The 72,089-nt window shown below is 44.5% G+C and overlaps 1 protein-coding gene across 1 annotated transcript; it reads left to right on the plus strand.

Annotated features, from left to right (window-relative positions):
• Positions 1-11,139: 11,139 nt before the first annotated feature.
• Positions 11,140-43,924, plus strand: IRS2 (insulin receptor substrate 2). Its single transcript, XM_075336675.1, has 3 exons — positions 11,140-11,358; positions 12,172-15,287; positions 41,280-43,924. The coding sequence occupies exons 2-3, from the start codon at positions 12,269-12,271 to the stop codon at positions 41,282-41,284; spliced, it is 3,024 nt and encodes a 1,007-aa protein (XP_075192790.1). The 5' UTR covers positions 11,140-11,358; positions 12,172-12,268; the 3' UTR covers positions 41,285-43,924.
• Positions 43,925-72,089: the final 28,165 nt, after the last annotated feature.

The raw sequence follows: 72,089 nt of genomic DNA on the forward strand, positions 1-72,089 counted from the left end.
AGCAGAATGTGACTGATGCAAAACAACGGAAATGTGAACCTAGCCCAATTCAAACATCCCATTCCCCACAACACGGGAGCGGGAGGATCACCTCTTGCCTGGCGTATTCCGCGGCTTTTCATTTGATTACTTGGCCTAGCGGGACGGCGTACTTGAATTGCGCCACAACGATAGCGTTGCGTCAGGTCGGCTAATTAAAAGCAGACCAGGGGACAATGGCAGGTAAGGCTACTTTCACACTTGCGTTGAACGGTATCCGTTGCATTGCGTTGTGTAACGGATGCAACGGATGTGTTGCATATAGTGACACAACGGATGCAACGGATGCTGCAAAACAACGCAATTCGTTTTGATTTTTTTTTTTTTTTTTTTCCCGGTTTTACCAGCGGCAGACTATAGTGAACGATCAGCTGATCGTTCCCTGCAGCCGGCCGCTGGGTGATCAGCTGATTGCTCCCAGTAGCCGGCCGCCGGGTGATCAGCTGATCGCTCCCGCCCGCCGGGTGATCAGCTGATCGCTCCCGGCCGCCGGGTGATCAGCTGATCGCTCCCTGCAGCCGGCCGCCGGGTGATCAGCTGATCGCTCCCTGCAGCCGGCCGCCGGGTGATCAGCTGATCGCTCCCTGCAGCCGGCCGCCGGGTGATCAGCTGATCGCTCCCGGCCGCCGGGTGATCAGCTGATCGCTCCCTGCAGCCGGCCGCCGGGTGATCAGCTGATCGCTCCCTGCAGCCGGCCGCCGGGTGATCAGCTGATCGCTCCCGGCCGCCGGGTGATCAGCTGATCGCTCCCTGCAGCCGGCCGCCGGGTGATCAGCTGATCGCTCCCTGCAGCCGGCCGCCGGGTGATCAGCTGATCGCTCCCTGCAGCCGGCCGCCGGGTGATCAGCTGATCGCTCCCTGCAGCCGGCCGCCGGGTGATCAGCTGATCGCTCCCTGCAGCCGGCCGCCGGGTGATCAGCTGATCGCTGTCACTTGCCGGCGCCCGGGCATGCCGGCGGGCGGGCGCTCAGCTGAGCGCTGTGACTTGCCGGCGGCCGGGCATGCTGGTGGCCGGTCATTCAGCTGAGCGCTGTCGCTTGCCGGCAGCCGGGCGCTCAGCTGAACGTTCGGCCACCGCGAGCCAAAATAAAGTTTGATTTAAAAAAAAAAAAAAAAAAAAAAAAAAAAAAAAAGAGCATGCGCAGTGAAATCCAGAGGATTCCGCTGCTCAAAATAACGTTACATGCTGCGTTGCTCCCGCTGGGCGGAAGCAACGGAGCGTCGCCCAGCGGAAGCAACGCAGCTCCTTTTGGTACAATCCGTCAACCATACAAGTCTATGGGAAACAGCGGAATCCGTTAACGGATTCCGCTGTTTCCCAAAAGGGCGGATTGTAACGGAAGGAAAATAACGCAAGTGTGAAAGTACCCTAAGAAAGAGGTGACAGACGATGGAATGGGATGTGCAAATAAATTGTCATCAACTCTACAATTTACCATTACTCACCATATTAACAGGCAAACATGTACACATTTGGATGTCTGGGGGAAGGTATTTTAAGGGTTAAAGCCTGGCTGTTCCCAGCACTGCTAGCTGTCTGCTGGGAGCAGTACTATGACTCATTTTGCTCCTGGTAAACAACACGGGAGCCTCCCATATATATTTGTTTACAGCCTGCGATGTACTCCTTCCCATGGTCCCGAGGCAGCGTACTGCAGAGCTGCATGCATCTGTCAGCGCTATACACTGTATACACAGCGCTGCAGAGGACACATGGCAGCAGCCCCTCCACTCTCTGCGTGCTGCTCAGCCACATGATGGTGCACAACAAGCCCTGATTAATGAGCGGCTCCCTGCACCTTCAGTATGGAGGAGGAGGAGGGAAGTCATGCTCATCACTACTACTGAGGAAGGATTAACCGCTTACACTCATTGAATGTTTTCAGTGAGAGGAACAAAATTATAATCTTGTGATACCTTTTCACTGCTTACACTCCGCACGGCTGCTGCTTTGCAGTATAAACATGAATCACTGCAGAGTACGGTTATGCATCTACCTGCATAGCCCTGCAGTGTCTGCCTGCGCCACGCTCCTCCCTGGCACAAAAGGGGTTAAAGGGAAGACCCCCCCCTCCTTCCCCGCTGTCCGTGTGTGTTTGGGGACGACTGCAGAGCGCAGTCACTCCGGATAATGGATGCTACGCAATGCTTCCAGTCACTATTTACATCATGGTCACGACGAACAGAATGACGCATCGATATAAACGGCCTACGTGTCCCCCTCTAATGAGCCACTCACACATGAGTAAGGGGCGCACGCGGGCAGAGCCCGAGTCATTCTCTTACGTTGGCACTGACAGCTACGTGAGGTGGGGTGGATTGAGGACGGATTCACAACCACTGTCTGCACACAGCCCCTCCCCCATAGTCATATATGGCGCGCTCTTCCATCCAGTATGAATCCCTATGTAAAGCTGCTGCCGGCAGTGCGCCTCCGCCTGAGCTCCCCTTCTAAGCTTCTGCACCCCGGCCAGTGCTAGGAGGCAAAGAACTAGAAGCTAATATAGGCGGCTCTGCCCATAGTCTAAGCTTATGTGCACACGGTGTCTTTTACAGGCGGATTCCCCAAAAAATGAGCATAATGCAGAGAAATGTATAACGACAAGGATTCCGAGCCTTAAAACATGTTCATTCTTCAGGTTGCGTCTTCTGTAAAATAATATTGCAAAAAAAATAAGTGCCTGGGTATCTTCTGATCATTTCAGCCTTCCCAATGACTTATACTTTATGTATTTATATATGCATCTTCCTGGAAGAAAGTGTCTGAAGATTGTACAGTACCTCTTTTAACCTCAACATCTTTTGAAAGCCTCAAAAGTTGAAAAGACACTCAAAATAGGGCAGCACGGTGGGTCAGTGGCTAGCACGGTTGTAGTGCAGCGCTGGGGTCCTGAATTCTTAGTCCCACCAAGGATGACATCCGCGAGGAGTTTTTATGTTCTTCTTGTTGATGTCCGCTTCGATCAGACAAACAGAATTTGCATCCTGTCTACAGTTGAGCGGGTCGGTTATAATCCGGGTCCGACGGATCCGGATCTGGTTGCCGCCGAAGTCCGGATCCGATCCGGAATCCGCGGCTATGTACATGAATATATATATATAGAGAGAGAGAGAAAAAAAATCCGGATCGTGCACCCTGAATCCCAGGTACTGGTCGGACTCGGATCGGACTCTCAAACCGCACGGATCCGGATTTTGCCGATCCGGGTCCGCTAAACACTAATCCTGTCTCAAGCATGTGTTTTAAAAAATAAACTGAAAACAGCAACCAGACAGACCCTATGTGATCAATGGGGTTCATCTGCATCTGTTTCCTACAGGAATGCTAATTCTATTTATCGGTGTAAAATGGAACAAACGGAGATGATAAACAGTTGTGAACAAAGTCTTAAAGGGAATCTGTCAACAGGTTTTTCCCTTATGAGCTGTGGCCACCACCAATGAGCTCTTATATACAGCATCCCAGAATACTGTATATAAGAGACCAGGCCTCTCTGTGTAATGTAAAAAATACCTTTATAATACTCACCTAGGGGGCAGTTGGGATCGATGGGTATTGCTGCTCACAGGTCCAGTGCCTCCTCTTTGCTGCACTCGCCCTCCTCCTTCTCAGCCCAGTATGGATGACACATCTACGTCATCCACACAGACTGGCATTGCGGCCCTGCGCAGGCGCACTTTGATCTGCCCTGATCAGGATAATGTGCAGACACAAGGAAAGGTCAAAGACCGCCCGTGCATGAGCATTACAATATATTAATCTGCCCTCATTGGCCAGATCATAGTGCGCTTGTGTACCGCCCCGCGGGCTCGACTGTGACCGCCGATCCGCTCGGATCCGTGCTCGTATGGTGTGTGGTGGCTCGAGCCTCTCACGGACCCGGGGGTCACGTCGCTCTGCAAGGGAGTTGGCGCTACACGCAGGGACTTGACGGGGAGTTACATGGCCGGGGACGCGGTGGTTTGGTTTGGGATGTAAGTTCGTGACGCCACCCACGGGTTGTGGTAAATGGATGGACACCACCGCTGCCGTTAACTAGGCCTCTCGGGGACGATGTTGCGTAGCTTGGTGTTGACCCCTCCGTGGGTAGGGGAGCGATGGTCCCGGGGGCCCGAGGGAGGTGCTGAGGCGGGGGAGCGGGTACGTGCTGGGTGCTGATGCTGTGCGGCGCGGTGCACGGCCCGGAGGCACTGGTGTACTCACTATGACACAACACACTGGAGTCTCTGGTAAACCAAACGGGGTGATGAACGGGGCCCGCAGCCGGCTGCAGCTTCTTCCAGAATAGGTTGGTGGTTTCAGCCTTTCTCCTGCACCTCCTTGTATGACTGTTTTGACTCCTATGCCTAAGCAACGGTAGTCCGCTCCCTGACTTGCATATGCTGTAGGAGCCCGTTTGCCCGCAGATGCTGGCCCTTTGGGTCTCTATGCCTTGGCGATGGCTTTACCCTGAATGGTTGGGCTGTTGTCTTCTAACGGGTCTTGTGTGGGATAGGTCCTTAAGTCCAGTCCACAATCAGTTGATTTGACTCGGCCCTGTCGGTTCAGGGCTTTGTACTGGGTCTGAGTACCTCTCCTGGTGCTCCGGTTTCCAATTGGTTCCCCGGTTCGGTACCGGCGGGCCACCCCCCGACCCCGGTCCCTACGGTTCCACCGGCTGTAATCCCAGCTCCTGCAGGTGGCCACCACCATCTGCATCCTTGCCAAAGGTGACTGGGCTCCGACCCAGCCACCGGAGTAGTCTGTTGGCAGGCCTGGACACAGGTCTGCCCTTCATCTTGACTTCTCTCTACTCTGCACTACAACATGTGTGTTTGTTTTCCCGGCTCCAGGCCTGTGAACTCCTCGGTGGGCGGAGCCAACCACCTGGCTCCGCCCCCCTGGTGTGGACATCAAACCTGGAGGGTGGTGACAAGGGTTTCTTGGTTGGCTGCTGTCACCTAATCGGGGAGGCGGGTGTGTGTGTGTGACTACCTGGGACGACCTGACTAGTCCAGGGCGTCACATTTGCGCAGGAGTTCAATGCCAGTCTATGTGGATGACGTAGGACGCGTCATCTGCACTGGGCTGAGAAGGAGGAGAAAGGTGACGGAAAAAAGATAGGAGGCACCGGACTCAGAGCAGCGACACTCATCAGTCCAGCCCACCCCCTAGGTGAGTATTATAAAGTGATTTTTACATTCTACAGAGCGGCCTGGGCTCTTATATACAGTATTCTGGAATGTTGTATATAAGGGCTGACTGGTGGTGGCCACAGCTTATGGAAAAACCTGGTGACAGGTTCACATTAAAAAATAGGGTTCATTCAGTCAGTTTAACCCCTTCAGCCCCGTGGCACTTTCCGTTTTTGCGTTTTTGTTTTTTGCTCCCCTTCCGAGAGCTGTAACCTTTTTATTTTTCCGTCAATCTTGCCATATGAGGGCTTGTTTTTTGCGGGACAAGTTGTACTTTTAAATGAAACCATAAGTTTTACCATATAGTGTACTGGAAAACAGCAAAAAAATCCAAATGCAGAAAAATTGCAAAAAAAGTGTGATGGTACAATAGTTTTTGGGATGTTTTATTCATGGTGTTCACTATATGGTAAAACTGATGTGTGGGTGTGATGCCTGAGGTCGGTGCAACTTTGTAGACACCAAACATGTATAGGTTTACTTGTATCTAAGGGGTTAAAAAAAAATCACAAGTTTGTCCAATAAAAGTGGCGCACGTTTTGCGCCATTTTCTGAAACACGTAGCGTTCTTATTTTTTGGGATCTATGGCTCAGTGATGGCTCATTTTTTGCGTCTCGAGTTGAAGTTTCTAATGGTACCATTTTTGCGCAGATGCTACGTTTTGATCTCCTGTTATTGCATTTTGCATAAAACTTGCGGCGACCAAAAAACGTAATTTTGGCATTTGGAATTTTTTTGCCACTACGCCGTTTACCAATCAGATTAATTGATTTTATATTTTGATAGATCATGCATTTCTGAACGCGGCGATACCAAATATGTGTATATTTATTTATTTTTTAACCCTTTAATTTTTCAATGGGGGGAAAGGGGGGGTGATTTGAACTTTTAGGTTGTTTTTTTTTTTTATTTTTTTAAACTTTTTTTTTTATTTTACTAGTCCACCTAGGGCGCTATAGCAATCAGCAATTCGATCGCTATTATCTATCTGCTGATCACAGCTATACAGCTGTAAACAGCAGATACAGTCACTTTCTTTTTCCCTCTGCTCTCGGCCGAGGGAAAACGAAAGTGAAACATCATAGCTGCAGGCGTCATCTCATCACATGACCCTGTGCTACGATGGCAACCACCGATAGTCACATGATCACGCACGTGACTTACAGTGGGGGCGGCGGTAAGTAAAAAACATGGCCGCGCGCATTTAGATCTTGCTGCCAGACTTTGGCAGCAAAATTTAAGGGGTTAATGGCCGCGGGTGGAAGCGATTCCACCCGCGGCTAGCAGGCACACATGTCAGCTGTTGAAAACAGCTGATATGTGTGCCGACCGCCGCCGCCTGCCCGCGGGAGGGGGCGGGGCTTAACGGGACACGCTCCATGACGGATATATCCGTCCATGGTCGTGAAGGGGTTAATCTGCTTCCCTGCAATAGCTAAGGTGCAGCAATCTGCAATAATTATCCCCTGATAAGAAAATGAGGCACTTCACTCACCTGCTGAACACAATGGCTTGTGTGGAGTGATCGGACATATGTGATTTTACAAACCCATAATATGCAACAACATTCTGGACAAATTTGCGATTCACCAATCAAATGTAATAAAGGGGCAGACATTTGCTCTTTGCACTGTGATACGTCTACATGGCGACTTTGATCAGAAAGTCTGTGCGATTTGTCACTTGCAATTGAAAACATAACCGTTGTTTTAATTTTTAATTCATAAATCAATAGTGCACATCAAAATAAGCTACTGTAAGATACTATGATGTATCTTATCAGACAAATTTGCTTCTTTATTTGCCAGAACTGATCAGTCATTGATGAGATTCTATGCAGATAAAAGAGGGAGGAGGAGGTAGAACTCTGCCTCTAGCTCCACCCTCTGCTTCTAGCTCCATCCTCTGCCTCTAGCTCCACCCTCTGCTTCTAGCTCCATCCTCTGCCTCTAGCTCCACCCTCTGCTTCTAGCTCCATCCTCTGCCTCTAGCTCCACCTTCTGCTTCTAACTCCGCTATCCTGCCTATAGCTCTGCCCTCTGCCTCTAGCTCCACCCCCTGCTGCTAGCTCCACTCTGTCTCTAGCTCTGCCCTCTGCCTCTAGCTCCACCCTCTATTTTAGGTATTGCCTCTGCTTCTAGCTGCACCCTCTGTCTTTAGCTCTGCCCTCTGCTTCTAGCTCCACCCTCTGCTTCTAGCTCCGCTTTGTCTCTAGCTCTGCCCTCTGCCTCTAGCTCCACCCTCTGTCTCTAGCTGTGCCCTCTGCCTCTAGCTATGCCCTCGGCCTCTAGCTCCACCCTCTGTCTCTAGCTGTGCCCTCTGCCTCTAGCTCTGCCCTCTGCCTCTAGCTGTGCCCTCGGCCTCTAGCTGTGCCCTCGGCCTCTAGCTCCACCCTCTGTCTTTAGCTGTGCTCTCTGTCTCTAGCTGTGCCCTCTGCCTCTAGCTCCACCCTCTGCTTCCAACTCCACTCTGTCTCTAGCTCTGCTTCTAGCTCCGCTTTCTGTCTCTACCTGTGCCCTCGGCCTCTAGCTCCACCCTCTGTCTCTAGCTGTGCCCTCTGTCTCTAGCTGTGCCCTCTGCCTCTAGCTCCACCCTCTGCTTCCAACTCCACTCTGTCTCTAGCTCTGCCCTCTGCTTCTAGCTCCGCTTTCTGTCTCTAGCTCTGCACGCTGCCTTTAGCTCCACCCTCTGTCTCTAGCTGTGCCCTCTGCTTCTAGCTCCGCTTTCTGTCTCTAACTCTGCCCTCTGCCTTTAGCTCCACCTCTGTCTCTAGCTGTGCTCTCTGCCTCTAGCTCCACCCTCTGCTTCTAGCTCCGCTATCCTGCCTATAGCTCCACCCTCTGCCTCTAGCTCCATCCTCTGCCTATAGCTCTGCCCTCTTCTATGTACACATACCGTGCAGAGCTGTGTATGTATATAGTGTATATACAGTGCAGAGCTGTGTGCATAGTGTATATACAGTGCAGAGCTGTGTGCATTTAGTGTATATATGTAGTGCCCCACGGGGCAGGTGGTTAACCTACTCGTTGCCGGGCCTTTTCGGGTCAGGCGATGTCACAGGTGGCCTTGTCCAGTTGTGTTGCTCCGAGGCGTACAGTAAATGGTTGGGGAAGCGGGGCATTGGGAAAAGTTTGTCGTGATACCACCTGTGGTATGCGGCCAGGGAGTAGCCACCGCTGCCAGGTTCCTCTCCGGGTAAGGTGTCATGGCAGCCGGGATGGTGTCGCTCCACACAGGCGGAGTGTGCCCTGGGTGGATGATGAGGATAATAATCGCCGTTGGTGCCTAAGCGCTGGCCAGCAACGCTGGTAAGGATGAGCCAACACAGTTTCTGCGGGTTCAAGGTGCAGTTTACTCACAACTTCGGCTACCAGCCCGGTCACACTGGTCATTGCCAGGTAAATCCCAGATCCGTTAAGGGGTCACCACTGGTGTTTTGAAAGAGAAGGAGAGAGTGTCCTATTTCTAGGGTGTCCCCCTCCACAGTTAGGTACCCTGGCTGAGCTCCCTCTCCAAGCCTCGGGCCCAGTAAAGTCTAAGTTTTCCAGAGATGTCTTGCCAGAACTATGGTCCTGACGGGTCTCCCTTAATATCAGTGTGTTGCACCTATTTCTACCCCAAGTGGAACCAGCCCCTCCCAGGTGGCTGGCTTCAGTGACCGGGAAGTCCCATGATCGTATGGCCACCGCCCTGCCTACCCTGAGCCAACCCACCCTGTGTGAAGGCTCCTGAGCTGTTTGTAGTGTATCACAGGCATCAAGGTGTCAAGGGCTGGAACAACCTGGTCCCCATATCAATTGCCAATAATCTCCTTCCACCTCTATGAGGTCATCCGAGGTGGTAGACTCTACCTCCGGCAAGGGATCCTCTCTTTGTGCGCTTTTTGGGGTGCCGGCCACGACGGCATGCCCCCTTTTCTTCCCGTGTGGAATTGTTAAGGGCGACTGTTCTTTTTGCAAAGCAATGGTTCAACACCAAAGTATCCAGTCTAACACAGTTCTGTAGGCGCACAGTACTCGTTTGGATGGGCACAATATCCTGTTCGTGACATCAAATGTAGTGCCCCACTAATCGTTGCCGGGCCTTTTGGGGTCAGGTCAAGCGATGTCACGGGTGGCCTTGCCCGGTTCCGTTGCCCCGAGATGTACTGTAAATCGTGGGGGAAGCAGGGTATTGGGAAAAGTTTGTCGTGACGCCACCTGTGGTATACGGCCAGGGAGTACCGCTGCTGCTGGGTTCCTCGCCGGGGCAGGTGTTATGGCAGCCGGGATGGTGTTGCTCCCCACAGGTGGAGCGGGCCCCGGGTGGATGATGAGGGTTTTAATGGCCGTTGGCGCCTAAGCGCTGGGCGGCGGCACCGGTAAGGACGAGCCAACACAGTCTCTGCGGGTTCAGGGTGTAGTTTACTCACAACTTCGGCTGCCAGCTCGGTCACATTGGTCACTGCCGTAATGGGCTCCGGTCAATCCCACATCCGGTAAGGGGCCACCACCAGTGTTTTGAGAGAGAAGGAGTGAGGGTCCTATTACTAGGGTGTCCCCCTCCGCAGTTAGGTACCCTGGCTGAGCTCCAGCTCCAAGCCCCGGGTCCAGTAAAGCCCAAGTGTTCCAGAGTTGTCTTGCAAGAACTATGGTCCTGACAGGGTGTGTTGCGCCTATTTCTATCCCAAGTGGAACCTGCCTCTCCCAGGTGGCTGGCTTCAGTGACCGGGAAGTCCCATGATCGTATGGCCACCCCCCTGCCTACCCTGAGCCAACCCATCCTGTGTGAAGGCTCCTTAGCTGTTTGTAGTGTGAGAATGTGGAACACCGGTGATTAACCCCCTCCTTACCTGAGATAGATACTGCACCTTAATTGAGGTGCAGTACCGTGGCGACCAGAACCTCAGGGGGCGCTACATATACAGTGCAGAGCTGTGTGGATATAGTGTATATACAGTGCAGAGCTATGTGTATATAGTGTATATACAGTGCAGAGCTGTGTGCTTATAGTGTATATACAGTAGTGTATATACAGTGCAGAGCTGTGTGCATATAGTGTATATACAGTGCAGAACTGTGTGTATATAGTGTATATAAAGTGCAGAGCTGTGTGTATACAGTGTATATACAGTGCAGAGCTGTGTGCTTATAGTAGTGCAGAGCTGTGTGCTTATAGTGTATATACAGTGCAGAGCTGTGTGGATATAGTGTATATACAGTGCAGAGCTGTGTGCTTATAGTGTATATACAGTAGTGTATATACAGTGCAGAGCAGTGTGCATAGTGTATATACAGTGCAGAGCTGTGTATATAGTGTAACATACAGTGCAGAGCTGTGTGTATATAGGGTATATACAGTGCAGAGCTGTGTGCATATAGTGTATATACAGTGCAGAGCTGTGTGTATATAGTGTATATACAGTGCAGAGCTGTGTGCATATAGGGTATATACAGTGCAGAGCTGTGTGTATATAGGGTATATACAGTGCAGAGCTGTGTGCATATAGTGTATATACAGTGCAGAGCTGTGTGTATATAGTGTATATACAGTGCAGAGCTGTGTGCATATAGGGTATATACAGTGCAGAGCTGTGTGCATATAGGGTATATACAGTGCAGAGCTGTGTATATAGTGTAACATACAGTGCAGAGCTGTATATATTTTGCAGGTGCAGTGAAGAGCTATAACCAGGGCAGAGTTGTTTGTGTTCTCTGTGCATAGACGGAGCAGAACTGCCTCCCACGCACACGGTGCAGTTGTTTGCATTGTGCACAGTACACGGGTGTTCCCTGCTCACAGCATATTACCTGCTCACATAATGAACCGAGCAGCCCATAAACCTCCAGCAGCGCAGGCTCCGCCCACACTCGGTCACGTGCTCCTGACATCACCAGAGCAGCGCCCCCTCCCCTCGGCCGTGTGTGTTTTCAGTGTCGGTAACTTGGTACGTCACATGTTGTTTTGCTTCTCTACTTCAGTCACTGGAGGAGATGCGCTATTTACACAGTGACCGATACCAGGAGAGTACGCCTATGGCTGGCAGCCGGAGCTGAGGAGCATGGCTGCACCTGACGGGACTGCTGCGTGTTTATTCCACGGCGTCTGAGGCGGCGACTTCCAGCATGTTCTTACGGAGCTGAGGAGTCTCCTTGAGGAGCGCGGTAAGGACTGTCACCTGTGTACTCCGTGCATGTATACAGCGGCTGTATGGCTTCAGTCAGAGACCGGCAGAGGCACACGGGGCCGCACGGCAGGTGTGTGTGTGTGTGTGTGTGTGTGTGTGTGTGTGTGTGTGTGTGTATGTGTGTGTATATATATATATATATATATATATATATATATATATAAAATCTCCTAATGTTCATACAGTCGTGTGTATGTATATATCTATGTGTGTATATGTGTGTGTGTATGTATATATTTATAATATATTATATATTACGTGTGTGTGTATATCTTAATCTTCATACAGTCGTGTGTGTGTGTGTGTGTGTATGTATATTTAACATATATAATGTGTGTAAGTATAGATTTACTAATGTTCATATATGTAATTTTGTGTGTGATTATAACAGATCATATTGTGTATTTCCACTCTTATGTGAATGTCTATGATATATATCCACATAACAGTGTGTGTACAGTCAGACACGCAGCGGAGGAGTCTCCTTGAGGAGCTGTAAGGGCTGTCACTGTCTTGTGTACACAGCTCCGTACTCTATATCATTACTATGGCTTCATTCAGAGATCTCCTTTGCTGCAGTGATATTACTGTAGTGCTGTACACATAAGCTATATATGTATAGGGTATGTATTATCAGTGTATACATGTCTAGTCTGTACATAGTAACCGTTTACATATTTATTCCTGTTCTGTCACTGGATTTCTAGTACATAACATTGTAAGATTTCATGGGGGGGTGACCCCCTCTATTTACTACGCTTTACTCAAGTCTTTTTATTTTCCATTGAAGGTCAAGATAGAGCAGGTGGAAAACTGCAAATCCGTTATCTGTCATCATCCCTGCGACGACTGTATCGAGGCGGCAGCGGTTGAGAAGTGAGCAGAGGATGGCCAGCCCTCCCACCCCAGGACAGCCAGTTCTCCCTGCTGCTGGCTCCAATCTCAACCACAACAACAACAACAACAGCAGCAGTGTAAAGAAGTGCGGCTATCTACGCAAGCAGAAGCATGGCCACAAGCGCTTTTTTGTGCTCAAAGAGCCAGGAGAGGGATGCCCTACTGCAAGGCTGGAATACTATGAGAGTGAGAAGAAGTGGAGGAGCAAGTCTGCAGCAGCCAAAAGGGTCATTTCTCTGGACAGCTGTCTTAATATTAATAAAAGGGCAGATGCAAAAAACAAGTACCTGATTGCCCTTTACACTCGGGATGAATATTTTGCAGTGGCTGCAGAGAATGAGCAGGAGCAAGAAAGCTGGTATCGAGCACTCACAGAGCTGCTTGGCAGAGGAGAGAGAGACAGAAGCGTCTGTGTAGGTACTGGGGTTTGCTGCTGTTCAGGATCTGCCAGCTGCAGCACAAACTGCAGTAGCCACCTGACAATGAGTGAAGATCCAAACTATGGACTGATAACACCAGCAAATGCAACCTACAGAGAGGTTTGGCAAGTAAACTTGAAACCCAGAGGTTTGGGCCAGATTAAAAGTCTGATTGGAGTCCATCGGCTGTGCTTGTCTGCAAGAAGTATCAGTTTTGTGCGTCTAAATAGTGAAACACCTTCGGTTACTCTTCAGTTGATGAACATTCGGCGATGTGGTCATTCAGACAACTATTTTTTTGTAGAGGTTGGTCGATCTGCTTCCACTGGACCAGGGGAGATCTGGATGCAGGTTGATGACAATGTGGTTGCCCAAAGCATCCATGAAACGATTTTGGAAGCTATGAAAGCCATGAAGGAGTTGGCTGAGTTTAGGCCTCGTAGTAAAAGCCAGTCTTCTAGCTCTAACCCTATTACAGTTCCAGGAAGACGACATCATACTCAGTTGCCTCCAAGCCAGACAGGATTGGCCAGAAGGACCCGTACAGATTTTCCTCCCTCTTCTTCTAGTGTTCCAATCAACCAATCTTCCCGACTCCGCACTGCGAGTGAAGGAGATAATTTAAGTAACAGGACAGTTGTAAGTAGTCCCTTAAGTCCTAGTATTCTCCGAGCACCTCTAAGCCGTTCTCATACATTAAGCTTGGGTGGTCGTAATGGAAAATTGTTTCCTGCACCAGGACCTCTTCAACACAGCAGGTCTATGTCCATGCCAGTTCCTCGGTCTCCACCAACAGCTGCAAGCCCAGTCAGCTTATCTTCTGGAAGCAGTGGTCATGGATCTGCCTCTGACCCCCTTATTCCCCCACGACCATCTAGTTGCAATGCATCAGCATCTGGGTCACCTAGTGACACTGGTTTTATCTCCTTGGATGAATATAGCTCTAGTCCAGTAGAACTGGCACGTACATATTTGAGCTGTAGAAGTGGAACTCCAGATTCTGTATCGGGTACTCCACCCCACATAGGGGATGTGAATGGATACATGTCAATGGACAAAACATTTCAAGGTGGTTGTGTTTGTCTGGCCCGGAGATTAGAGAGTTCAGCACTGGACAAGTGTCCCCGAAAGAGAACGTACTCCTTAACAACTCCAGGAAGACAGAAAGTTACAACCCCACAACTTTCATCTGCTTCTCTTGATGAGTCTACTCTAAATCGTGCCACACTTAAGGGAAGTCCTTCTCTTTTGTCTTCCTCTCCTAAAACATGTCACCCCTATCCAGAGGACTATGCGGATGTGGAGATTGGGCGCCATGAGGATGATGGTTATATGCCAATGAGTCATGGGGCAGCTACTGTTTCTTCTACAGATTATGTTCCCATGAGTCCAGCTAGTGTGTCTGCACCTCAGCAAATCCTTCACCCACGTGGCTGCACTGAGTCCTCTGCCGGTTCTCAGGAGGATTCACCAGATGGTTATATGCTTATGTTTGGTGGTCCAAAAGCTCGGCCAGTACCTGTGCACAATCGGCTTTCACCTGCAGAGTCTTTGTCATTTACTCCTCCTGATTATTTCTTCATGCAGCCTAAAAATAATTGTTGCTGTCAAAATCAGACCGTGCCACCTCAGACTATTGGCCTTGCAGATGCAGAACCATATGTAATGATGAGATCTCCCATTTCCTCTTCTACACATGGTCGAACAGCTCGACCATCCCGACTTGCATTGCGCACACTTCCCAGTATGAGCGAGCATCCTCCAGAACCACCTAGCCCACCTGGAGGAGAATATATCCATATATACTTTGGAGAGACAAGGTCCCAAGATACTTTGCCTTTACCTCCTCCACTTGCTCTTTCAGATTCTAGTCCTCTATCTGCTGCTGGAAGTTCATCATCCTCATCCTTGGGGTCGGAAGCTGAACAATCTCCGAGTTCAGACTACATGAATCTGGACTTTGGCCCTCCATCTCCAAAGTCAAAAGTCTCACCAAAATTATGTTCAAACTCTGACTACACTGAAATGAGTCCACGGAAGTCTCCACTGCAGTCATCTGTGTCCATAGCAGATAATCAAACATTACCTATAGACAGTACGGTTTCTGGTGTGCAGCACCTTTCTTTGCTCATGGACCAGATGAATGGGGGCTTTAATCTACACAGTCCTCACCCAGATCCTAACAGGGGTGCAAAGGTTATTCGAGCAGACCCTCAAGGTGGGCGCCGTCGCCACAGTTCAGAGACTTTCTCATCTACAACTCAAGTGACTCCTGTATCACCTTCATTTGCACACAGTCCGAAGAGGCACAGCTCGGCCTCTGTGGAGAATGTGTCCCTAAGACCTGGAGAGACATTGGAGGCTGGTGAATGTGGTAGTCCCATGTGCAGGGAAACCTCAGCTGGATTTCAGAATGGACTCAACTATATTGCCATTGAGTTGTCGCCTGAAGAGCGAAACCTATTGCTGCTAACACAAGCCTCTTCCAGGGGGCACTTACCTGCTCTGAGTCTTGCCAGTATGGACATTGGACCTTATCCAAGCATAGATTTCCTGGGACATCGGATGAAGGGTGCCACCACTGTCAGAGGTGAGACATTACATTTGCTTTCGTACTTTGTGTTAAATCCATGTATGTCGTATCTGCAGTACTTGTGCATGATGGAAAACTTTGTACATATAGTAACACAAGTGTAAGAAATGGCTCTTTTAATTTGCTAATCAAATGATCATGAAGCCTTCGTGGTGACAGATGTACGTAGCGTGTTATTGAGTGCATTGATTACTCCATAACCGAACAATGCAACCAAAACTGATACCATCTCCTGTGGGAGAAAATTTAACCAGACGTATTTAGAGTGTTTAAGAAATGTAAATTTTAGTTGTTTACCATGTTGGAGCCTGTTATTTGTCATTATCTGTATGGAATGTACCTAAATGATCCTGAGATTGTGCAGGAGGCTCCTTCGTGGATGGTTGTGTTCTTAGCCCAGTAAGGGTACCTTCATGCATGCTTGTACCACCACTTTCCGCTTTAGATTTGGAACAAAAGAAAACAGACTAACTCTAAAAATCCCTCATATTTCTATTTACAGAGACTTCAAAGCCTTGATGTTTTTTAACCTTTAACCAGATGGTGCATAGGCCATTCTCTCTATTCTGCCTGCCAATGACATGGGAATCAAGAGGTCAACCACCTCTGTCAGCACTATTCTTCCCATGCATGTCATTGTATTCCTTTATTCCCAATTACAGAAAGCTTAGGTGGTTTGGTGGATCTGTTTAGTTATGGCGTTTTATAGGTTTCTTCCCTACCCTAATTATCTGCATATCACACTTGTCCCTATTCTAAGATCCGGTTACGATAATTGTCGTTTGGAGGCAATCCTGTCTTTGCTGTACTTACCAAATACGATTTTCTGACGTTACACTTCATAAGTAGAAGGTTGTTTTGAAAAAGAATAAAAAATAAATTGCCTATATGGAGAGAGTGATTGTGACAGTAATTGGCATGTGTTTATTATGCTTATTTTATTATAGATTTTAAATTTAGCTTTTTTTTAATTTTATTAATCTGTGCCATGATGATACAACACAAAGTATCGGGTTGGTTTTTGTTTTTGTTTTAGACTGGTTCATGGAGAAATGGAATTCCCGTGACATAGGGCTTTAATGGGCCTTCTTAAATGTTTTACAAGCAAAGTTCCATTTCTCTTTCAATGAATGTATGTTACACAAGATGAAATTCATGTGTCTGAAACCGGTTTCATAAACCAAGAGTATAAGCTCCGGAAGTGCCTTGTAATCCTCTTTTGTAAGGGAAGGGTTAAATAAGCAAAATATTTCCACTCTGATTGCAGATGGAGTCCACAGTTCTGGAGGGGAAAGTGTGAATGGCTCCTTAGTCTGCCGTCTCCCCTTCTACAGTTACATTGTAATTTGGATATTGTTTATTGTTAGCATTTATGAATGTCTTCTTCTTTCTGCGGCTCAGAAATTGTTGGTTTTTCATTTGCTGGTCAGGCTTTCCCTGCTCAACCATTGAAGAGCAGCTTGGCGGAGATTAGCATTAAACGGGGAGGGGTTCATTATTGTTTTGCTTCGTGAATTGCGTATTAGTCCTTTTTTGTTTCCCAAAGGGACATGGAAGTGGTCTGGTTGTGTAGTAAATAAAGGATCACTGTGAAGCCTGCAACTTCTCACTTATGCATGCATAGAAAATAATGGAAAATAGTAAGAAATTCCACATACACAAACCTCGGAGGAAGGCTGAAACCTGCCAAACGTGCAGAAAATCTGATTATTGTAGGGCAGCAGTTTCAGCTGTAATTACAAGAATTACCATCCCAGTGACTTTGTAGGAATTCTGTAATTTGTAATTGAGGGTATTTCTGGACAGCCTCTGCTTTACCTCTTGGTACAGTAATTCTACCCTCCCCCTGCTTGTTTACCTTAAACCTCCCCCTCCTCTGGCTCCACGCACCAGACTGTGCTGTAGTCTTTTCATTCATACTTCACAACAGCTTAAAGACATGGTAGATTGAACCCACTGGTGCCAACCGCTTTGGCATTTCTTGCTTTGCTGCAGGATCTTTTCACTTGTCCAGTTGTCATCCATTTGTAACACATCCGGTATTTAACAAAAAAAAAAAAACCAACAAAACCCTTGGATCGATGACAGTCAGCAAGAACTGATCCAATCTTGCTAATGTCTCTGTACAGCTGTAGTGTTTTGGGTATGCAGAGTGCTTAAAATCGGATGGAATTACTATCCTTTTTTTGTTTTGTTTTTTTTTTGTTTTTTTTCCAGCCTGACAAAAAAAAGTTGTGTGTATACTCTGTATTCTGATCTAGCTTAAAAGCAAATCACAGTCAAACAGAAGGCCTTTTAGCACTTTCTTGACACAATTTAACTGAATGATCCTTTGCTAACTCGGATCCAAAAACTGAAGTGACTACTAGACATGTGAACAGAGCCTTCAGCTCCTTTCACATTGCGTTTCAGTGGCTCCGTCAGGGCATACGTCCGAAATCCCGCCCCTCCCCATACAAAATGTGTTTCAGATATATGCGCCGACAGGGCCATTGAGTATGAGCAGACAGAGCAAGCGTGTGCTCTGTCTTGCACCATTTTGGGGTCTATAAGCTTTCTGCAGGCGGATGCCCAGATGTAGAAGACTACGTCTGGGCATCCGCATGCAAAAAGGCGTATACACCCAAAAATGGTGCAAGACTGAGCATACGCTTGCTCTGTCTGCTCATACTCAATGGCCCTGTTGGCGTATACGTCCGAAACACATTTTGTGGGGGGAGGGGCGGGATTTCAGACGTATGCCCTGACGGAGCCACTGAAACGCAATGTGAAAGGAGCCTAAGGCTCTGTCCACATGTCTAGTAGTCACTTCAGTTTTTGGATCTGATTTAGCAGAGGATCCATTCAGTTAAATTGTGTCAAGAAAGTGCTAAACGCAATGTGAAACGAGTCTTAGAGAAAGGAGTTAGTAATAACAATACCACCAATGTTCGTTGTGGTCATTGCCTACTCCCCAAGCCTTTTTGTATTTATATCATTTTATTTTTAGTGTATACCTGCATGGTAGATGCTGGAATGTATGGGCTCCTTTCAGTTGTCACATAATTTGTCGTCTGATGAGGCGTGTTCAAAATGCAGCCCAACGTTTCCAGACGGAATAAACATTATTTTTCTAAGTCCACGTGGTCATGGAGTTGTGTGTAATGGAAGCGGCGGTCTGGGGGTATTATAGTGGATTGGAGGAAACATCGCCACATCCACAAACCAAGCTGCTCACTCCCACTAACCTGGAAGGAGCCCATACATTCTAGTTCAACCATATCTGCCCCTTAGTTTTCACCATACCTCACATCACTGTTCCTCAGAACATGATTAGGGTTTCCTAGAAGACTGCATTAAGACCTTATAACTATTAAAGGGGCTTCTGCATCTTGTAAAGTAATGGTATGTCTCTCTGTGGTATGCCATCACTTTTATATTCAATAAGGTTTAACCTTTTGTGACCTCCAATGACCCTGAAAATGAAGTGCCCTCAGTATTGGTTCAGAGAACCCTATCAGATATAAGGTGGAGACATTAAAAGGTAGGAAATTACTGCCATTTGTGATGTCCAAACCTAGAAATGGCTTCAAGTAATAAAACAGAAAATGTTCTCTCCTCAGTTTCTGTGATAACTATTGCTCCCAGCCTTTTTCAGAAAGCTCTTTCCTGGCATTAAAGAGGTAGTTCGCTACATTTACATTGATGGCCTAGTCTTAGGTCATCAGCGTCTGATCGGTCAGGGTAGAACACCCTCTGCCGATCAGCTGTTCTCGGTGCCAGTGGCAGCAGTCGGAAATGCTCCGCTCCGTAGCTGCTCTAACTTCTGATAAAGGCCGTTGCCGGGCACTGTGCACATCCATGTCCTATTGATTTGACTGGGTGGTAGATGTGCAGTAACTGGCCGTGGCCACTATCAGAAGACTGGGCAGCTCCATTACTGAGCGTTTTTCCGGACCCCTGCTAGCACCAAGAACAGCCGATTGGTGGGGTTGCTGGGTGTCAGACCCCAGCCGATCAGACGTTGATGACCTAGGCTGTCAATGTAAAAGTAGTGGCTATTGATGGGCGAATAGTAACTGAATTATTTGTAACAAATCCCAAGTACTCTTCTGGTATTTGTCACGAATAACAAACCTAATACAAGTCAATGGAGAACCGGAGCATTTTTCTTGCCGTGACGAATACTGGAGTAGTACTCAGTAGGGAAGAGCGAACCTTTGGAGGTTTGGATCGCTGGCAGCAATGGAACCAAACCTCCACTAGTTCGAACTTTCCAGAGCCTGGTTCGAAGTCACTGAAGGGCAGTTCGAATCACCGCCCACATTCAGCCAGTCCTAAGCAGATCACTTCAGGAAAGGGTGGACAGATTTTTTTCGAAATTTGTTTTTTTTATTTTTTTTTTTGTTGCACACCACGTCAGATCACACAGTTGTTAGCCCAGTGTGTGCCGTTCAAACACTGCACACGGCTCGCTCAGGGCTGAGCACCAAGCGTACCCGATCACAGCATTGCTCGCGTAAGTGAAGTTCATATGTAAAGCATTCGAACTCTGATTTCTTTTTTTTTTTTTTTTAACTTTGTACTCAAACCAAACCTCAGGTTCACTCATCTCTAGTACTCCGTATTCGGTAAGTATTATCCGAACACGGAGAGATACTATTCACTCATGTCTATGGATAATCCCTTTAATACTCCCTGGTATTAGCAGTGATATTTGGGCATAAACTGCTTTGGTTAGACGTGTAAATATATGAGAATAATGCAGAATGTTTTCTTTTTACCTCTTTTGGGTGTTTGTATTCTTTGATATTCTTCAAGTTCTGTGGGATGTATGGCCCGAGTTAGTTAAGTGGCCATACACACTGGAAAGTAGGGTGATGATTGTAAAATGACTGACCATAGGATTATCGAGATGCAGATACAGCCATCAACATTTAGGGTATGTGCGCACGTTGTGTTCTGGCTTGACAAATAATCTGCAGCATTTTGTCACTGCATGTGTATTTCAAAACGCATCCAAAACGCTGCATTTTGGATGCATTTCGAATGCATTCTGGATGCTTGCTCTCCCACAGACAGGGAAAAGCATCCAAAACACACAAAAGAAGTGACATGTTGCTTTTTAGAACGTATCGATTTTGTCAAAAATTTGGCATCCAAAACGCTGCATTTTTAAACGCAACGTGTGCATGGAATTTGCTTAATTGTCATAGACTTTGCTGGGGATGCACAATGCACACGTTTACGCTGCAGTTTAAAATGCTACGTAAACGCATGAAAAATCACAACGTGCGCACACCGCCTTAAGCCCATTAGTCTTTCATATGGCCAAGCTCGTGTAGTCGAATTCTTGGACAAAAAAATGTTTCAACAGAAAAAAAAAGACCTTTTGCATTAATCTGCATGCATTGCAAAATGGATTGTAAACCTGACAGACCCATTAAGGCAAAGGGATCCTTTTGGATCCAAAATCTATGGCTCGAATGTGAATACAAGAACCTTCAATATGTAGCTGTGTCTTCTATTCTCTTATTAGCTGGTGGAAAGCCCAATATAGTTCTTAATAAATAAGAAAAAGAAACTGCAAACCTAAAGAGCAGAAATGTCACAAAGAAAAAAATTGCTTTGTGTATTATTGAGATGCACAAACAAAACGCAAATTGACAGCCGAACACCCTAAAACCACATTAAAACCATCCAAGAAATGTCAGCTTAATTATCCTGGCTTATTGCATGTTAGGCTAGAATACGATTCCACTGAGAGCTTTCCCTTTAATATTTTGTGCTTGGCCAGATAATCCCTCCTCATTTTCCTCTCTAGGCACTCGGAGTGAGATTGGTATCTTGACAGGCAATGACAACAACATGTCCTTATATAGAACCCTTCTATTCAGCTGAAATCAAGCCGTGCATTCTTCAGCCCTGGCCACGGCACATCTATGTACTATGTTGAAGCTTAGGAATCACAATTACTACAGGCACTGTCCCGGCCTGCACCCAGATACTGCAGGGCTATTCAGTGATTATTGTATGCACGGAAGTTAAGTTGATGTATAATTTAGCCATGGATTGTGCTGGAGGCATATTGCTATACTACACAACAAGCCTCCATTCAAAAATAAACATTAATGTAACAGGAACTTTTGCACATCTGACAGCTTCGAAAATTGTCATAAATGAATTGTAACATTTTAGAAATTGATGGAGAATTCAATAGAAGCTTAACACATGTTACTGTAGTCTGGGCCACATGATCTAGAATTTCTATACAATATACTAATGTGGCAGATGTCGTCAGTGTATAAGGTGGACAAGGAACAGTCATAGTAAACAGGCCCTGTCTAAAGGGTGTGATGGCACTACAAACTACGGTGGCAAACTTGGCACTGTATTGGGCAAATGATTAGAGCAACATATGAAATGTGCCATAGGCATATCGCAAGGCAGAGGTCTGCAATGCACACACATGTTTTTCTTTCCAGGAAAGGAAGAAGTGTGAAAGAACGGTTTATTATTAATGGTTTTGTGTGTGTGTTCATTTATACAGTATATCACAAAAGTGAATACACCCCTCACAATTTTGTAAATATTTTTAACTTTTCTTGGGACAACACTGAAGAGATGACACTTTGATACAATGTAAAGTAGTCAGTGTACGTCTTGCATAAGGCCTAAGGCACACGGCGAGAAAATCGGTGCGAGTGGAGTGCGATAAAAAAAATCGCATTCCACTCGGACTAATTCTAGCCTGTGTGTCAGCGCACATGAGCGATTATTTTCTCAAACCTAATCTGACCGAGAAAACAATCGCAGCATGCTGCGACTGTAATTCAAGACTCTTTTCTCTCGCACCCATTCAAGTGTATGGGGCAAGAGAAAAATCGCATTGCACTCACTATAATCGCAATATCCGGCTACGGAGGAGAGAGGGAGAGAAATCCCTCCCTCCCCTCCACAGCGCTGGCCCACCCCCTGCAGCGGAGGTCCGCTCACACAGTCGGACCTTAGTCGCATGGATACTAGCATGACACTTGGCTCCTGCTGTGTTGCCAGCGTGAGCCAAATGTCATGCGAGCATCGCAGTAGTGCCCCCGGCCTAACAGTGTAAATTTGGTGCGCCCTCTAACTAAACACAGCCATTAATAGCTAAAGTGCTGGCAACAAAATCGAGTACACCCCTAAGTGGAAATGGCCAAAATGTGACCAAAGTGTCAATATACTTTTTGTGGCCACTAATATTTGCAAGCACTGCCGTAACTCTCTTGGGCATGGAGTTCCCTGACTCTTCACAGAAGCCTCTTCCATTCCTTCATGACAACATCACGAAGCTGGTGGATGTGAAAGACATTGCACTTTTCCATCTTTCTGTTTGAGGATGCCACACAGGTGCTCAATAGGGCTTAGGTCTGGAGACATGTTTGGCCAGTCCAGCACATTAAGGCTATGTGTCCACGAGAGAAGGTTGCTGCGGATTTTTCTGCCTCAAAATCCGCAGCTTTCCCCCAGAATCCGCACCTTAGCATAGCTGCGGATTTTGACGCGGATTTTGACGCGGATTTTGTCCTTTTGTACTCTGTTTCTGAATAAATCTTTGACTGTTTTGAAGGAAAAAAAAAGTCTCTATGTCATTTCCTGTCCCAACCCTCCTTTCTTCTCCATTATCCATTTTGTTAGCAGTCTCAGTGTGCTTATACAGAAAAGCTGCGGCCAACACCACTGGGCTCTTACATTCTAACAGGCTGTATATAATAACCCAGTGGTGGTGGCCGCAGCTTATAGCCAAAAAATGTGGTCCCATGTTCCCTTTCACTGTTATTTAAAAAAAAAAAAAAAAAAATGTGCTCCGCTGTATTTTCACTGTCCAGCCCGATGCAAGCGAGCAACTGAGGGCTGTGCTTCTCAGCGGGATAAGGCTGAAGCATTCTCTGCCCCTCCCGCTGAGAAAAACAGTCCTCAGCTGCCCCTGAAAATGGCGGCTCCGTTGTGAAGCGCCATTCTCAGGTGCTGTACCGAGGCTCATCCAGCTGCCCTGATGCATTTGGCTGGCTGGGTAATACGGGGTTAATGCCAGTTTTCTGCAAACTGGCACTAAGCCCGAGGTTCATAATGTCATGCCTGTGTAGACACGGCCATTATGAACCTCAATTTGGTAATAAAGAAAACACAACACTTTTTTTAAAAATTTTATTTGAAAGAAAAAACCCACACACACATCCCTGATTGCCATCTTTATTACTCCCAAGCCTCAGAGGTTAATCCAGGACAATATCACAGGAAAGCTCTCTGCCGGCTGCTGGGAGCGGCAGAACTCACTGGCCGGGTCAGCTCAGTTCATAGCTGAGCTCGGGTCAGCTGACTTCACAGCATCAGCTGACCCGGGCACAGAAGTCAGCCGGTCACAGCAGCCGTCAGTGTATTAAATGCTGCACAGCTCTCTTCCGGCAGCTGGGAACGTCTGACTTCAGAGCCCTGGTCAGCTGACTTAATTCGCGAGCGCGGGCGGGTCAGCTGAGTGCACATCGACAGCTGAATAGTCGGCCGATGTGCACTCATCTGACCCGGGCACGGACGTCAGCCGGTCCCAGCAGACGGAAGAGAGCTTTGCAGCATCTCGTACACTGACGGCTGCTGGGACCGGCTGACGTCCGTGCCCGGGTCACATGACTGCACATCGTCAGCTGTCGGTGTGCAGTCAGCTGACCCGCCTGCGCTCGCGAATTAAGTCAGCTGACCAGGGCTCTGATATCAGACGTTCCCAGCTGCCGGAAAAGAGCTGTGCAGCATTTAATAATACACTGACGGCTGCTGTCACCGGCTGACGTCAGTGCCCGGGTCAGCCGGGTGCACATCGGAGCTGTCATGGATTATCGTCGGGGGATTCAGGGAGTAATAAAGATGGCAATCAGGGATGTGTGTGTTTTTTTCTTTCAAATAAAATTTTTAAAAAAAGTGTTTTCTTTTCTTTATTACCAAACGGAGGTTCATAATGGCCGTGTCTACACAGGCATGACATTATGAACCTCGGGCTTAGTGCCAGTTTGCAGAAAACTGGCATTAACCCCGTATTACCCAGCCAGCCAAATGCATCAGGGCAGCTGGATGAGCCTCGGTACAGCACCTGTGAATGGCGCTTCACAACGGAGCGCCATTTCAGGGGCAGCTGAGGACTGTTTTTCTCAGCGGGAGGGGCAGAGAATGCTTCAGCCTTTTCCCGCTGAGAAGCACAGCCCTCAGTTGCTTGCTTGCATCGGGCTGGACAGTGAAAATACAGCGGAGCACTTTTTTCACAATTCTTTTTAAAAAAAAAAAAAAAAGACCTGGGATCCTGTTTTGCCAGCTAAAAGCAAGCAGCCTGTAACTAGCTGCTTTTAGCTGGCAATCAGAGTCCGGACACAACACGACTACACTGCCACTACTCTACACTACAAAATGGTGAAACTTCCTCTTCCTGAACTATCCTACATCACTTCCTGCGGATTTGTTTGCGAAATCCGCACCAAATCCACAGGAAAAAGAGCCTGTGGGAACAGACCTGCGGATTTCTTGGCGGATTTTACACCTTGCATTGACTTGCATGGGAAAAATCCGCAACAATAATTCACATGCTGCAGATTTTTCCGGATCAAAATCCGCGGCAAATCCGCCGCGGAAAAATCCGCAGCATGGGCACAGCATTTCCAAAATGCCATTGAAATGGCTTGGAAGTGCCGCTGCTGCAGATTTTCGGCAAATCCGCGGTAAATCCGCAGCGTGGACACATAGCCTTACCCTCCATTTCTTTAGCAATTTGTGTGGCCAGTGCTTTAACAATGCTGGTAAATATTGAGGTCTGAAGCTGAACTGAAAGGGGAACCTGTCACCACTTCGGACTATAAGCTGTGGGCACCACCACCGGGGTCTTATATACAGCATTCTACCATGCTGTATATAAGAGCCAGGCCGGGGGTATAACATAAACACTTTATAATACTTAACGGTCGCGCTGTGGGCCTTATGAGCGTCTCCGTTGTCCGGTGCCGGCACCACCTCTTTTGGCGATCTTCTCCTTCTTTAGAGAAAATATATATATATATATATATATATGATGGCTTAAACTGTGTGATACGTTCAACATTCATTCGGGATGATTCGAAAACAATCATTGTTAAAATTCTATAATAAAAATACATGAACATATTCCCGATTTGGTCTTTATTATAGCTGATGGAGATGGTTAACCGTATGCACATCGTTGTCATCCAGAACACCTTTTTTTGTCAGGTTGTAGTATTAAGTTGAAATGTTTGTGTTATTGCAATAATGTTTTTTGTGGATTCTTCGAGTTTACTTGTGCAGTTTCCTGAGCAGGTTTGTTGATTCTTCAATAAGTGTCAGAGCAGAATGGTCAGCATGACCTGTCACTGGAATGAATTTACAAGCTTCAGCCTCAAATTCTAATGTGTTGTGTGCAAAGCGGCGAGCGTGTGACTGAGATCCTTCCCTCCTGCACCAGTGATGCCACCCATTCTGGTCTGACTTGTGCACTCCTGTCACAGCAGGATGAGTCCGGTGTGTGCGCGCCTCAGCTAGTGTCAGACAGAAATATTCTCTTTGAACTCTACAGCAGCTCCTCCTGGTACACAGCATAATGCCCGGATTCCACAATGGATGTCCCCAGTGATACAATGTACATAATATATATATTTTTTTCAATCTGGTAAATGTGTTCTCCACGATAAATAATTGGCTAAATATGGTAATTCCTAGGGCTATTCTGGGACATTGCCAACACTGTCTATTTCAGCAATAGGCTTAGAAAATTGGTTGCACATTCTTCAGAACATCTGTGTATATCTGACATACATCAGTGACCACAAAAGTGACTGCATTTTCCTTTTTTTTTTTTTTTTAATGTGCAAGCATAGACTCTATAGAACAGCACTTTTTTACTATTTCATGTTCTTGGTCATTTTTCTACCTGCTGTAGTACAACTATGTAAAGAAGCCAGAGACCATTTGGCAGGAGTAAGGGGCTTTTGGTTACCAAATTTCTAATTAATTCTTATGTCTGTGGTTTGCTAAATTTAAATCTTCGGCAATCTAATCTTCTGCTAGTGTGAGGCAGTCTATGTACATTTTACCTTTTTTTTTCTTTTTTTTTTTTTTTTTTTTTTATGAATTCCAGTCTCCGCAATTTGCATAATGGGATCCATTCTTGCTGATTCTGCAATCCAGTCTGAATGGGAAGAGCTGCAAATGATGACTGCTTTGTTAGCTTATTCAGTGTGTTGTTTTGACGACAACTGTTTGCCTTATGCAAAGGCCCCAAACTATCCTATTACGAAGCGGCTGGTGTAAATTTTGGGGGTCTCTGACAGTGAAACAAGAATCTTATTAAAGAAAGGATTTTCTTCTATTCGTTTTGGGGTGAAAAAGATTTGTGTTTCTAGATAAACACAGTGACATAGAGTTTAGAATAAATAGTGTCAGTATATTGTGAAAGACGCATTTGTTCTAAAATCAGCCTAGAACAATTGTTGCTTAAGGCATAGGAAGTGCTCAGGATGAGGATTGCTTTGAAGATAGCAGGACATGCTTATATTCACAGGCTTTATATATAATCTGCGTAGCAAACATTATGACATCTTATGAGAAGCCACCCCCAGTGTATGTTCTGTGGAAGTAAAGGAGAAACGCCTGAAATACTTTCATATTTCTGTAAATTTTTTGCCTAGAATAAAGCTGGTTTGAGTGTATTGATCTGGCTGACACAGTGGTATAGTTCTTATTCCCCCCCCCCCCCCCCGCCCCATCCCACACACACTCACGCGCCAATTTAAGGATCTGTTCATACAACAGATTTTTCATGTGGGTCCACTTCAAAACCCTACTGAGAGGGTTTCCCAGAAAAATGCTTAAGTTCCCCATTGACTTCCATTATACTCGAGTCATGCCCATCTGGGCATCAACTGCTTGTTACAAGTACTGAGCATGTTAGTGCATGCTCGTCGTTAATTTCTACGTTGTTAAACATAACATTTATAAAAAAATACCCCCCCCCCCCCCCCCCCCCCCCAACCAGGGAAAAAAATACACTTTTTAAAACTTTAAAAAGAAAAAAAAACCTCAAAACTACTGCTGCTAAAAGGCACTAAGGAAATGACCAAAAAGATGCTACAAGGAAAAAAAAACCACTGGCTTTACCTGAAGCGCCTTCCTTTTAGAAAGACTCAGCAGGCTTGCTCACCTGTAACAGGCATTGTGTGCACATACCCTAAAGGCCCAGTCACACTAAACAACTTACCAGCGATCCCAACAACGATAGAACCTGATAGGGATCGCTGGTAAGTTGCTAGGAGGTCGCTGGTGAGATGTCACACTAAGCGATGCTCCAGCGATCCCACCAGCAACCTGACCTGGCAGGGATCGCTAGAGCGTCACTACACGTGGAAGCATGCTGCGCTTGGTAACTAAGGTAAATATCGGGTAACCAACCAGATATTTACCTTGGTTACCAGCGCACACCGCTTAGCGCTGGTTCCCTGCGCTCCTAGCCACAGTACACATCGGGTTAATTACCTGATGTGTACTCTGCTACGTGTGCAGGCAGCAGGGAGCCGGCTTCTGCGGACGCTGGTAACCACGGTAAACATCGGGTAACCAAGAAGCCCTTCCCTTGGTTACCCGATATTTACCTTTGTTACCAGCGTCCGCCGCTCTCACACTGCCAGTGCCGGCTCCCTGTTCCCTGCACACATAGCCACAGTACACATCAGGTTAATTACCCGGTGTGTACTCCGGCTACGTGTGCAGAGAGCAGTGAGCCGGCACTGACAGCGTGAGAGCGGCGGACGCTGGTAACGAATGTAAATATCGGGTAACCAAGGGAAGGGCTTCTAGGTTACCCGATGTTTACCGTGGTTACCAGTGTCTGCAGAAGCCGGCTCCTGCTGCCTGCACATTTAGTTGTTGCTCTGTCGCTGTCACACACAGCGATCTGTGCTTCACAGCGGGAGAGCAAAACTAAAATGGTCCAGGACATTCGGCAACAACCAGCGACCTCACAGCAGGGGCCAGGTTGTTGCTGGATGTCACACACAGAAACATCGCTAGCAAGTTGTGCATCAGCAGCGATGTTGCTAGCGATGTTGCTTAGTGTGACGGTACCTTAGGAGTATGTGTTTTTGTTTGTTTGGGGAGGGTTTCCCCATAAACAGGACTAGGACTGCATATAGACATGGATACAGCAGAGTTCTTTTCCCAGCCATGAGAACCTGAAATTGGAATTCATGATTCATACGTTTCTTCTAGCATTTGACAAACAGATGCTCTACACTAGTTTTTAAGGAATGCAGGCGGGTACTAACTTGAAGACTTTTTCAAACGAGTTGATATATAATAAAAAAACGACTTCAAGATTGGTAATAAGTCAGCAGTATAACCCAGCAATGCCACTGCTATTAGTCTGGTGGAGTAAATTGGCTAAGTGCAATAATAGGGCCTGCAATAATGTCTGTAAAGTGCTATAGAATTAATGGTGCTATACAAGTGAGGAAAGTAAATAAATAGTGAGTTTTGTGTGTGTGAATGTATAGTTGAAAGTGCCTTGTTTTGGCATCTCAGACAGGTATAAACAACAACTGAGGATGCCATGGCATAACCACGCCTAACAACATCTCAGACATAACCAGGGTCCGCCTTAACCCCTTCACCCCCGGCCACTAAAACACCCTAATGACCGTGCCATTTTTTGCAATTCTGACCAGTGTCACTTTGACAGGTTATAACTCTGGAACGCTTCAACGGATCCTGGCGATTCTGAGATTGTTTTTTCGTGACATATTGTACTTCATGTCAGTGGTAAATTTAGGCCGATATGTTTTGCGTTTATTTGTGAAAATTTAGGAAATTTGGCGAAAATTTTGAAAATTTCGCAAATTTCAAACTTTGAAAATTTATGCCCATAAATCTGAGAGATATGTCACACAAAATAGTTACTAAATAACATTTCCCACTTGTCTACTTTACATCAGCGCAATTTTCGAAACAAATTTTTTTTCCGTTAGGAAGTTAGAAGGGGTCAAAGGTCATCAGCAAATTCTCATTTTTCCAACAAAATTTACAAAATAATTTTTTTAGGGACCACATCACATTTGAGGTGACTTTGAGAGGCCTAGGTTACAGAAAATACCCAAAAGTGACCCCATTCTAAAAACTACACCCCTCACACTGCTCAAAACCACATCCAATAAGTTTATTAACCCTTTAGGTGCTTCACAGGAACCAAAGCAATGTGGAAGGAAAAAATGAAAATTTTACTTTTTAACACAAAAATGTTACTTTAGCCATAAAATTTTCATTTTTACAAGGAAGAAAAGAGAAAGTACACAATACAATTTATTGTGCATGTTCTCCTGAGTACGCTGATACCCCATATGTGGTAAAAATCAATTGTTTGGGCGCACGGCAGAGCTCGGAAGGGAAGGAGCGCCATTTGAATTTTTGAACGCAAAATTAGCTGCACTCATTAGCGGACGCCATGTCGGGTTTGAAGACCCCCTGAGGTGCCTAAACAATGGAGCTCCCCCACAAGTGACCCCATTTTGGAAACTAGAGCCCTCAAATAATTTTTCTAGATGTTTGGTGAGCACTTTGAACCCCTGGGGGCTTCACAGAAGTTTATAGCGTTGAGCCGTGAAAAGAAAAAAAAAATTTTTTTACCACAAAACGGTTGCTTCAACTAGGTAGCTTTTTTTTTTCACAAGGGTAACAGGAAAAAATGCACCATAAAATGTATTGTGCATTTTCTCCTGAGTACGCAGATACCTCATATGTGGTGGAAATCAAATGTTTGGACACACAGCAGTGCTCGGAAGGCAAGGAGCGCCATTTGAATTTTTGAGTGCAAAATTAGCCGCACCTGTTAGCGGACGCCATGTCGGGTTTGAAGACCCCCTGAGGTGCCTAAACAATGGAGCTCCCCCACAAGTGACCCCATTTTGGAAACTAGAGCCCTCAAATAATTTTTCTAGATGTTTGGTGAGCACTTTGAACACCTGGGGGCTTCACAGAAGTTTATAGCGTTGAGCCGTGAAAAGAAAATTTTTTTTTTACCACAAAACGGTTGCTTCAACTAGGTAGCTTTTTTTTTCACAAGGGTAACAGGAAAAAATGCACCATAAAACGTATTGTGCAATTTCTCCTGAGTACGACGATACCTCATATGTGGAGGAAAGTAATTGTTTGGGCGCATGGCGGGGCTCAGAAGAGAAGGAGCGCCATTTGACTTTTCAAACGCACAGACGCAGTGCACTGATCGGCCGCTGCAGGACGCACGGTCGGATGCGATAAAAAAAAGCGTCGGGGATACGTAAAAAAAAAAGTCACTCCAAAAATTGACCATGGATGCAGATACGTTATGTGCATCCCTGATCAGCGCTTGGCGGGACGCACGGACGGATGCGATACAAAAAGCGTCGCAAATACGGAAAAAAAAGTCACGCCAAAAATTGAGCAGGGATGCCGATCCGTTATCTGCATTCCTGATCAGCGCTTGGCGGGACGCACGGACGGATGAGGTGTAAAAATGGACAGGGGATACGGAAAAAAAAAAAAGTTATACTCACAGTACCCAGAGGACTAGCAGGAGGATCACTGACCAGAAGAGCTGCAGAGGAACAGATGGCAGAGAGATGGACAGCTTTACAGGAGCAGCAGGCAGATCAGCAGAATGCCCAGGAAGGACCCAGCGATGGACGCAGATGTGATCAGGCCGGTGAAGACAGGTAAGAGGACGTCGGGGGAGAGCAGAGGGGGAGAGGGGGGGGTGAGAGCAGAGGGGGGGTTGAGAGCAGAGGGGGAGGGGGGAGAGCAGAGGGGGAGACCGGAGAGGGAGCTGCAGAAGCAGAATAGAAATAATGGGGGAGGCAGTCAGATCGCGAGGGGAGCGGATCGGGATGTCGGGGGGGGGGGGGGTGGTTGGAGGGAGCAGATCGCGGGGGGGGCACGGCAGGGGCTATCACGGCAGCGCGCAGGGGCACCACGGGAGCGCGCACGGGCTGCAAAGTGAGCACAGTACTCACTTTGCAGCAGCAGCGGTGACCTCAGCAGCAGCGGTGGTAGCAGATCGGGGCGTAGGGGGGCAGATCGGGGCGTAGGGGGGTAGATCGGGGGGGCACGGGCAGGGGCCTTCACGGGAGCGCGCAGGGAGCGGAATACTTACCATTAGAGCTGCAGCGGCGGTGACATTAGAGGCGGCGGCAGCAGCAGCGGTGGCGTGGTACCAAAAGTACCAGCCACTCCACGCTGCAGACATGCTGGGGGAGGGCTCACAGGCCAGCACAGGCCTGGGGAGGGCGGCCACCGGCAGATCAGACCGCCCCACTGCACACTGATTGGAGCGATTGCGCGTCATAGCACGATCGCTCCAATCAGTGCTGCAGGGGCTGGGGGCGACATGTTTGAGGTCCACCTATGATATGCTGCTGCAGCTGCGGCATCTCATAGCTGGATCTCACAGGATCGCACTAATTCGGGCATTATTTTTGCCGAAATTAGTGCGATCGATGTGGTTGGCGGTTCAGATTTGAACAGCCAATCACATCGATCGTCGATAGGGGGTGGCGATGCCGCCCCCCCTGGGGTCAAGCAAAGGTCCCCTGCTGTAAGAAACAGCAGGGGACATCATTTGAAAGCCGTTGCTATGGCCACGGCAATCAAATGAAGTTTAGGCAGTAAAATTACGTCCCTGGTCGTTAAGTCACGTTAAAATAGGACGTAATTTTACTGCCCGCGGTCGTGAAGGGGTTAAAGGATCCACATCTGTTTTGACCACCGTTGTAAACTTCTGACGTTGCAGAAGAAAGCAATTACAAAATAGCCCCATATGCCATCATTAAGGGCACGCTCACACGAGCATTGAAATCGGACGAGTGCAATGCGAGAAAATCTCGCATTGCACTCTGACCAATGTTAGTTAATGAGGGTGAGCAGTTGGTCAGCTTTTCTCGCGTCCAGATTCTGGATGCAATAAAGGTAGCAGCATGCTGCCATTTTCTGTGAGAGACGTATCCCTCACACCCAATCAAGTGAATGAGTACGAGAGAAACATCAGACTGCACTCGGATGTTATCCCAGTTCAGTGCGATATACGCACAGGCTGAAAATGGAGGAGATGGGGGGGGGGATTAACCCCTCCCTCTCCTCCGCGGCGCCCACCCTCAACTTCGCAGCTGTGACCTGAATGCAGGATCGGGTCACAGTCGCATGGCACTCAGCTCATGCTCTGAGAAGAGCCTGAGCCGGGTGTCATAAGCATATCGCATCCAATGCTCTCCCATCAGATGCCAGACACTCGTGGGAGTCCTAATACTCAAAGGGAATATATAACCACTCCCACAATACGAGCTAATGAATTGCCATATTTCAGCTGGACATTTCTTTTTGTGGGAAGTGTCCTCAGCTATCAGTGGCAACCACTCCAATGTTGACATCACCTCAATACCTCTATCAATATCAGAAAGGTTTGGCATTGGTTGCCGCAAACTCCAGACCCTTCCTTGAAGATTGAATGATGATTGGACACTTCATGATTCATTAACATATGGCGTGTAAAGGTACCGTCACCCATAACGAGATCGCTAGCGAGATCGCTGCTCAGTCACCGTTTGGTGACGCAGTAGCAATCCCGTTAGCAATCTCGTTATGTGTGACACCTACCAGCGATCAGGCCACTGCTGTGAGATTGCTAGTCGTTGCAGAATGGTCCAGGCCATTTTCTTCAAAGGTGATGTCCTGCTGGGCAGGACACATCGCTGTGTTTGACACTGTGTGACAGGGTCACAGTGACTGCTGAGATCGTTATACAGGTCACTACTGCGACCTGTATAGTTCCTGCATCGCTGGTAAGATCTGACTGTGTGACATCTCACCTGCGACCTCCCAGCGACTTACCAGCGATCCCTATCAGGTCGCATCGTTTTCGGGATCGCTGGTAAGTCGTTGTGTGTGACTGGGCCTTAAGTGAGTAAACGATTATTTACTTGGGATTATCATAGCAAACATGGGGATGCTTGACCTTCCAACCATAGCCCCTATTTAGCAATGTATCTTGGGTGCACAGACTGACTGGATCACTTTAGAACAACTGAATAGGACATGGGATGAGTAAAGGTGAATGTCATACGAAAGGTGATTGTCACCAAAGAATGTGCAAAAAAGCAAATCTTGGCATGTGGCAAGCAATGCTCCTCTTCCTGCGCTTGGTGTGTTTTACCTCGAATGGAACTTAATGTAGTATTCAGATTCATCACATCTGACTAAAACCTCTTTTTATAATTTTTTATAATGTAGCCCCTGATTATTATAAATAGCTGTAATAAAGGCGAGGAAGGATGCTGCCCTTAAAAGACCCCAGGCTTTGCCTGTGAGTTCAGGATTAGACTGGGCTGAAGCTCAGCATGTGCACAGTGCCAAAATTGTATTCAAGGTCACTGCATGTCTGAATGAAGGCAGCTAATCTGTTTTATTGGGAGTGCAAAGGTACTTGTTTTCAGTGCATGTCATTATGCATAAGCAGATGTGAGCACCGCACTTTGTCCTTCATTATTTTTGACTCCGTCAAGTAGCAAGAGAAGTGAATGAGCTTGATATAGTTTTAGGCTACATGCGCACGCTGCTTCTTTTTCGTGTTCACAAACTGCAGCCAAAACTGCAGCCAAAACTGCACCTTGTCAGAGAGAGCCTGGAAATGTCACAAAAAATGTAGGTGCTTTTTTGTTTTTTTGGTGCGTTTTTGGCTGCAGTTTTGTCAACAATTGTTTCATGTATTTTTCAGTTCAAACAAGCCCATAAAGCTTGTTGAATTGGAAAAAAAAAATTAGAAATAAATAAATAATTAAAAAAAACCGGCGTGCGGTCCCCCCCAATTTTAATGCCAGCCAGATAAAGCCATACGGCTGCAGGCTGGTATTCTCAGGATGGGGAGCCCCCCAGCCTAACAATATCAGTCAGCAGCCGCCCAGAATTGCCACATACATTAGATGCGACAGTTCTGGGACTGTACCCGGCTCTTCCCGATTTACCCTGGTGCGTTGGCAAATCGGGGTAATAAGGAGTTATTGGCAGCCCATAGCTGCCAATAAGTCCTAGATTAATCATGTCAGGCGTCTATGAGACACCCTCCATGATTAATCTGTAAATTACAGTAAATAAACACACACACCTGAAAAATCCTTTATTAGAAATAAAGAACACAAACACATTCCCTCATTACCAATTTATTAACCCCGACAAAGCCCTCCATGTCCGGCGTAATCCAGCATACTCCAGCGTCGCATCCAGCCGCTCCGGTCACCTCCATGCAGCTAATGAAGACAGCCGCGCGATCAGCTGAGCTGTCACCAAGGTTACCCGCGGCCACCGCTGAATCCAGCGGTGGCCGCGAGTAACCTCTGACAGCTCAGCTGATCGCGCTACAGCGTGGAGCCGACTGGCGGCAGGAGCGTGGAGCCGACTGGCGGCAGGAGCGTGGAGCCGACTGGCGGCAGGAGCGTGGAGCCGGCCGGCGGCAGGAGCGTGGAGCCGGCCGGCGGCAGGAGCGTGGAGCCGGCCGGCGGCAGGAGCGTGGAGCCGGCCGGCGGCAGGAGCGTGGAGCCGGCCGGCGGCAGGAGCGTGGAGCCGGCCGGCGGCAGGAGCGTGGAGCCGGCCGGCGGCAGGAGCGTGGAGCCGGCCGGCGGCAGGAGCGTGGAGCCCGGGACTTTCAGCGGCGGCGGCGGTGAGAGGGGTCCATCATCTCTCCTGTGCGGGGACCGCGGTACTTCGGGGAACACTGGGAGGACGGGACTATCAGCGGCGGCAGCAGCGAGAGGGGGATGGACGTTGGCAGCTGAAAACATTGATTTTTTCCCTCTCGCTGCCGCCGCTGCTGATAGTCCCGTCCTCCACATCATCTCCCCTGTGCGTGCATGCTGGGGACAGTGGTACTTCGGGGAACACGTGGAGGACGGGACTACCAGCGGCGGCGGCAGCAGCAAGAGGGAAAAATCAATGTTTTCAGCTGCCAATGTCCATCCCCCTCTCGCTGCCGCTGCTGATAGTCCCGTCCTGCACATCTTCTCCCCTGGGGACAGCGGTACTTCGGGGAACACGTGGAGGATGGGACGGGACCACTTGCCTGACCTCACTTCCTGACAAATCACCTGCGTTTTTGCTAGCAAAAACGCAGGTAAAATGCACCACTTTTGATTAGCATGCATTTTTCCTGCGTTTTTGATGCCCTCATTGATTTCAATGGGTGACAAATGTTGACAAAAACGCAGGAAGAATGAACATGGTGCATTTTTTTTGTCACAAACTTTTGACAAAAAAAACGCTGACAAATAAACTGCAGTGTGCGCATGACAAATCTGACTTCTCATAGACTTTGCTGGGAAGTCAGATGTCAGAAAGTTCTGCTGACAAAACTGCAGGCAAAAAAGCAGCAAAAAAGCAGGAAAAAAAAGCAGCGTGCGCATGTAGCCTTACAATACTTTCACATCCGCACTGTCTCCCATCTGTGTAACAAGCCTTCTACATGATCCGTATAGGGGATGTAGTATTTAATTTCATGTACTAATATTATAGACGTACGATCATGCCCTTACCCTTTCTGTTAAAGAGGAGATGCTATTCATGGCCTGTTTGAAGGATCTGTAACTATTAGTCGGTTGCATTGTGTTGGCATTGACAGGGCAAAGGGCGGAATATTGACTATAACAATATTCTCCTCTGAAGGATAAACTGCATTACCCTGTACAGAGCTCAACCATAAAGCGGCTGTTATCACTGACACCCAGTTATTAGCTCTGTTTTCTAATCACTCATTAAGTTATCATTTTTTTTTTTTTTTTTTTCCCCCTTCATCTTTATCTTTCTCATCTGTTTTGATTAAAAGGGAAAACTGTGCTCAGGTCGAAGTGATAAGTATTCCTAATGCATCGGATATATATAATATATATATTTATAATAAAATTTATTTGAGGTGTTTCGCAGAAATGAGGAATCTGGCCTGATAAAACTTCCATCGAAAGGTGTTTTGCTCCGCATGGACAACTGACTTCTACCAATCGGTAGAGATTGTGTTGCTGTTGTTTACATTGGTAGTCCCATCCACATCTTGCAGGAGAACACTTCCTTCCTCAGCAGATGGCAGCCTCAGGGCCATGCACCTGCCATGACAAGCAAGGCATACTAGTAATCTACCCCAGCGCTGCTGTTGACAATAGGCTAATGATTGCATGCCATCTGCCTCCCAGGCCTACTACAAAATAGAGGAAGAGATTTCTTCTTTCCAGAGACAATAATGACAATGCAAGTGAGATTAGAGGACAGTGCAAGGCTTGTTTTGAAGGGGCTTAGTCCAAGCTCAGAACTGAGCACTATCACTTTCATTCAGCAATGACGGAGCTCTGGGAATGTTCTATGGCAATGTGAAATATTGTTCTTGTGATGTTACATATGTGACTTTTCAAGTCTTCCTCTGTATTTAATGTACTGGTATTCTTTTTGATCAAAATTAGAACTATTGAAAGCGCACTTTCCACCCCCGCCTCCTTTTAGTCCTGATTGTTGTGCTGACTTTAAAGCTGGTCAAAGTGCAGTTGAAGAATATGTGTAGTAAACTGCTTGCAGACTGGAATGTGTAATCTTGTGGAGCAGGTTCAAAGGGTTGAGAAAAACAAGTTGGAATTCATCATTTCACCAGGTCAAGATTGCACGCTCTCTGCCGAGTAAACACTTTGGTGCTTTTCTGTTCTATAAAGGAAATCCCAAATACACATGCATTTTTTTTAGTATTAACGGAGATAAAAGGGGTCCGTGTAGATTCCATCTTAAAAAGTAAGTATATGGAGAGAAAAAAAAATTAGAAAATTGGAGAGTGATAACACACTTATTCTCAATCCCATGTCCGTTTTTATATCTTCGCTCAGATACTTGAAGCTCTCTAAAAATAACTTGACGTCTCGAGCTAATCTCTCTTTGCAAGGTTGTAGTTTAGACAAGGTAGCACTTTGGGTTTCTTGAAATAGGGCAAGATGTTCTTGCTAAATTTAAAAAAAAGTGTTCAAACATCACCCAGAGTTCATACAGTATTAAGCAGGATTATATGACGCATGGATTAGGCATTGTTGAGCAGCTTGGTTTAATGGAAAGGGTCAGAGATGGTGGCATTAGCGTAATGCTGAACTGGCTGATACCAGTATCTACAGAGAAAGTTCATTGGAACTCGTAAGACGCAAGTATTAATAATAATTTTATTTATATAGTGCCAAAATATTCACGGGCACTTCACAAATGATAGCCAATCCGGTCCATGTTGTCTTCTTTCCTAGTCACGGGCTTTTCACAGTAAACTACATATTATATATTAGAAATGTTATTAAAATATACGGATCATGAATACTAAACATAGTAGCCAATAGTCTGAGTGACACGTAACACTGAGGTTACTACAGGATAAGTTTCACATCCCATTCTGCACATATTTGCTCAGCAAACTCCAAGCTGCCGTTTGAACTTCTCATGAGCCATGTTCTGTGTGTGCCAAAAGCAGACAAGGGACCGTATATGATCATAGCAACTTCATTCATTCTCACAGTATTATTACAGGTCATACAGTGTTATACAGAACCAGTTTATTTCTAGTCTGTCAGCCATGATTTACAGTAGAATAGGAGAATAACCTACACTGCTATATGGCCTATAATATCTGCAAAAGATGTCCTACTGGTAGTTATCATCCGCTAACAATCCTGCTCTCTATAGTTTGTGAAGCTTTAGATTATCTGGTCACCACAAGATAATGGTACACCTACCCACCCAACAACAGGATTTATTTCCAATGGTTGCACATAATGGAAAGTGGGTGAAATCTGTTGTAACTAGAAGCTGATCTCCGGTAGTCCGGTGCAGGCCCCCCCCCCCCAGTCGACAAGGAATCCTGCCATAAGTGTTTACTTTTCCTTCACCACCACCCAAGGAAAATGAAGCAGTGCACCATTTACATTGAAACTGTCCTGTTTTTCTGATTCTCTGGTGTGCACCCTTAGGCTATGTGCCCACGTTGCGTTCTGCCTCTGCAGAAATTTCTGCAGCGATTTGAACAGCACACGTGCGCTTCAAATCGCTGCATAAACAGTCTGTAATGAAAAGCCGATTTCATGCAGTCTGGATGCAGCCCCTCCCATAGACAGAGTGGGGGCTGCATGCAAAGCTCAATAAATAAGTGACATGTCACTTCTTAGAACGCAGCGCTTCGGCAGGAGCTGAAGCGCTGCGTTCTAATACGCCACGTGGGCATGAATTAGGCACAATCTTCATAGATTGTGCTCAGGACGCATGCAGTTACGCTGCGGTGCAGAGCGCAGCGTAACTGCATGAAAATACGCTACGTGGGCACATAGCCTTACTTTTGCAGCACTGAGGTCCTGGGTTTGCAGCTGACCAAGGACAACATCCACACTACGTTTGTAGGTTCTCCTTTTATTGATTTAGTTGGCTTCTCCCACTGAAAATAAAAACCTGCCCTTTTTTGATGTTGTGTTTATGGATGTGTTCTTTATAGCTCCTCTCCATCTGATGACCGGATAACTCAACTAATTGACTCTTGTCTCTACCCAAATAGCCAACCCCTCTAGAAATAAAGCCATTTTCAGCATTGACTAACAGATTGGAACAACTTATCCTGCTAATATTTTCATCACTAAATCTCAGTTTATAAACTAGACATGTATTTTGCTCCAGGTTGACATATACATAAACACCGATCCAAGAACCAAACAAGTCTAAATGTTTTCATTTGAATGGAAAGCGATTAGCATTTTTCCCTGCTCATATGAAAAATAGATGTTTTGCTGGCTCCTGGTGATGTGTGTCTTCATTGAAAGCCCTGGGGCTGACACAAAGCTAGACTGTCAAACCGAGATTGTGTTTGCATAGTAATATAACCAGAGGCTAATTGCTAAACCCTCAATGATGGGCTGGGATACTGCAGCCGCCCAGGACAGCCTTCCTTTCATACTGGAGTGTATTATTTCTTTTTTTTTTTTTTACTAGAATACTTTTAGCTTTGGATTTCTGTGATTCAGAAATTATCTTTCGGGCAAATCTTATTTCACGTTTGTTAGGTGCATGTCAGGTCTTATGAAGAAAGTTTTGTGATGCGTTTTGACCCTTGTGAATGACTAACGCAGAATACTTTGCTTGCAATCCAGTCCACATTTTTGTAAAAGTATACATACCTGAAACGATACTCTGCACTATTTTAAGTTCTCTTTTACATACCTAAAAAAAAAATTTTCTTGTTCCTTCATTTTAAAATTGACTTTATAAAGACGTATTAAGGCAATGTTTGCATGGCAGCCTAATTTTCCATCAGCGTAGGCAGTGTAACCTTAGCATGCCTTTTGTTTGAGGGAATCTCCTTAAGTACACAACGTGAAGGTGATAACCATCAACTGTTCCAAGTACAGAGCTGATGATGAGGTTCCATGTTGTTCCCACGTCATCGGAGATGGATGTGATGCAAATATTAATGTGCTGTTGACCCAGGACATGATAAATCAACATCTCATTCATTGTCATACCAAGTGATATAGAGCCTCTAGTTCTTGTATATCGCTGAGTAAATAGACAAAGTTTGCCAAAGGAGTTGCTCAATGGTTTATCTGTCAGTGCAGAATTAAGACAGGAAGCAAGAATTTCCCCATTTTCCTTAGTGTGACAGATGGACGACAGTAAAGGCAATAAGCAGCCGGTCAGACCTGTGGCAGATCAAAAGAACACTGGGAAAGACCTTAACCCTTTTGGCTTCTTGTTAAGGAGATGTAAAGCAATATTATTTGCAGTTTTCCTCCCACCAGATTACGATCACCGCTAGTTCTTCTATTTGTTTACTCTGTATTTTAGACATAAATTACTTCTGGATCTCTTTTATGTAATGGATTTCTTTATTACACCCTGTGCCACAGTGTCAGGTTTCTTATGCACTTCAGTATTGTTCGGGCATCCTAGGCGGCCCAGCGAGTGTGATCTTAGTGGATTAGCAGTGCACAGTGGAGGTTCAGGTGAGGCATGCCACCGCTTTGCATGCTGTAACCTGATCACAGGTGAATAATTCAAAAACACTTCTGGAAAGTACTTTAGGGAAACATTTTCCGCAGTTCTAGTGAAGTGTAATTTAAATGCTTACTTGACTTCAGAATAAACCAGTGTAACATGTTCCTTTTGAATTTTTACTTAGCTGAGGTTTTAGAGCGGAAACTGTGTTTCCAGTAGTGGATCATCTCTTGGTTTACATGAATTAATAATTTTTAATACTTTCTACTTTTTCCATGCTGATGATGATTTTAGATTTTGGTGGTTGCCTCTTTAACGTGTAGAGTTAGTTTTATACCTGCTCTGCAGTAGTGCATTATTCAGATTCATAGCGGTTTATTGTTTTCGACATTTTATGTCTCCAAATGATTCTTTCCTTCTAGTGTTTGCTCTATACTGGTCCAGCCCTGGCTCTCATCTACTGCTCCTGTCTCTGTTTACTGGTTGAAGTGGTGAAATCATGATTACGGCACGCATCACCACTGCAGTCAGTCACTGTGCACATTTACATTGTTCTCTGCAGAGGTAAACCGTGCGAAATGCTGAGCGGTAATATGTGGTGTACTTGTAATGTCGCAGCCTGTGAACAGAAACCGGAGCTGTGCTGGAGGTTGAGTACCTGCTGGTTGTTGTTTTAATGGTATAGGCTCATTTGGGGCATACAATTCAATAGTGGGAAAATGTCTATAATTTCTAGGTAATAAAAGGGAGATTTTCCCACTTTTGTTCTCTGGACCAACAAATCAGGGAAAAAAAAAATTTAAGAATCCTTTCTAGACTATTTTTATGCATTGTGTTTTATGATTTTACTAAATAAATTATACTTTTTACAAGTGGGGGAAAAACTGTACTAGGACACCGTGACTAATTATTCCTGCCATTCATATATTTCAGAGTGAAGGCGCTGGCTCCAAACCTCACCACACTACAGAAGAGATCTGTGGGCCTACATTGTGACCAACTGCTGCTAAAGTCTCCTTCCGCTCCTGCGGTTTGAAAAGTTTCCACTCAGGTACACAAGTGGTGGACATCCTTCAGAGAGCTACCATGACACAGACCTGCTTCAATGTATTCAAATGGCATTATTTTTCTTCTGTCATTTTTACACGGGACGATAAGAAATACCAACCATGTACTTTCGAGTCCACATTGAATGACGAGGCCTTCATATGACTTCCTTATTTATTGTTCAGTAGATTGGGACATGGCAGTAACATTGGACTTATTTGAAATGAAGACTACCAGTTGCCCTACCTCAGACAAAGAAATAATAAATTACGAGTTTTTTTATTATTATTTTAATTGTGCAATCAAGATTCTGAAGAAATTGTTCAACATTATCATATGATAAATTTGACACTATTTTGCTTGATGGATCAAAACTATTGGCTGCACGGTTTACTTGGAAAGTGGACACACCATGGCAGCAAGCGGCTAGGGAACATAAGAAAATCAAATAAAACAATGCTTTGGTGCACATATGCTGTTCACCTTTTCCAGAAATGGACCAAAAATGCTACTATTGGACATATTTGACTAAGTTACGCTAACAGCTGCATGCACTACACAGGTCCTCAGTAGTTCACACTCGCTAGTCTGACCTAGCACGTTACTGTATGTACAATGATAGCAGCCAGTGGGGGAAAAAGTGATTTCCTATCAACAGTGATCATTAGGGTATGCGTTTTTTTTTTTTTTCTTTTTTTTTTCTTTTAGCAACAAGTGATTTGTGTGCGGTCACACTTACCAGTTATCATGACCTAATACCTTCCTCACATTTCAGTACTTTTCAGTGTATGCTACATTGATTTTTAACATTGATTGTAAGAATACAGACACCTAGCTGCATTGCTCGTAACCAAAAACTTCCCTTTTTGTGGAGTATTTACATTAAGTAATGCGCTGTTACAACACTGATATGATCAGCCCGGTTCTTCCCTGGTTGAATGAGACACTGCAGTAATATCTTGTTAATGCCACCTAGAGTCCGTGTGACATGACTATTGGCATACTCCAAGTGGCACGTGCAATTTTTATTGTTTTCATATTCTAGAAAGAGCAGTGTTTGTGATATTACATGTATAGCAAAGGGCCGCATTCACACAGCCTATTTTTAGATGGAAATTTTATGACAGATCCTTACCTAAAGGGGCCATAGTTTTAAAAAATGTAAAAGACCGTGACTTTTTTATTTTATTTGTTTTCCCTTTCCATGTGGGCAGATCTGTAATATCACAATTTTATTGAATGTTTATTGATGGTGGCGGTCAACAATTCAAGGACAAATTTTTTTTTTTTTTTTTCTTCCTTTTTTTTTTTTTTTTTTTTATTTTTTCCCTTGCCTTGAATAATGAATTTGCATATGGATTGATTACTTTTGAAAAGCTTCATGTCTTCCTACTTGCTCAACAAAAGTCTTACTAATAAGGATTGTATTGCCAGACAAAAATGAATGTAAATTCAGATCTTCTTTTCTATTGCTCCTTTTTAGAGTTTGATTCTTGTTGGAAGAGGAAGGTAGCGCTTCATAAGACGGTGTACAAGCTATTGGCCTGTTTTTTCTGTATAGTGTAGTTTTCTATATAAATATAATGTAAAGATGTAAAACTTTCTAAACTATTTTGACCTAGGCTCTAAATGAATTAGAATTTAATATTTGCTATGTACGAATCACAACAGCACTGATCGTTATCTGCTGACGTCAACGCTTGATTTATACTGAGGATATGTGTTTGAAATGTCTCTTAAGATCTATTTACTAGCGTAGTTGGGCAAAAAAAAAGCTTACATCAAGCTCAACTCTGTAAATTTACATAAGGCATATGCAATATTTAAAATCTGAAGTTTAGTTTACAGAATGCAACCAAAATGTACAGGTTTTACAGAAAAACCCTAATGTATAGTTCAATCTTTGTACATTCTTACCCAGCGTCCCTTAAATTTTAAGATATTTTGCTATCATAAACTTAAAGGTTATCAAACAGTATTTTATTCTTTCTCTACTGGGTACATATTGTTTCTGAATATCAAGATGTTAAATATATTTCAATCGTGGTATGACAAGAGACGTAACTTATCTTGCAGTGTCTTCCGATGTACAGTGGGAATAAAACATATGTATTCCTATATTTAATGATAAATGATACGATGCTGCTGGAGACAACAAACAAACCTAGGGTAGTGCATTGTATATAGTCTTTATTGATCTTGGATGCTGTCTTAATAGCCATATGCAATAAATACATTATTTATGATAGGATTTTGAGTGTGCTTTCTGTGGATTTGTAACTTCAAAAATGATATTATTATTCTAATTTATTCTTACATTTTTCATTATGAAATAATTGGGATTACGGTGTGCACCGCTACAGATAATGTTTGCTATAATTTATTATATTCATTATTAAAATTAAATGACAGATGGTACTATGTCAGTTCTCTATAGTCCATATAATATTTTTATTTGGCTTATGCCTTTTGCTGTTAATGCTGAATTATTTTTTTTTTTCCTTTTGCCACCTTTTATAACAATAAAGATATGGGTGAATTTTCTAAGAAAATAGTCTTTATCTGCGTTCTTTATAATTTTCCTTTCTCATTAGAGATGTAAATGTCATTACTGATTTTCTCGTAAAATCTTTAATGTTGTTTGTCCTGCGCTGAAGAATGCACAACTTGTATCCATGATTCCAACCAGTCGGTCTACGAAAAAATGAATGTGTGTAGAAAAAATATCCAAACCTCTAGTTCCTTTTGCACAATTGTATACAACAATTGTGGAGGTTTTTGTTTGTTTGTTAGGATATATTCATACTGAAGAATATTCTATAACCTAGTTGTGGTCAACATGACATATATTCTGTGGGTCTCTGTAAACGTGGATTAAGTCTTTGCTGACACTGCCTTTAACAGAACAGGATCACAGTTTACCCTAACAAATTTCTTTATTCAAACTCTGTGATAATGAATGGCAAAGCATGACTTCTTTGCAATTTCCAATGTATAGACAAAAGGCAATTGTGTTAGTTATTGAAATTAGCCAGTCAATCGCCCCCTTTACATACGGCATTGACCCTTTACTTAAACAGAAAGATTTGTCTTGTATTGCACACAAACTGTGATGGAGATTGATTTATATAATTACGTCTACCTGAGCCCGGACGCCGAACCCCATATAAGTTTATTGGTAACCGAACTTGTGCTGTAAAATGGTGTTAGTAAGGGCTAGGGGGGCTGCAAAAGGAAGAAATAGGGGGATTAGAGCTGAACATTATACTTACCGAGTCTCTGCACTGCTATCACACTGCTTTCCGGTCTGATAACTAATTCTTGAAAATTCACTGCTTCTATGACACTTCTGTGAGACCCTAAATCCCCCCCCCCCCGCCCCGCCCATTGCTAACTCTGTACGTTAGCAGAAATAAACATTAAAATCCTTAATAAATTGGAGAAAAAGGTTTTTTTGGGTTTTTTTTTTTTTTTTTAACTCCTAAACCAACCTTCCAGCTCTGACGTAATCTACACAAGGTTCCATGACTATCTCGGTTGCATCTGAGGTTATAGTTCGTGGTCCCATCAGAAAACATGACCGCTCATTGCGGCATCAGGGACACACTGATGAAGTTTCAGCTGCAAGCAGTGACATCACTGATTTAACCTTATGTCACAGCTGGGGTTCTCATGTTACCACAGCTGTGACCTCTTGTGAACTGACCTCTGGCGATCTCACCTCAGATGAAGTCCATGCTGGAATAGGCTACGCACCAAATCTGTATCTCCTGGCGAATAAAGCACTAAAAATGTTTTTTTTTTTTGCCAGGAGATGCAGATTTCATGCAGAAACGCCGGCAACAAATCTGCATCTCCTGGCAGAATAACGTGTGAAAACTGCATAGCGTTAGTAGTATCCAAACAAAAAGCCACATGGTCTCACCTTAAGGTCTCGCAATGGTCATACTGGAATAGGGCATAAGTAGCCCCCTCCCCCCTCCAGAATGACCAAGAGACAGCACACTCCAAACAATATATCACAAAGACAAAAAAAAGGAGTAATTATGTGCAATGAAATTTTAGTTTTATTACATTTGTAAAAAATAGTAGAAGGGACATAGAAGCATGGGATAGGGAACATACACCAGGGTCCCATGAACCACAGGATCGCTAAAAGTGCGAATCATACAAAAAATTGGTTCTAAAGTGCCTGAGTGCTAGGCGTATAACTATTTATGAAATTTTTATGTAAAAAAATGTTTAACATGTACAAAAACACATTCATAAAAGATACTATAAGATATACATGTATGTATGATGGAATAAAAAAAAAGATGCCAATATATTCCAGTAGAAAAATGTATAGTACATGAGTTGTTATACATCAAAATAATATAATATAAATACCCTAAAGGACAAAAAATGGTTCCAGTGAACCGAAAAACAGAACTTCTGGAAAGGATCACCTGGACCAGAATTTATATGGCAACAGTGAAAGAGATATTACTAGCTGTCAGTACAAAGATAAGAAATGCTATGGGTTAGGCTATGTGCGCACAGTGCGTTTTTCGCAGCGGTTTTGCGCGTTTTTCGGGTGCGTTTTTGGCCTTAAAACTGCAGGACTTTGCTTCCCCAGCAAAGTCTATGAGTTTTCATTTTTGCTGTCCGCACACATCTGTTTTTTTTACCTGCGTTTTTGAGTTAAAAAAAAAAATGGACATGTCAGTTCTTTCCTGCGTTTTTCTGCGTTTTCCGCCCATGCAATGCATTTGAAAAACGCAGCAAAACGCAGAGATCAAAAATGCAGCAAAACGCAGCCAAAAACGCACCAAATCGCGGCAAAAACGCATGCATTTTTTTATGCGTTTTTTCGACGCAGGTGCGTTTTTGTGCGTTTTTAGCGGCCAAAAACGCACAAACGCAGCATCAAAAAGACGCAGTGTGTGAACCTAGCCTAAAGCTGCAGCCAAGGCTCATAATATAAAGGGTTAAAGTAGAAAGGATCACAGGCTGATATAAGATAAATGAACCTATATAGGTAATATCACCAGCCTCAGTGATCAGTACAATTGTCAACTAATTTTGAGCCGAAGAGTAACTAGAGAAAGTGGACTATACAATTTGTTGTGCAGTTTCTTATGATTACAGAGATACAGTACTTAATATGTGGTGTAAAACTACTGTTTGGGCACACGGTCGGGCTCTGAAGGGAAGAAGTGCCATTTTGGCTGGAACAGATTGCGGATGCCATGACCTATTTGAAGAATCCTTGAAATGCCAATACTGCAGACCTCCCCCCCCCCCTTCCCCTAAAGTGAACCTATTCTGAAAACTACACCACCAGAGGAATTCAAGTGTAGGGTGTAGTGAGCAACTTTAACTTCCAGATGAGTCACGGAATTGTGTAACATTGTAATGGGAATATAAAAGGTACTTTTTTTTTTTTTTCTTTTTCTTTCCAGTAAAATGTTTTTGTCCCAAAGGTTACATTTTGAAAAAGCAGTCAAAAATGTACAGTACAATTAAACAAATCGTTTGGGGGTGCCATGTCACATTGGCAGGGTCCCTGATATGCCAGGAAAGCAGAGCCCCCACAAGTGACCCCATTTTACAAACTGCACCCCTCAAAAGAATTTATCTAGGCATGCAGCGAGCAACTTGACTAAAGAGGTGTGTTACAAAATATTATACGATTTGGCAGTGAAGAAAAAATAATTATATGTTTAAGCCTCAGATTTTCAATTTTCACAAAGGGACTGTACAGTATGCTTTGACCACACAACAGGACTCATGAGGGAAGGTGTGGAATTTGACTTTTGGAGCATATAATTACGTAGTATAGCTTGCAGAATTCACTTGCAGAGCTCCTAGGTGCATTAAAAACAGACCCCCCCCCCTCCCCCACTCAAGTGACCACATTTTTGAAATTACACCCCACTTACCACATACCACAGAGCCATTGTGCTTCCAGTAATGTGGAAGCCCCCTACATTTCCATTAACAGATGACAGACCTGAGTATTAATGTTTTTTTTGCAGGGTTGAGTTGAATGCTGTTGGTGGTTATTTGGGTGCAGAACATTTTGGAACAGTTCAGATTTATCCTGTGCTGTATACTGATAAACTAGATTAGGGTTTCCAGCTACATCTCCAAAATACGTCATTCAGGTGAAACCCCCGAAGGATCCATTCACTAATGAGGCAGCAGAGTTTCTCCAGACTCCGCGTGGCCTCTGTTCAACAGTGTCCTTCTTTTCAATGGTGAACAAAACTGTTGTTTACTGCACTTTTGTGTGCGCTTAAAAAGATGTACACTTCCAGATCAGAGGCCATCCAGAAGTTCAAAGTGACTACCTCTGCATCATTACAGTAAGTTTTTTCATTGGAAATTTTGCTTGACTCATGTTTTTCAGAGATTTAGACGTAACCTCCTTTTGTAAGCGCTCCACACAAAGTCCAGAATAAATATGTCCTGCAATCATTGGAAGGCAGAATAAACTAATCAATAGCAGTTGAAGTATTGGATTTTTTTTTTTTTTCTTTTCATGCCGTTTACTTTGGCTGTGAAACAACACCATGTCGTCAAGCTTCCACCATTAAACTTGAAAGTTCCTTCAATTTATTGATCCATTAGGTCCTTTTTCCCTTGTTTATTCTAGACCCATTTACATCCATCAGAGCCTAGTCTATTGACTTTTGTCTCAGCACTCCGAAGCACCCATTGTCAGTCTTCTTCTGTCCACTTTTCGCACTTCTTAGCAAACTCGAGCCAACGGTTCCTATGACATTGAAGTCGAGGCATCTTCACCTTTTTTGGGGCCACCATTCCAGACTTGTGTAATGTGCATCGATCGCACAGTGCTTGCAAGGATGTCTGTGATCTTGCTATTATGAGGCGTACAGGCCACCTCCACTGCCCTGTTTGGCACCAGAATTGATCGACCTTGTGATGAGCCAACTTGTTGACTCTGATATTTTGCCTGAACGTCCATCTCTTGATTTTTGAATAGCTGGATGGTCTTAATTTTGTATTTGTATCAACCGTTATGGCACTAACATGATTTAGTTTGGCACTTTTATTGGCTGAGAGACTGCTATCAATGAGCTGAATTATGCTGTTTCTCCTTCTTTTCTTGGGAAATTTTGATAACTGCTCCTCGATTCGAACCAGTGACCTTTCACTTGATAAACTAATAACACACTGAACTATTATGGAATATGAGAACAGGTGTAATTTATAATATACATGAAGAAAAACATTTTTCAAACACCAGGAGCAAAACGATAACAATTCAGTAACATATCAAGACTCTGCATAACTAATCAGATGCTAAAAAGTTGCAAATAAAATTTATGTACAGTGAAGGAAATAATTATTTGATCCTTTTGCTGATTTTGAAAGTTTCGCCACTAACCAACATGAATAATCTATAATTTTAAGGGTAGGTTAATTTTAACAGTGAGAGCATATCAAAAATAAAATCCCAAAAATTGCATCATTTAAATTTTTATAAAATTTCATATGTATTTTGCAGAGAGTAATAAGTATTTGATCTCCTACCAACCATTAAGAGTTCTGTCCTACAGACCAGATAGATGCCCCTAATCAACTCGTTACCTGTATTAAAGACAGCTGTTTTAAATTGTCACCTGTATAAAAGACTCTTGTCCACACACTCTATTAAACAGTCAGATTCTAACCTCTACAACATGGGCAAGACCAAAGCGCTTTCTAAGGATGTTATAGACAAGATCATATTAATTAAGAAATATTGTCTGGAACACCATTTTGAGTCTGAACTGGGTTCAAAAACCTAAAAAAAAAATCTACACTATATGGAGAGAAGGTATGCACACCAGTGACTATGTAAGGGATATGAAAAGCAGAAACTGCTGTGTGAATACTGACCTGAAAAATCCAATAGCTATATGTAAGAATGAAAATATGAAAAATGGAATCTGCATTACTGCCATGAACATATGAATAAAGAGAAATTTAGCTATTGAATTGATCAATGCAACAGAGCTCCAACACTACGCCAAAGTATTTCTCTACATTGGGGCTCTGTTGCATTGATCAATTCAATAGCTAAATTTCTCTTTATTCATATGTTCATGGCAATAATGCAGATTCCATTTTTCATATTTTCATTCTTACATATAGCTATTGGATTTTTCATGTCAGTATTCACACAGCAGTTTCTGCTTTTCATATATTCCCCTTACATAGTCACTGGTGTGCATACCTTCTCTCCATATAGTGTAGATTTTTTTTTTTAGGTTTTTGCACCCAGTTCAGACTCAGAATGGTGTTCCAGACGTTATTTCTTAATTGATTTGTAGTCTTTGGTTTGTGAACCCGGCCCCACCCACACCTATTGCCAGTCCATATTATACGCATATATAGCCTGGGTCTCAGCTTCCCATACACTAAGTTTTTTAACTGCATAAGAGGACACACACTAGCTAGGGACCCCAACGTAGACATACTTTTGGCATAGTGTTGGGGCTCTGTTGCATTGATCAATTCAATAGCTAAATTTCACTTTATTCATATGTTCATGGTAGTAATACAGATTCCATTTTTCATATTTTCATTCTTACATATAGCTATTGGATTTTTCATGTCAGTATTCACACAGCAGTTTCTGCTTTTCATCTATTCCCCTTACATAGTCACTGGTGTGCATACCTTCTCTCCATATAGAGACAAGATCATAGACCTGCACAAGGCTGGAATGGGCTACAAAACCATAAGTAAGACACTGGGTGAGAAGGAGACAACTGTTGGTGCAATAATAAGAAAATTGAAGAAATACAAAATGAGTGTCAGTCGACATCGATCTGGGACTCCATGCAAAATCTCACCTTGTGGGGTATCCAGGATCATGAAGAAGGTGAGAGATCAGCCTAAAACTACACAGGGGGAACTTGCTAATGATCTCAAGGCAGCTGGGACCACTGTCACCAAGAAAACCATTGGTAACATATTATGCCGTAATGGATTATAATCCTGCAGTGCCCACAAAGTCCCACTGCTCAAGAAGGCACATGTGCAGGCCCATCTGAAGTTTGCCAATGAACACCTGGATGATTCTGGGAGTGATTGGAAGAAGGTGATGTGATCAGATGTGCTCTTTGGCATTAACTCAACTTGCGTTAGTGCACATGCTTTTAAATAAGTAATTTCAAATGGCAACTTTCTGGCTTTAAGAAACACTAAAAAAAATTCATGAAAACATAATGTGCTAGCCAGTAATGGTTAATTTTCAAGACCAAACAGGGGGAAAAATTATGAAATCACTCAATTATGAGGAAAAAATTATGGCATCACCCTGTACATTTTCATTCCCAAAACTAACATCTGCATCAAATAAGATCTGCTCGTTAGTCTGCATCTAAAAAGGAGTGATCACACCTTGGAGAGCTGTTGTACCAAGTGGACTGACATGAATCATGGCTCCAACACGAGAGATGTCAATTGAAACAAAGGAGAGGACTATCAAACTCTTAAAAGAGGGTAAATCATCATGCAATGTTGCAAAAGATGTTGGTTGTTCAGTCAGCTGTGTCTAAAATATGGACCAAGCACAAACAACATGGGAAGGTTGTTAATGTCAAACATGCTGGTAGACCAAGGAAGACATCAAAGCATCAAGACAGGAAACTTAAAGCAATATGTCTCCAAAACAGGAAATGCACAACAAAACAAATGAGGATCGAATGGGAAGAAACTGGAGTCAATGCCTGTGACCGAACTGTAAGAAATCGCCTAAAGGAAATGGAATTTACATACAGAAAAGCTAAACAATAAAAAGATGACTGCTTGAAGAGAACATGTAAATTTCCACAATCATTGATGATATGGGGCTGCATGTCAAGTAAAGGCACTGGGGAGATGGCTGTCATTACATCTTCAATAAATGCCCAAGTTTACATTGAAATTTTGGACACTTTTCTTATTTCATCAATTGAAAGGATGTTTGGAGATGATGGATGTAATCATTTATCAAGATGATAATGCATCCTGTGATAGAGCAAAAACTGTAAAAACATTCCTTAAAAGAAGACACATAAGGTCAATGACATAATGTTACGGTTGCTGTGGCACTGGAGACTATGTTCAGATTTCTTGCTACTGCACATGTGCGAGCACTGGAGACTATGTTCGGATTTCTTGCTACTGCACATGTGCAAGCGCTGGAGACCTATCTTGGAGCCATTGCACATGTGCGGGTGACATCATCGCTGACACGAGGTCACATGTCTCTGACACCTTCTATGCCGATTGGTCGCTGGTCATGTGCTTGTGACGCTTTGCTCGGTGATAGGCCAGAGTGACGTCATTGCTGTCATTCTGGCAGCGGATTGGCTCTGGTGTCCTCCATCTTGGATGAGGCACAGAGTCTATATAAGACCCGGACGCACGCCGCCCGGTGCTCAGTCCTCTTGGTTCATGCATGAGAGTAGACGCTCTGTGCACGTCCCTCTAGGCATCTCTCTGTCTATGCTAGGTGAGCGCTACCGGCAGGGTAGCGTTCTTGTACTCTTGTACCTTACAGCTTCAGCTGCGGTCCGTATTCTTACATCTTAGTGGAGCGGACATAGGCAGGTGCCTGAGGCACATGGTCTGGCTGGGCCTTGTGATTCTACTCGTAGGTGGACGTTGCCGCTAGGGTAACGTTCCTTATACTGCGTCTGGCAGTTGTTCGTATCCTCGCACAGTAGGGGAGCAAACATAGGTAGGAGCTTTGTGCGGCTTGTGCTGCTGTCCGTCTTTTTTGCACCACTAGTAGAGCGGACCTAGACAGGTGCCATATCTAGTGGTTCGTGTCCTCGCACACTAGTGGAGCGAACGCAGGTAGGAGCTTTGTGCGGCTTACGCTGCTGTCCGTCTCCTGGCACCACTAGAGGAACGGACCTAGGTAGGTGCCATTTCACACTCACTGCTTTTGTCTCTGTGATCATTAAAGAGACCATACCACACACCCTCCGAGTAAGGGAGGAATTGCTTTATTTTTTAACTATATGCCTCTGAGTTTAACAGAGGTATTGCACTCTGCACTTGTGCTACTACTATTTACAGCAGCACACTTATATACTCTTCCTCACACATTAACCTATCCTTTTACGTTAATGCTAAATACGGTAGTCGCTGTGACTTTAACAGTACACGCCGTGATTTGCTCTAGTGTCACTGAGACGTATCAGTGTCAGTACTGCTTCCGTAGTACAAAATACCCCTTATCCTCTGCCATAATCTGCAGCAGAGACTTTGCACGGTGGACCCTGACTGTCTGATATCCCTTTGGTTTTTATAATCAGACAGCCCCCGTAACACATGGCCTGCAAATAGTCCGGATCTCAATCCAATTGAAAATCTTTGATGGAAGTTGAAGAAAATGGTCCATGACAAGGCTCCAACCTTTAGTCTGTGTGCGCACGTTGCGTTCAGTTATCAGCCAGATTTGAATTCCAAAGTTTAAATGGTGCTCATTCCCCTCTGTTTGTCTAAACAGGGGTTTCTGACCACGTTTGGGGCTTCAGATTCACATCCAATGTAATACACATGAGGTCCCACGATGATTCCAGCCCTCCTATATTTGAAGGAACAGCGCGCGGCAGTAGAACATGACTGTATGCTGTAAATTCAGGCAGAGACTGAGCTGCAGCGATCAGCGGTGATGTCACTCAGGTTAGTTGTGGCCACAGCTGAAGGTACCCATGGCCTTCCACCTGTAACAGCAGATAACTTGACCTCAAGGGACCTCAATGAACTCTTACTGAGTTCACAGACCTGCATTTCCTGGCAGAAAAGTGTGGGTTTTTTTGCCAAGAGATGCAGATTTGGTGCTAACAGTTTTACACCATATTCCTGCACCCAATGTACACCTTCTGGCAAAAGAAAGCATCACTACCGCATGCGGTATGATGCAGTAGTGATGCAAGTTTTTTTTGCCAGGAAGTGTAGACTGGGTGCAGGAATATGGTGTAAAAGTTTCAGCACCAAATATGCATCTCTTGGCAAGAAAATACACAACAATGGTTTTGACACTGTTTCAGTTCACTTTCTTCCAAGACGTGGAAATTTGGTGCTGCACCAGATCATCGTGGGACCTCATATATATTACGTTGGTACTGGATATTTTGGGGGTTACTAAAGGGGAGAAAAAGGGTGGCTTTTTTGTATTTTATTTCAAATAAAGGATTTTTTCAGTGTTTGTCTATATTTCTTTTCATTTACAGTATTAGTAATGTCTCATAGACACTTCCCATTACTAATGAAGGGCTTAATAGCAACTGCGAGCCCTCATTAACCCCTTATTATCCCAATTACCACTGGACCAGGGCAATCGGGATGAGCTGGGGAAAGTTTCGAGATTGTCATATCTAGTGGATGGGACAACCCTGGGAGGTGGCAGGCTACTTTTTTAGGCTGGGGGGCCCAATAACCATGGGTCTCCCCAGCCTAAGAATATCAGCACACAGTTGTAGGCTTTATCATGGCTGGGTATCAAAATTGGGCGGGTACCAAATTTTGTTTTTTAAAAATTATTGTTATTTAAACAATTTTAAAAAAGACATGCAGTCCCTTGATTTTGATACACAGCCAAGATAAGCGTATGCTTTATCTGTGTAGGATACCATAATATTGGGGATCCTATGCCAATTTTTTTATTGATATAGTTATTTTTACACCAATATAGACAGGCACACTATCTCACTGTCTATCACACTGTGATTGAAAGCAGTCAGACACGCTGGCACACAGGGTGGGGGACGCTTCTGACTGCAACCAATTAGAGATGCAAGGACTGCCGGTGGGCAGGGGAAGCAGTGCATATGTTTGAGGTTAATGAATGGCTCCTGAAGTATTCTGAATGGTCCAGAAGCAGTGTTACAGCCTCATGGGGGAATCGATTAGGATAACACGCCTACTTTTCCCTTTTTTTTTCTTTATTTTTCCTTTACTTTTTTAAATTACTCGAGTTTCTGGATCGTTACCCGGAGTTCCCTGATCAGGATTTGGAAGGAAGCAACTTCCATTTATTATTTACAGGAACAAGAGAAATCCACTAATAAAATGATTTGCAAAAGTTCCATAACTGATCATGGTGGCCAAAATTCTAAAAACAAAAAGTAGGTTACTCTTAAATAGAGTTATATGAGATTACAAAATCATGGGGGTTTTCTTAATGAAACTTATCCATAGGCTGTTCCTGAAAGAAAACAGTCCAATTGGCTCTGCTTAGAGATTTCAATTGCTGAACATGTAAAAAGGATTTTAAATAAATTAATGTACTGCCTAATATAATTTCTAATGGCAGTCACACAACTATAACTAAAAATCTACTGTTATTAAAAGGGAGAAGACAAATAGAAAAATTTTAAGTCACATGTTGCAATGACCTTAGCAATTGTAGTTGAAAACTTCTATCCACCAGCGTACGTGGGCTTTCTTTTTTTTTTACCTACATTTTTTATAAGCTATGCTGTAGTTCAGACGGGTTATGCTATTGTTCACTGTAAATGTGTCATTTTTTTGTCCGGTGACTAAAGTAGCTACATTTACAGATCACTGCTCCATCATTTGTCAGAAAGGCAACACCATTATAGTCTCCCTAAGAGAGGAGCTATGGTCCTAACAAAGATTAAGTGTCATGTTCATAATTGAACATTATAGAAAGAAAGCAGAAATAAATGAAACGGTTGTTACAATTTACAGTAAGTTGCTATTTAAATCAATATGTCTTTGGAAAAGCAATTTGAAATGGCTTAAAAATAATTGCTTTTATACAGGCATCAATCACATAGACGTAGCTCCATAAACACATTACAGTGATCCGCTAAGCAATGTCCCATCTGACTCCATGTTTGATATAGGGCACCCTGATTCTGACTTTTGAACAAACAGTCTGGGTCTCTGACATTACCTGAGGCACTGAAAGTAAAACTAAGAATAAGGAATGAATAAAGGAAATGACAAGAATAATATGGAGCATCTGAGCTAGATTGAGGACAGTAGAGGAACCTATGGTGCATAGACAACTATTATACTACTCCCTTACCTGGCAGAAGATCACATCACCAGGCACATGTGTCATTAAGTGCTCTTTCACATGACCATTCCGTTTTTGCTGTCCGCAAAAAACACGGTCCATTTTTTTCATGAATGCATCTGTGTGGCATCCGTGTGACATCCGTTCCATCCCGTATACAGGCCGTGTGTCATTTGTGTGTCATCCGTGTGCCTTCTGTTTTTTTTGCGGACCGCAAAACATGGAAGCAGCTAGATAGATAAATAGATGGATGGATAGCTAGATATAGATAGATAGAGGGATACATAGAGAGACAGAGAGATAGATAGAGGTATAAATAGAGGGGTGAATGAATTAATGAATGAATGAATGAATAGAGGGATAGATAGATAATAGATGAAAAAGACATATAATGTCCCACTCCCCAGCATTTTTTAATCTTGCACTCTTTAGTACCTTTCATGTGGCACTAAAGGGTGCTTAGCCTTGTATTTAGCCAAAAAAATAAATAATTTAAAAAAATGATGTGGGGTCCCCCCTATTTTTTGTAGCCAGCTTGGGTAAAGCTGATGGCTGCAGCCTGCAGACCACAGCTGGCAGCTTCACCTTGGTTGGTAATTCAAAACAGAGGGCACCCCACGCTGTTATTTTAAATTAAATAAATAATTTAAAACAAACGTAAGATCCCCCGCAAATTGGATCACTAGCCAAGGTAAAGCGGACAGCTGTGGTCTGGTATTCTCAGACTAGGGAGGACCGCGGTTCTTGGACCCCAGCCTAAAAATAGCAGGCCGCAGCCGCCCCAGAAGTGGCGCATCCATTAGATGTGCCAATCCTGGTGCTTTTCCCCAGCTCATCCGATGCCCTGGTGCGGTGGCAAAGGGGGTAATATATGGGGTCAATACCAGATGTGTAATGTCACCTGGCATCAAGCCCTGGGGTTATGATGACACAGCGTCTATCAGATACCCGACATCATAACCCAGTCAGTAATAAAAAAAAATAGACGACAAACAAATTTTTATTTGGAAAAAAACTCACCAAAACAGTCCCTCTTTCACCAATTTATTGAAAAGAAAAAACAAATCCAAGTCCGGTGTAATCCAATAAGGGGGTCCCACGACAATCCATAGTCACTGTCCTCGTCAATGAAGAACAGAACGTTCCCCATTGTCTGGGAGAGCTGTGTAGTGACCTGAGCTAACATCAATAGGTCAGCCCAGGCCACTGCAGGGCATGACCAGTGCTGACTTCAGGAGATTAGCTAGGTACGTTACCTGCGGTGATGGAAGCCGCTGCACTCCTGACATGAGCACTTGTCACTGACTTCCATGCCCGCCGCATTCTCAGATCACCTCTCGTGAGCGGCCCGTGACGTCACCGCTTGTCATAGCCTCAGGCTGCCTGCAAGAAATGATGTAAGAACGCGGCGGTCAGTGACAAGCGCTGACGTCAGGAGTACATCACCCTAGGTAATGAACTTTACTAACCTCCTGACAGCAACGCTCATCTTCCCCGCGGCTGCTCGCACTGCAGTGCGGGCATATGCGGACATTGCAGTGCAGGCATATGCTGACATACTGCAGTGCGGGCATATGGTGACACACTGCTGTGCGGGCATATGCGCACACACTGCAGTGTGGGCATATGGGGACACACTGTAGTCTGAGCAGCTGCGGGGCTGGCAGGGGAGCGGGACACAGACTGCAGGGGAACCCGACGGAGGTCACACTGAAGTGCTTCCGTGCGGCTTCTGGAGATTTTTTTTGGGAGTTGTTGCCCATTTGTTTAATATGAGATCCGTGGGTGGTCCTTGTCTTTTTCATCATTCTTGTACCCTGTAGTATTCTGCCCATCCTTGTAGTATTGTGCTGATCCTTGTAGTATTCTGCCCATCCATGTAGTATTGTGCTCATCCTTGTAGTATTGTGCCCATCTTTGTAGTATTGTGCCCATCCTTGTAGTATTGTTCCCATCCTATCGTATTCTGCCCATCCTTGTAGTATTGTGCCCATCCTTGTAGAATTGTGCCCATCCTTGTAGTATTCTGCTCATCTATGTAGTATTGTGCCCATCCTTGTAGTATTCTGCCCATGCTATAGTATTCTGCCCATCTTTGTAGTATTGTGCCCGTTCTTGTAGTATTGTGCCCATCCTATAGTATTCAAGGAATAGGGGGCACCTTTCTCGTGCTGGGATCTCCAGCAGCAACAGAGAAATATGTCAAAATTGAGGAGAAAGAATTGCTGTACAAACGGGATCAAAGAGTGGACAGAATAAAATCTAAATAAATTTTATTGGTACAAAAGGTTTATGCATACACAAAAATAACACACAAGAAAAGGATTAATTAAAATCAATTAAAAAGTCAAATGGACTATCACAAAACACCCCATGTCTGAATCCATGATGGGGTACTAGTACAGAGATCCTTATTCACAATACAAAGAAATGCACCAAAAGTCCAAAAGTAGTATGTTGTAACACACAGCTATTGATGTAAAAGCCGTGCACAATGGATCCTTCATTCTTCTTATGGCCCTTGAGGAAGCCACATCCAGTGGCGATACGCGTGGGGCAACACCCCATGTATGCATTGATCCTTGGCTTTTACACCTTCTAGTCCTCTTTGTCTCCCAGCAGGTTGTATTATATGATCTTAGGTAGCATGTTTATATACCTTTTTTGGATAGCTCTGATTTGGGTGTGGTCAATATGTATTTAGTGTTGTACTGGTTTTGCTATTTCCCTTATTATAGGGTCTTTTTTGCTACCATTTAGCTAGGCTTAGGAATTGGGGTCTAGATGGTGGTGCCGGATGTGGCAATGTTATGTTATTAGCACCATACAGCTTATATTTGAAGGATCCATTGTGCACGGCTTTTACATCAATAGCTCTGTTAGAATATATTACTTTTGGTGCATTTCTTTGTATTGTGAATAAGGATCTTTGTACTAGTACCCCATCATGGGTTCAGACATGGTTTGTTTTGTGATAGTCCATTTGACTTTTTAATTGTTTTTAATTAATCACTTTCTTGTGTGTTATTTTTGTGTATGCATAAACTTTTTGTACCAATAAAATGTTTTTATATTTTATTCTGTCCACTGGTTGATCCCGTTTGTACAACAATTCTTTCTCCTCAATTTTGACATCCTATAGTATTCTGCTCATCCTTGTAGTATTGTGCCCATCTTTGTAGTATTGTGCCCATCCTTGTAGTATTGTGCCCATCCTTGTAGTATTGTGCCCATCCTTGTAGTATTCTGCCCATTCTTGTAGTATTGTGACCATCCTTGTAGTATTCTACCCATCTTATAGTATTCTGCCCATCCTTGTAGTATTGTGCCCATCCTTGTAGTATTGTGCCCATTTTTGTAGTATTGTGCCCATTCTTGTAGTATTGTGCCCATCCTTGTGCCCTTATCCTTGTCCCCTATTATGCCACTCTTCACAAACACAAAAAAAAAATTCTCCTCACCTTTCCTCCCTCCTGTTCCCTCAGGGCTGCGTGCTGATCAGTGTTTGCAGCGTTTTGGAGGCAGCATATTTCAGCTGCATCCAGAGCCCTGGGTTGTACAGTACAAGCAGAGTAGATGTGATTTCTAGAAATCCCATCCACTGTGCGTGTGCGGCCCGCAGCAATCACTGACCTGCGGTGCGGCTTTCAGAGTCGCAAGTTTCCTCCGTACTGAAAATACAGCAAGGAGACCGCAGCAGCCCAAACCCAGATTGTGAGCACGAGCAGCTGCGGTCTCTTGTATTCTCCAGCGGTGGAGACTTGCTGCCTCCCAGTCAGGACCCGCCGCGTCCGTGACACAGCGGGTCCTGATTGTGGGCACATACCTGCTTTTTGCGACCGCAGATCACGTGACAATCGCACTTTATGCCGGGAGCCAGCGCCGGCAGGCAGGGTTTTATAGTACAGTTGAATCATTTGCGGTGCTGCGCAGAGGAGCTCTGAGCACTATACCAATAGCTGTTTCCGGCCAATCAGATGCAAGGAGGTGACATCATACAGCGATATCACCTCCTTGCATCTGAGTGGCCGCATCATCCATTGGTGTAGTGCAGACAGCTCTTCTGCACGGCACTGCAAATGATTGAACTGTACTATAAAACCCTGCCTACTGGCGCCAACTCCCAGCATGGAGCTGCGATTGTCACGTGGTCTGCGGGCTGCAAAAAGCAGCCTCGGGAGCCGCATACAGGCCGCGGGCCATGTGTTTGAGACCTCTGGTCTAGGCCGAGACTTTAGGCTGCAACTAGGCGTTGTACATTGTGCATGTCAAACTTGGTGGCGGTAAGAAGAGGCACCAAGGACAACAAGATAATGAGCAGCGAAGGTGTGTGGTGAGGTGAGTTTTAGTTGTTCATTTGTTTTTTTACAAATTACATATATTATTCCCTGGGATCTTTCTTGAGCCCACAGCATAATACGTAAAATTCAATTTGCAGAGAATAAATTTGCTGCTAATTTAATTTCTGCACAATTTGGCAAATTTTAATCTCACAAAATTTGCTTAGCTCTAATAAGCAGGTATGCTCAGAAATGGAGCCTTATTTAATGACTCACCACCTACAACACTCCAAAGTTAATGCAACTCGCCATCCCCTGCCAGCTAAAAATACTGCTAATTTTACAGCGATGGATTTTATCATCATTGTACATGGTGCTGGAGAGGGCATCAATGTCTGTGAAAAATAATAGGAAATGGCAGCATAGGAAAGGTGAATTGTGCAGCTTCTTTATCAATGCATTCAGACAGATCCATTACGTAGAGCAATCCCTTGTATATTTGGGAGTTGCTCTAAACTCTATTTCCTAAAGTCATTCCCATGCTATAAGCCTACCACATACACGTTAATGTGGAAAATGCAAAGGAATTCCTCCTAAAGAGGAGTGAATCATGGTTGTAACATGTAAAGCTCAGAAAAGTAAACAGAGGTGGGCATGAAAACTTGTGCACCTGGTATAATTCAATGATACCATAAAACCTTTGCTTTGTTAGAATCAATTGGTATTTAATTGGCTCCTATGGGTATCCGCATGCTTCCTGTGTTCCATTGTTCATAAGTGTTCCTTTATATGCAATTATAGTTGAAGGTTATTTCCAGATCACATTAAAAGTAACATTGTGAAATCTTTCGGTTTTGCAACATAAGTATTTTATGCCAAGACTTTTTATTCTTTCTGTATAACTAGACTTTTATTTCGATTCTGCTTTTTGTAAATACATATTGTAAATGTAGTTGCCTTAGTAATTGACCTGCCAAAGTAAAATGGATGATTCAGACTATAATCACTGGCACTGTGATTATTTTTTACTAGAAGGTGGCCCGATTCTAACGCATCGGGTATTCTAGAATTTATTGTGTAGTTAATGTATGTTTTTTGTTATATATATAGATGTTGTTGTGTGTAGTTGCCAGTGTTTGTGTAGGGCGCTGTAAATGTTCTGGGTGTTGTCTGGGTGTGGGGGTGTGTGAGAGTGGTGTTGTATGTGTGTTGCATTGTGTGTGTTGCGTTGTTTGTGGAGCGCTGTGTGTCTGCAGTGTTGTCTGTGTGTGGTGCTGTGTGTGTTGCGCGGTTTGTGTGGGTGTGGAGTGCGTGTGTGTGTTTTGGGGAGGTATGTTTTGTGCAGTGTGTGTGTTGCGCGGTATGTGCGTATATTTGTGTATGCCGCGGTGTTTGTGTGTTGTGTGTTGTGTGTGTGCAGCATTGTCTGTGTGTGGGTGTCTGTGTAGGGCGGTGTTTGTGGTTCCCAGTGTGTGTGTGGTGTGTTGTGCGGTGCGCGTGTGGCGCTGTGTGTGTTTTGGGGGGAGGTGTGCAGCATGGGCGATGGAGCACGATGGGGGTGCACACCTGCTGCGCACCCCCCATCGTGCTCCATCCCCCATGCTGCGCACCCCCCATCGTGCTCCATCCCCCATGTTGCGCACCCCCCATCGTGCTCCATCCCCCATGCTGCGCACTCCCCATCGTGCTCCATCCCCCATGCTGCGCACTCCCCATCGTGCTCCATCCCCGTGCTGCGCACCCCCCATCGTGCTCCATCCCCCATGCTGCGCACCCCCCATCGTGCTCCATCCCCCATGCTGCGCACCCCCCATCGTGCTCCATCCCCCATGCTGCGCACCCCCCATCGTGCTCCATCCCCCATGCTGCGCACCCCCCATCGTGCTCCATCCCCCATGCTGCGCACTCCCCATCGTGCTCCATCCCCCATGCTGCGCACTCCCCATCGTGCTCCATCCCCGTGCTGCGCACCCCCCATCGTGCTCCATCCCCCATGCTGCGCACCCCCCATCGTGCTCCATCCCCCATGCTGCGCACCCCCCATCGTGCTCCATCCCCCATGCTGCACACTCCCCATTGTGCTCCATCCCCCATGCTGCACACTCCCCATCGTGCTCCATCCCCGTGCTGCGCACCCCCCATCGTGCTCCATCCCCCATGCTGCGCACCCCCCATCGTGCTCCATCCCCCATGCTGCGCACTCCCCATCGTGCTCCATCCCCCATGCTGCGCACTCCCCATCGTGCTCCAACCCCGTGCTGCGCACCCCCCATCGTGCTCCATCCCCCATGCTGCGCACTCCCATTGTGCTCCATCCCCCATGCTGCGCACTCCCATCGTGCTCCATCCCCCATGCCGCTTAGTGCGCATAGGCTGCCTTAGGGGTGCTTCACACACAGCAAGCTCACTGCCGAGATCGCTGCTGAGTCACGCTTTTTGTGACGCAGCAGTGACCTCATTAGCGATCTCGCTGTGTGTGACACTGAGCAGCGATCTGGCCCCTGCTGCGAGATCGCTGCTCGTTACACACAGCCCTGGTTCGTTTTCTTCAAAGCCGCTCTCCCGCTGTGACACACAGATCGCTGTGTGTGACAGCGAGAGAGCGACAAATGAAGCGAGCAGGGAGCAGGAGCCGGCGTCTGACAGCTGAGGTAAGCTGTATCCAAGATAAACATCGGGTAACCAAGGTGGTTACCCGATATTTACCTTAGTTACCAGCCTCTGCAGCTCTCACGCTGCCTGTGCTGCCGACTCCGGCTCTCTGCACATGTAGCTGCTGTACACATCGGGTTAATTAACCCGATGTGTACAGCAGCTAGGAGAGCAAGGAGCCAGCGCTCAGTGTGCGCGGCTCCCTGCTCCCTGCACACACAGCTGTGCGCTGGTAACTAATGTAAACATCGGGTAACCATACCCGATGTTTACCTTAGTTACCAGTCTCCGCAGCTTCCAGACGGCGGCTCCGTGCAAGCGCAGCGTCGCTTGCACGTCGCTGCTGGCTGGAGGCTGTTCACTGGTCGCTGGTGAGATCTGCCTGTTTGACAGCTCACCAGCGACCATGTAGCGATGCAGCAGCGATCCTGACCAGGTCAGATCGCCGGTCGGATCGCTGCTGCATCGCTAAGTGTGAAGGTACCCTTAATTCTAGGTAGTTCAAATCTTGTTTACAGTTGAAACCAGAAGTTTATATACACTATCTAAAAAGTCACAAGAAATCAGCCAATATCTCAGGAAAAGATTGTGGACTTGCACCAGTCTGCTTCATCCTTGGGTGCAATTGCCAAATACCTGTAGGTGCCCATTCATATGTACAAACAATTACAGTCATATGAAAAAGTTTGGGCACCCCTATTAATGTTAACCTTTTTTCTTTATAATAATTTGGGATTTTGCAACAGCTATTTCAGTTTCATGTATCTAATAACTGATGGACTCAGCAAAATTTGTGGATTGAAATGAGGTTTATTGTACTAACAGAAAATGTGCAATCTGCATTTAAACAAAATTTGACCGGTGCAAAAGTATGGGCACCTCAACATAAAAGTGACATTAATATTTTGTAGATCCTCCTTTTGCAAAAATAACAGCCTCTAGTCGCTTCCTGTAGCTTTTAATGAGTTCCTGGATCCTGGATGAAGGTATATTTGACCATTCCTGTTTACAAAACAATTCCAGTTCAGTTAAGTTTGATGGTCGCCGAGCATGGACAGCACGCTTCAAATCATCCCACAGATTTTCAATGATATTCAGGTCTGGGACTGGGATGGCCATTCCAGAACATTGTAATTGTTCCTCTGCATGAATGCCTGAGTAGATTTGGAGCAGTGTTTTGGATCATTGTCTTGCTGAAATATCCATTCTCTGCGTAACTTCAACTTCGTCACTGATTCTTGCACATTATTGTCAAGAATCTGCTTATACTGAGTTGAATCCATGCGACCCTCAACTTTAACAAGATTCCCGGTGCCGGCATTGGACCCACAGCCCCAAAGCATGATGGAACCTACACCAAATTTTACTGTGGGTAGCAAGTGCTTTTCTTGGAATGCTGTGTTTTTTTGCCTCCATGCATAATGCCTTTTTGTATGACCAAACAACTCAATCTTTGTTTCTTCAGTCCACAGGACCTTCTTCCAAAATGTAACTGGTTTGTCCAAATGTGCTTTTGCATACCTCTTGCGACTCTGTTTGTGGCGTGCTTGCAGAAACGGCTTCTTTCGCATCACTCTCCCATGCAGCTTCTCCTTGTGCAACGTGCGCTGTATTGTTGACCGATGCACATTGACACCATCTGCAGCAAGATGATGCTGCAGGTCTTTGAAGGTGGTCTGTGGATTGTCCTTGACTGTTCTCACCATTCTTCTTCTCTGCCTTTCTGAGATTATTTTTGGCCTGCCACTTCTGGGCTTAACAAGAACTATACCTGTGTTCTTCCATTTCCTTACTATGTTCCTCACAGTGGATACTGACAGTTTAAATCTCTGCGACAACTTTTTGTATCCTTCCCCTGAACAACTATGCTGAATAATCTTTGTTTTCAGATCATTTGAGAGTTGTTTTGAGGAGCCCATGATGCCACTCTTCATAGGAGATTCAAATAGGAGAACAACTTGCAAGTGGCCACCTTAAATACCTTTTCTCATGATTTGATACACCTGCCTATGAAGTTCAAAGCTCAATGAGGTTACAAAACCAATTTCGAGCTTTGGTAAGTCAGTAAAAAGTAGTTAGGAGTGTTCAAATCAAGAAATTGATAAGGGTGCCCATACTTTTGCACCGGTCAAATTTTGTTTAAATGCAGATTGCACATTTTCTGTTAGTACAATAAACCTCATTTCAATCCAGAAATATTATTCAGTCCATCAGTTATTAGATATATGAAACTGAAATAGCTGTTTTAAAAACCCAAATTGTTATAAAGAAAAACGGTTAACATTAATAGGGGTGCCCAAACTTTTTCATATGACTGTATACACTAGTACAAACAAGATAGGAATGTCCAGCCATCATACTGCTTAGGAAGGAGACGGGTTCTATGTACCAGAGATGAACATGCTTTGGTCTGATGACATGTGCATGTCAACCCAAGAACAAAAGCAAAAGACCTTGTGAAGATGCTGGCATAAGCTGGTATGTTTGGGTCATTATCCACAGTGAAACAAGTACTGTATCAACATGGACTGAAAGGCTACCCTGCCAGGAACAAGCCATTACTCCAAAAGAAACATAAAAGCCAGATTAATATTTGCAAATGCTCACAGGAACAAAGACCTTAACTTTTTGAGACATGTCTTGTGGTCTGACAAAACTAAAATTGAACTGTTTGGCCATACTGACCAGCATTACGTTTGGAGGAAAAAGGATAAGGCTTTGAAGCCTAAGAACACCATCCTAACTGTGTAACACGGGGGGGTGGCAGCATCATGTTGTGGGTTTTTTTTTGCTGCAGGAGGGAATTGTGCTCTTCACAACATACATGGCATCATGATTAAAGAACATTATGTGGCAATACTGAAGCAACATCTCAAGATGTCAGTTCGGAACTTAAAGCTTCGGCAAAAATGGCTCTTCCAAATAATGCATACTGCCAAGCTGGTTACAAAGTGGCTTAAGGATAACAAAGTCAATGTTTTGGAGTGGCCATCACAAAGCCCTGATCTCAATCCTATTGAAAATTTATGTGCATAGCTGAAAAGGCAGCTGTGAGCAAGGCGACCTACACCAGTTCCATCAGGAGTAGAGCTGAGCGGACTCACAAAAAAAATGGAACTGGTTGGTCTCTGCTCTTTTTTTTTTAAAAAAAATCCAGTTCCGGTCCGGAATCCGGTACCAATATAAGTCTATGGGAACCAGAATTCGGGGATTAAAAATCTTGGTGGAAGGGATAGGGAATAGGAGCGCACGTTGTACTCACAGAAGCTCTGTGTCATGGCGGCAAGCTGCTTCCAGGTTGCGCATTCACTTCTGGAGCTGCGTGCATCTAGATTGTGCACTAAAAGTAAAAGTAGATGCTAAAATGTACGGCTCCTTCCAGGTATGATGTAATTTGTCACAAGATTGGGGGGGGGGGTGTAGAAAATGCAGCACAGTTTAGAATAAACATTCTTTCTCTAAGTCCACATGGGCATGGAGTTGTTTATAATAGAAGTGGGGGTCTGGGGGTAAGACTCATAGATGGAGGAGAGAGATGAGCAGATCTCTGTGCCCGCGTTGTGTCCTCCTCTGCTCAGCCTGAGTGGCCTGCTTCATGAGCTGGCCACGATGTGTTCTCCTCTGCTCAGCCTGAGCGCCCGGCTTCATGATTCAGACAGCACCTGTGATTAGTTGCAGGCAGACGCTGTCACACAGGCTGGGGGCACGTCTGACTGCAACCAATCACGGAGACCAGGTGGGCGAGGAAAGCAGGGAAAGCAGTGCATATGGATGAGCACTGATGAGCGGAGGCCACAGGAGCAGTGTGACTGCTACGCGGAAGCAGTGTGCAGCCGCGACGGAACCTTGGTAAGTATGAAGCACTCACTTCATTCTTATTTTCTTTATTGTTCCTTTATTTTTTTTTTTAATTATCGAGTGCCAAATCCGGATCAAACACCCAGAATCCTGGGCAGCCGGGCAACTTTGAAACCGCGTGGATCCGGACTTTTACGGTCTGGGTCCACCCATCACTAGTCAGAAGGAATGGGCCCAAATTCCTACCAACTATTGTGAGAAGCTTCTGGAAGGATATCCAAAATGTTTGACCCAAGTCATACAGATTAAGGACAAGGGTTACATGTATGTAAACTTTTGACTTTGCAGAAAGTAATAAAAATGCCTTAAAACATTCTCTCTCTCATTATTCTGGCATTTGTAAAATATAAATAATTTTGGTTCCTAATTGACCTAAAGATTTATTCTGATTTCATGTCAGATAGTGAGAAAAACATGCACATGTGTCTTTTTAAATAGTGTATGTAAACTTCTGGTTTCAACTGCATATAGGATGATGTGCTGATGAGAATGATGAGGTTTTGTGCAGCACAAAAGATTATTCCACATGATGATGAAGTGTTTTGCTCATTCATCAGGGATCAGCAGCCTACTTAGTCTCCAAGATTATCATGGACAAGGGTTTTTATAAAATCTAAACTGAAAAAATAAGCACTATCTAAAAGGTAGGCAATATTGATATATATGGCTCAATGTTTAATAAGCTCGACTCTTGAGTCTACCAACAGGGCTCCAGGGTCTTTGATGTGCTAAGTGTCATGTTATAGGGCAGAATGTGTTGCCGATATTCATTATACCTAGAGAAGCCACATAATCATACAATCCAATGCCTACTGAGCTTGTGGCATCGGATAATAAAGTATAGGTGTTACAGCAGGGAGAGATAATTCCATAGCTCTACACTTTTAAGTCCTGATTGATGAAGAACAATGTTTTTTATGCCGGTCTTGATGAACAAAGATGGAGTTAAGGGTACTTTACACGCTGCGATATCGCTAACAATTTATCATCAGGGTCACGGTGTTTGTGACGCACATCTGGCACCGTTAGCGACATCGCAGCGTGTAACACGTACAAGCGACCCTAAACGATCACAAAAGAGACAAAAATCGTTGGTTTTGGAGAGGTCGTCCTAAAACCAAAATCGTTGTCTCGTACGTAGCGATGTTGTTCGTCGTTCCTGTGATATCACACATCGCTATGTGTGACACCGCAGGAGCGACAAACATCTCCTTACCTGCCTCCACAGGCAATGCTGAAGGAAAGAGGTGGGCGGGATGTTACCTCCCGCTCATCTCCGCCCCTCCGCTTCTATTGGCCGGCCTCTTAGTGACGCCGCAGTGACATCACTATGACGCCGAACGCACCTCCCCCTTGAAGGAGGGATTGTTCGGCGGTCACAGCGACGTCGCTGACAAGGTATGTGCGTGTGACGCTGCCATAGCGATAATGTTCGCTACAGCAACGATCGCCACATATCGCACGAATGAAGGGGGCGGGTGCTATACTGCTCGACATCGCTAGCAATCGCTAGCGATGTCGCAGCGTGTAAAGTACTCTTTAGACGCTCCTGATTCATAATGAGGTGCACAACTGCGACAAAAACACAACATTTAAAAGATATTACAACAGGGCATTTGTGTATGGAGTGGATGGGGTAATGCCTCACTCCACCCCTTCACCCTTCCACGTCATACACAAATGTCATGTTGTAATGTCTTTTAAATGTTGTGCTCTTATCTCAGTATTTAAGTTGTAAAATTGCCTGAAGAAGGAATCATTGTGCTCTAAAAGCTTGGAATTATAATTTTTCTGGTTAGCCAATAAAGGTATCACTAGTAGAATACTTTTGTCTTTTTTGGGGATATAAAATTATTGACATTAATTTTTCTGGCTAATATGGTGCTACAATATTATTTTTTATTGTACATTATCAATATTTAAATACACGACAGTCAGATAACTATGTGGTTAAAATTACAACTTTTATAAAAAGTCTCACTGTGGAAAACCAACCTACACCTATTTGGCTAACTACAGTATACCCACTTTTAAAATTGCTAAAATGCCAAAATGCTAAAGCATTAGTAGCTTCTAAACAACTTGGCATCTGGTATAGCGGTATCTGAGGTTTGGAACTAGAACACATTTTGTGTGGAAATGCTCCCAGTGTAGTTAGTAGTTTAGGGAATGAGAGAGTGTCACAAAGATTCAGCGAGCGCCAATGGGCGAATATCTGTTAAACACCCATTCTCCATATTCTCACCCTAAGGCTGCTTTCACACTACGTTTTTTTAACATGCATCATGAACTTTTTTAATGCAAAAACGGATCCAGTGCAAATGCGTTTTCATTTCAATGCATTTGCAATGGACTCGCGTCAACATGCGTTCACCTGTGTTTGCGTGTGTTATAGTGAGGATTTAGTGACTTGCAGTTTTTTAACTTCTTTTAAAAACGCTACTTGTAGCATTTTTGTATACTTTATTAAATTTTAAGGGGTTTACAATAACAGGGGAGGGGGTAATTGAAGTATTTAAAATGCATTCTTAAAAATGTTGTTGAAATAACAAAGAAGGGGAAGAGGAAGGGAAGAAAGGGTAGGCTAAAAGTGGATGGGAAGGGGTATTGGAGGGGAAGTGGGAATGGAAGAATTAGGGAATATAAAGGGGGAGGAGAAAGGGAAGGAGGAAGACGTTGAGGCAATTCGTTAAGTTTCAAAGTCAAGCAAGATTATAAACTCATATTCATTTAGCACAGTATATAAACACATTCGGAAATAACATATTACATTTATATTATTTAGATAATGTCAAGGAACTAATTCAAAACAAGGTTTGGCATGTATTTCTGGGACCAAAGAGACCATCTTATTTTATATCTTTGATAGTTTTTTTCTTTTTATTTGTAGCATTTTTGAACTGCGTCCAAATACTGTTTTTCACTGGATCCTGACTATACTGCATGCAAATGCATGTGAACGCTGGCATGCTGATAGACAGGATCCTGCTTGCTCTACTGAGTATGCCCAGAAACCAGCCTGGCGTGATCAGTCTCTCTCTCCCCCTCCCTCTCTCCCCTCTCTCTCTCCCCGCCTGAGAGCGGCGGACGCTCGTAACCAAGGTAAATATCGGGTAACCAAGAAAAGCGCTTCGCTTAGTTACCCGATGTTTACCTTGGTTACGTGTGCAGGGAGCAGGCAGCCCAGCTCCTAGCAGCTACGGACGCTCGTAACCAAGGTAAATATCGGGTATCCAAGCAAAGCACTTCGCTTAGTTACCCGATGTTTACCTTGGTTACCAGCGTCTGCAGCTGTCAGATGCCGGCTCCCAGTCTATCACGTTCAGTTCCCCTCACTCCCGATCACATGACTTCAATGCCCGCCCATAAACTTCAAGTGGCAGGATCCTGCAAAATAACACATGCGTTTGCATGCGTTTTTCTTTGTAAAAACAGGATCCACTTTTACAGCAAAAAAACGTTCATGACGCATGTTAAAAAACGTAGTGTGAAAGCAGCCTAAGTGTGATAATGCTTGTGTTTTGCCCAGATTATTAATTTAAGCTGATTGGAGTAAGAGTACACAGCACAAGGCCCCTATATGATAATAACCATAAAATGCTACAATAATAAATTGTTAAATTCCACAAAACATATTTTCACACAAACAACACAACTATTGCTTTCTCTACAATTTCTCTACATTTTAGGAAAAAGTGTAAACAAATAGGATTTTTGAGTCCACTTTCACTAACATAACACATTTGACTACAACGAAAATCACATCAAATAGAATTACTAAAAAAGAAACAACAAAGAATCTAAAATTACACCCAAGTGAAAATTGTAAAAATGTGCACTTGTCATTTTGATTAAGTTCTAATCACATTTGGGTTACTGCTTTAAGCTGGGTTCACACTAAACGACAGCGACAACGACGTCGCTGTTACGTCACCATTTTCGGTGACGTAACAGCGACCTTGTAAGTCGCTGTTATGATCGCTGCTTAGCTGTCAAACACAGCAGAAGCAGCGATCATAAGGTCGCTGTGCTACATGTTCAGAGAGCAGGGAGCCGCACTTAGCGCTGGCTCCTTGCTCTCCTGCAGCACACATCGGGTTAATTAACCCGATGTGTGCTGCAGCTACATGTCACAGTTCAGAGAGCAGGGAGCCGCGCGCACTGCTTAGCGCTGGCTCCTTGCTCTCCTTGCTACAGTATGCATCGGGTTAATTACCCGATGCATACTGCAGCCACATGTCACAGTGCAGGAGCCGGCGCTGGCAGCAAGAGCAGAGGCTGGTAACCAGCGTAAACATCGGGTAACCAGGGAAAGGTCTTCCCTTGGTTACCCGATGTTTACGCTGGTTACAGCTTACCGCAGCTGCCAGTGCCGGCTCCTGATCGCTTCATTTCGTCGCTCTCTCGCTGTCACACACAGCGATGTGTGTGTCACAGCGGGAGAGTGACGACCAAAAAATGAAGCTGGACATTCAGCAACGACCGGCAACCTCACAGCAGGGGCCAGGTCGTTGCTGGATGTCACACACAGCGACAGCGACGGGACGTCGCTGCAACGTCACAGAAAATGGTGACGTAGCAGCGACGTCGTTGTCGTCGTCGTTATGTGTGACACCAGCTTTAATTTCCTTTGTGACCTATTTTGTTTTTTGAAAGATACTAATAAACTTAAAGGGGTTGTCCCACAAATAAAGTTCATTTTAATCAAAAGATCTTGGAATAATAATAAGTTCCATAATTGCATGTGTAGACAAAATGTTCCAGTGCTGATTTAATCATATATATGTGTCCCTGCTATGTACTGTGTAATGGCCATGTCTGACCGTTCAGGGACATAGTCTGATCATATCACATCTTCTGGGCAGGGGAGGAAGTAAAAAAAAGTATGCAGACAGGACAGCATGGGATTGCAAATTATTATTTCTTTGATGTAAAGCATTATTTAAAAATAGACAGGAAAATGTTTTACCTCACAAAAAGAATTAGCTGTGCTCCTATACTGTAATGTCTATAGTTTCTTCTGGGCAGGAGAGGACATAATATAGAGTATAAAGACAAACTATACTCTATATTGTGTCCTCCCCTGCCCAGAAGATGTGGTATGATCCAACCATGTCCCTGTATGGTCAGACACAGCCATTACACAGTACATAGCAGGGACACATCTATAAGATAATCTCAGCACAGAAACATTTTTTTTCAACACATCCAATTATGGAAATTATTATTTTTCCAAGATCTATTGATTAAAATAAACTTTAAAATGATCTTTCAATACAATGGATCTGATAGGATTTTAATATTTTGCCAATAAGAATAAAGTTGAAAGCTAAACAAATGTTATTTTGTCAGTATACAATATGGCCATAGCTGGGATTTACCAGCAGATATTTTTATGTTTAGTTAATGGTTATGGCATGAGCAATCATATGTAAGTTGAGTTGAGTTAATTGTTTTGTTCGATCACAACAGTCTGGAATTATAACTCTGGGATGTACATTGATGACATCTTAATAGTTGGAGATTTGTGAATCTGTGTTATGTCAATAATATATAGAATATATAGGCAATTGTGCATTAACAATGGCCAATTAACAATGTGTGTTACTTAAATGGGTGTATGACTAAACCCTGTCATTATATAAGGGACGTGCATTAGACCATCTGGTGATAAAAGCATTCACAGCTTTCTCAGCTGATCCAGAGCCCCCTTTGTACCAATGATAAGTTGCGCTGGTATCACCAGCTGTGGCAGATTATGAGAAGGAATAAAGTCACAATGTGAGAGGCATTCCTTTTTTACAATGCATGGGATGCAAGGAGTAAGCATTCTGCTATGTTGATGTACTGACATTTACACTACTG

The sequence above is a fragment of the Anomaloglossus baeobatrachus genome, chromosome 2 (genome assembly GCF_048569485.1).
Source record: "Anomaloglossus baeobatrachus isolate aAnoBae1 chromosome 2, aAnoBae1.hap1, whole genome shotgun sequence".
In the NCBI taxonomy this organism is placed as follows: domain Eukaryota; kingdom Metazoa; phylum Chordata; class Amphibia; order Anura; family Aromobatidae; genus Anomaloglossus; species Anomaloglossus baeobatrachus.

Excerpts from the sequence above, each read along its gene's own strand:
- IRS2 (XM_075336675.1), top strand. The coding sequence starts at position 12,269 with ATGGCCAGCCCTCCCACCCCAGGACAGCCAGTTCTCCCTGCTGCTGGC.